Source organism: Puccinia triticina, chromosome 13A (genome assembly GCF_026914185.1).
Source record: "Puccinia triticina chromosome 13A, complete sequence".
NCBI classification, from domain to species: Eukaryota; Fungi; Basidiomycota; class Pucciniomycetes; order Pucciniales; family Pucciniaceae; genus Puccinia; species Puccinia triticina.
Window position 1 is genome coordinate 110,700 of NC_070570.1, and position 56,615 is coordinate 167,314.

At 45.0% G+C, this 56,615-nt stretch overlaps 8 protein-coding genes across 8 annotated transcripts; 5 read left to right on the forward strand and 3 right to left on the reverse strand.

The window, feature by feature from the left end:
- Window positions 1–1,246: 1,246 nt before the first annotated feature.
- Window positions 1,247–2,026, forward strand: PtA15_13A11 (uncharacterized protein; the record flags this gene model as incomplete). The annotated part of the gene is made up of 5 exons (XM_053162285.1): window positions 1,247–1,279; window positions 1,378–1,492; window positions 1,569–1,700; window positions 1,784–1,857; window positions 1,925–2,026. The coding sequence occupies 5 exons, from the start codon at window positions 1,247–1,249 to the stop codon at window positions 2,024–2,026; spliced, it is 456 nt and encodes a 151-aa protein (XP_053026168.1).
- Window positions 2,027–3,178: 1,152 nt separating this feature from the next.
- On the forward strand, window positions 3,179–4,161 carry PtA15_13A12 (uncharacterized protein; the record flags this gene model as incomplete). The annotated part of the gene is made up of 3 exons (XM_053162296.1): window positions 3,179–3,746; window positions 4,017–4,095; window positions 4,155–4,161. The coding sequence occupies 3 exons, from the start codon at window positions 3,179–3,181 to the stop codon at window positions 4,159–4,161; spliced, it is 654 nt and encodes a 217-aa protein (XP_053026169.1).
- Window positions 4,162–7,448: 3,287 nt separating this feature from the next.
- Window positions 7,449–8,354, forward strand: PtA15_13A13 (uncharacterized protein; the record flags this gene model as incomplete). The annotated part of the gene is made up of 2 exons (XM_053162307.1): window positions 7,449–7,859; window positions 7,917–8,354. The coding sequence occupies 2 exons, from the start codon at window positions 7,449–7,451 to the stop codon at window positions 8,352–8,354; spliced, it is 849 nt and encodes a 282-aa protein (XP_053026170.1).
- A 4,482-nt stretch (window positions 8,355–12,836) lies between these two features.
- Window positions 12,837–13,805, reverse strand: PtA15_13A14 (uncharacterized protein; the record flags this gene model as incomplete). Its single annotated transcript, XM_053162318.1, has 2 exons — window positions 12,837–13,687; window positions 13,766–13,805. 2 exons carry the CDS (start codon window positions 13,803–13,805, stop codon window positions 12,837–12,839), a joined length of 891 nt encoding a protein of 296 aa, XP_053026171.1.
- A 306-nt stretch (window positions 13,806–14,111) lies between these two features.
- On the forward strand, window positions 14,112–16,440 carry PtA15_13A15 (uncharacterized protein; the record flags this gene model as incomplete). Its single annotated transcript, XM_053162329.1, has 9 exons — window positions 14,112–14,298; window positions 14,372–14,578; window positions 14,661–14,771; window positions 14,836–15,161; window positions 15,248–15,376; window positions 15,418–15,558; window positions 15,637–15,762; window positions 15,858–16,150; window positions 16,236–16,440. 9 exons carry the CDS (start codon window positions 14,112–14,114, stop codon window positions 16,438–16,440), a joined length of 1,725 nt encoding a protein of 574 aa, XP_053026172.1.
- A 16,193-nt stretch (window positions 16,441–32,633) lies between these two features.
- PtA15_13A16 (uncharacterized protein) lies at window positions 32,634–36,666 on the reverse strand (the record flags this gene model as incomplete). The annotated part of the gene is made up of 14 exons (XM_053162340.1): window positions 32,634–32,641; window positions 32,722–33,036; window positions 33,104–33,194; window positions 33,287–33,644; window positions 33,714–33,789; window positions 33,859–33,956; window positions 34,032–34,349; window positions 34,440–34,521; window positions 34,611–34,875; window positions 34,960–35,985; window positions 36,067–36,179; window positions 36,261–36,395; window positions 36,490–36,510; window positions 36,597–36,666. 14 exons carry the CDS (start codon window positions 36,664–36,666, stop codon window positions 32,634–32,636), a joined length of 2,976 nt encoding a protein of 991 aa, XP_053026173.1.
- A 2,960-nt stretch (window positions 36,667–39,626) lies between these two features.
- PtA15_13A17 (uncharacterized protein) lies at window positions 39,627–40,556 on the reverse strand (the record flags this gene model as incomplete). Its single annotated transcript, XM_053162351.1, has 1 exon — window positions 39,627–40,556. One exon carries the CDS (start codon window positions 40,554–40,556, stop codon window positions 39,627–39,629), a length of 930 nt encoding a protein of 309 aa, XP_053026174.1.
- A 7,829-nt stretch (window positions 40,557–48,385) lies between these two features.
- Window positions 48,386–52,217, forward strand: PtA15_13A18 (uncharacterized protein; the record flags this gene model as incomplete). Its single annotated transcript, XM_053162362.1, has 8 exons — window positions 48,386–48,922; window positions 48,988–49,101; window positions 49,200–49,290; window positions 49,408–50,466; window positions 50,581–51,563; window positions 51,660–51,860; window positions 51,962–52,126; window positions 52,200–52,217. 8 exons carry the CDS (start codon window positions 48,386–48,388, stop codon window positions 52,215–52,217), a joined length of 3,168 nt encoding a protein of 1,055 aa, XP_053026175.1.
- Between the last annotated feature and the right edge of the window lie 4,398 nt (window positions 52,218–56,615).

Below are 56,615 nucleotides of genomic sequence, written 5' to 3' on the forward strand. Positions count from 1 at the left end.
GTTGTCCGCTCTCTCTCTCTATCCCATCCATTCTAAAAGTCCTGTCCTCATTGGTTTGTTTACTCTCATCTATTCCCTCATCCAAATCTCTTAACTAACCTAATCTTCTCTCAGCTCCTTGTCCTCTACTTTTCCTGTCTCCTTTGGTTGTCCATTCTTTCAGAATAATTATTTCTTGACTCAGGGTTTGTTTCCATTTATCATCATTATCTTTCTTCAGGATCTTTTTCTTGCATTATTTTTTTTCAGTTCTGGTTTTTGGTTCTTTGAAATACAGTCAATAGCTTCACAGGTTCTAACAAAAGAAATATATACATTTAGTCTTCTGAATACTTTTAAAAATCAGCTGTTGATGTTGCCAAAAATCAGCTTCCTACAGATTGTATGGCAAATGATGGTGCACATTGTACATGACTCATGACCCCACCAACATATTAAGGCCCATTTGGATTCTTGCGTCTTACATGATAAATGGGGAAATTTATCAGGCACAACCCAAAGTTTGCCCCCTGTCTCCACCATTTTTTTTGAACCCCTGGTCGCGTGTGATAAATACAACCATTTGTCACATATAACGGTGGGTCCAAACGGGGCCTAAAATGATTTTATAAAACTTTTTGAAGAATAATGAACTAATGAAAATTTACTTTTTTGATGATGGCACAGAAGATCCATCTGCAAGATTTTCTGTGAGTGACAGGATATTCCAATCTTGCTAATCAGTTGCAAATCAGAGGGTGGTGGGAAATGCATGCTTGGACTTTGAAGCAGTAAATACCCGGAAAATACATAAATATATTTTTTTCCTGAAGATTCAGCTGTAATTGTGAAAATCATGGATCTACAAGCACATTTATCCCCTCAGGTACCTTCTTTGAAATTTCTGCACTTCAGTAATTTATTACTGGTTGGTTTTTGACATTGAAGCCATGAGAGCAGCACCATCTGAAAGAGAATATTCAGTTCTATCACTTTCCTCCGGGGCAAGAGGAAAGGTGCAGTGATGTGGACATCAGAGGAAATTGAAAAAGCTCCAGTCAAACTGATACAGTCAAAAAGTGGGGATGGCGCCCGCGCATCCTGGGCACTTTGGGCCTACCGCTTGCCCTCTGAAACGACGGGACTTGTGTTAAGTTAGGATAGGCCAACGGGGGGCCCGACTGATCCCCACCAATCCGTCCGCCGTCGAACTCAGACAGCTACCTCCTTCTGCCTACCAAATTCCGCTACATACTACTCGAACGCCATGGCTTCAACTCTACCCAAAAGAATTATCAAGGTTAGTACCTCCGATTTATACAGTCCCGATCTTGATTGAACCCATCTCACAGAATGTTGTTTTGTATCTCATTCGATAACCCGAATCGCCATCTGCAGGAGACTGAACGACTCGTTTCTGATGCGCCACCGGGAATATCAGCGGTGCCACACGATGACAATTTACGGTACTTTGATGTTGGACTTCAAGGACCCGAAGGCAGTGCTTTCCAAGGTATGTCTCTGTGGCTGGTGGTATTATATCTGTTGGAGATCCGGTTTAATTTTGCTCTTCGGAACAACTATTTCAGGCGGTCTATTCAAACTTGAATTATTTTTACCCGAGGATTACCCGATGTCGCCACCGAAAGTACGATTCTTAACCAAAATTTATCACCCTAACATTGACAAACTGGGCCGAATATGTTTAGATATCCTGAAAGGTTCGTCGCAATGCTATATATTCAATTAATACCGGATTCCAAGCTTAAGAATTACCCGAATAACGACACGCTCTTGTTAACAGATCGATGGTCACCAGCTTTACAAATCAGAACTGTATTGCTATCCATACAGGCTCTGTTGTCCAGCCCCAACCCGGTACGTGGTCTGAATTTGCCTTCATTTCGAGAACCCTCAACTGTTAACCCAATGTTTCTTTGCTTAGGATGACCCCTTGGCGAACGATGTCGCTCAACACTACAAAAGTGACGAAGCGGGAGCGATTCAACTGAGCCGAGAGTGGACGTCGAAATATGCCCAACCATAGCGCAGCGCTGCTTAGGGCGTGTACCATATGAAATTTGTTTTTCCGCGCGTGGGAAACAGCTTTCTTTTTTTTTGATATTTTGTTTCAACAACAACAGCTTTCCATAAACGTGTACCACAACCACGGGTTTCCTGCTACAAAATATTTAGAGAAGGATCTCCTCCATCAATCTAGTTGGATCGGTCCGAGAGGAAGAATGAGATGATTCTTCTCTGACCCATACGATAGACCGTTCCGTCCGAGAGAAAAGAGGAGACAGATCCTCGTGGATCACTCCCCTTCTTCCTCATGGATCGAAGGTCCAAGGACCAATCTGGGTGTATCGGTTGGAGAGTAAGGAGCAAAATCCTCTGATGGGGAGGAAAACAGAGGAGGACTTCCCGTGAAAAAACGCGTGGACAAATTGCGATATCCTGGATCTACACAAGCGGAGAGGGATGACTACTCAAAATGGATGGGTTTGTTGCTGAGCCGTTCATTCCACTTAAAAGTCTGGTCAAGCACTTCATACATCATCTGGACTTCTTCTTTGACCCCATCCTTCAACTAACTTAACTAAGTCCCTCCCCCTGGGAGGGACTTATGCCTTATCGGTGAACTTTGCCTGAGAGAAATGTTGATAATCCTTCCTCTTTTATGCTAAGGCCCCTGCGGGGTGCCATCTTTGTTTAATCACCCTCTACATTTACACTTAGAATCATTAGAAGCCTGGCTATCCCCTGCCACCTTCATCTTTATTTTTCTCCCTCCCAAACTCAAGATACGAGGCATGTACAGTTGCGCAAGGCAATAAGCTGTTCTTTTTTTTTCTCGGTCCGGACAGTTGGGGGGGGATTTTTTTATTTATTTTTGGGGGTCCGGAAGGTAGAGGGGTCATCTTTTTCCCGCATTTTGCTGCGGGTGGCTTTTTTGAGCAAGGAGACTCCAAATCCGTGCCATAACACACTTTCTTTGAGTGGCCACACTCCAAATTAGCTTGAGTGTAGACTCCCAGGCAGACCGGGAACTCCAAAATTGTTCATCACCGATAATCCCACAGGCAAGTTTTTTTATTGTTTATGTATAATTTGGGTTACACTGCAAAGATAAATATAGCTGACCTCTGATAAACCTCATGTCTGTGCAAAAATTCATGCAGATCAGCCCTCAAAAATGACTCGAATCTCACAAGCTGCAAAGAGTCAACGAAGAAGGCGCCATAGGGAAAAAAGAGAGGAGGAAGCTGAGAAACGAAAACCGCCCAAGAAGAATGTGAAGTGTCATTCAAAACCAATAGTTATTGATTCTGACAGCAATGACGATGACATAGAAATTCTTGAGCAAAGAAATCACAGCAATCTTGTTGAACAGACCTCGGCTAATGCTAACCAGACCGCTGTCGATGTCGAACAGACCACCACCAATTTTGAACGGACCTCCGCCAACATTGAACAGACCTCCGCGACCGATGTTGAACAGACCGCCGCTAACCTGATTGAACCAACCACCACTGATGTCGAAGTTGAAGAAAATGCTTTTGGTCTAGAAATAGTGATTGCTACTAACAGCAAAGGCAACGAAATTTCCGCCTTTCAAGAAGCTGAAATTGAAGCAAGAAACCAAGCCAATGACCTCGTTCGTTGCTTCGATCTTGCGATGGAAAATGAAACATCAGACGAGGATAGCAACACGGCAGACGATGAAGAAGAATCGGCTCAATACTTCTGGCCCATATTCTCTGGTGCGACGACTGCGGTTGCTAGTGATGATGTCGTTAACGCACGGAAATTGAAATCAGGGAAGAAATCCTATCAGCAGCCAATTCCGAACCCCAATTTGTCGTCAAAAAGGCTTGTCCCAGCCTCTCTCCCCAAACAGACTAAGTCTGATAGGAAAAAACGGCGGACTGAAGCTATTGGCAAGAAAAATGATATGTTTCAAAATTATTTCATCCGACATCAGCCTGTTCGAGTAGAAGCAGATCCCACAATCGATCCCAACCTAGAATCAGCTACTTTGGATGATTCCAATCCTTCGAATAGCAGCCGTGTCAACCACGAATCTTCCAATGCTGGTCTTGTCAATCGCACGTCTGTTGATACTGGTCTTATCCACCACAAATCTGATGATGCTTGTCTTCTAAACCAAGAAGCTGAATCTCTTGATGATCGCCTTGATTCGCTACTGGAAAAATATCTTGCAGCTCCAAAAGAGCCTACTAGCGGAGAAACAAATGACAGAAAAGCTCGTGAGAAGTGGCAGGAACTCAATTCGGCGCTCGACACGGCCACTGCAACCTACAGGAGGAAAGAGAAGAAGGAGAAAAACTTCAAGTTCCCTCAACTGATGATCAAAAACTTATATCATTTTAATAATCTTCGCCTGAAATACAGTCTTGACGGAACCCCTGCTCCCAGTGCCGCTGCATCTCTTGCAGCTGCCCAAGCCGCTATCAACCAACGCTCTTTCGCTTCCGGAACTGCGCCAAAAGCCAGAAGTGGAATCTATCTTGCTCGTTCCATTCAATTCGAAGCTAGGCATGTGATCAACAATAAGTCTCTCTTGGAAGTGAAACGAGGCAATAGGAAGACTCATCATTCCTTACTGGACAATGCCAAACTCCGAAAAGAATTGCTTACTTGGGCAGCATCTCAAACCCCCGGTCATGTGAGCAATTTTGTTTCACCTGTTTCTCACAAAGTACTTTGTTTATTAAAATATCCTTGGCCTACACAGGTGACTCCACTTACTTTCCGCGAATACACCCTCCATACGGTTTTCCCTCAGTTTGATATTAATCGCAGCCTCAGTCGCCAAACTGCAACCCGCTGGATGATCAGGCTTGGATATCGTCCTCAAGAGTATCGGAAATGTCTATACTTTGACGGACACGAGCGACCTGATGTGATCGAGGCTAGAAAGAAGTACATCAAAGAATTTGACCTCTATCGAAAGCGATCCAGAATCTATGGCGGTGACGATCTTGATATGGCTCCTCAAGTTGACCCCGCTGCACTAGGTGATGGGAAGGAAACGGTATTCATATACCATGACGAGTCGACAATTCACGCCAAAGAGAAGCCTAAATCTTCCTGGTTACTTCCTGGTACGACTGAGTTACGGTCGAAGAGCGCCGGACGTCTTATTCACATCTCTGATTTTATCCTGGAGACCACTGGAAGGTTAAAACTTTCGGCAGAGCAGTTTGCAGGAACAGGAATCGAGTCTGATGATGCTGCCACCATCATTTATCCGGGCTCCAATGGGGATAAATGGTGGGACATGGAGCAACTGTGCCATCAGGTTGCTAAAAAAGCCATTCCAGTTTTTGAATTACTTCATCCAAACTGTCAAGCAGTTTTTGTTTTCGATTGCTCATCTGCACATGGCGCTTTTTCAAAGTCGGCTCTGAGAGTTCAAAACATGAATCTCAGTCCAGGAGGCAAGCAATCACGACTACAAGATTCAGTAATTCCGTGTGATGATCCACACATCCCACAACATCTCCGTGGCCTCGCTCAAACCTTTGTTTATGATTCTTTGCACCCCGATCCGAAACGAGCTGGAAAGCCAAAAGGAATCCAAGTAATCTTGGAAGAACGTGGCCTCTGGGATTATTATAATAATTTACGGCTTAAAGAACGCAAACCAGCCTTGAAACTCCGATGTGATGTCTGTTCAAAGTCTAACGCGCGAAAGGACGCATTGGTCCGCTCAGAAAAACTTATTCGACAAGCCGAAGCCACTGGGTACTTGTTGAGTGAAGAACAATGCGTTGAGGAGCTTATGGTTGCAGAAGGTCACTGCCCGGAGGACATGTCAAACCAACCAAACCTAACTGCCAAGAGTGTTGGCTGTTGTTGGTCAAATATTTTATCGCATCAATCGGATTTCGCCAACAAACAACCATTGCTTCAACATATTATTGAAGATGCAGGGCACATCTACCTTTTTCTACCCAAATTCCACTGTGAATTAAATCCAATCAAGCTATTCTGGTCGTTTATCAAAGAATGTGAGTACTGCATCCAGATCAATGATTCCCTATTCTTATTCAATTAACCATACAGTTGACAAATCTCTAACAATCATATTTTTAGCTTACCGAAAGCAATCTCACACCGCCAAAACATTCCCTTCCTGCAAGGTACTTTTTGAGAAAGTAAGACAATCGTGCTCCACTGTCACCATCCAAAAATATTTCCGCCGTACCGAGCGGCAGCTCTCAGTTTATTGGCAAGGCTATACCGGTCGCCAATCAGAAATATTGATGAAGAAATACAGCTCGCATCGGTGTATCCCCAGTAGAGCTTGCATGGATTTAGAGGTTATGAATGCCTGATTCAACCCCTTGTTTCTCAGGTCACTTGCTATGTATTCTTTTTTCTCACTTGATTGCTCCCTAATATACATACATAAATACAAATGTCACTCGCTTTTTTGTTTCCTCCATCTGAAGAGTCTTGCCCAGCCTGCATGTCCAATGCGGAGCCATGTTGTACATACATACATATGTAGATGGTCGGCCTTACTGCATAAATATGGCTTTATGGGTGTCTTATATCCATAACTACGCCCCTAAGGCCATAGTTATGTACTTGCGCGCAAGCTTTGAGAGCCGGTCCGTAAAGTCGGGTCAGAAAAAAAAAAAAAAAAAAAAAAAGGGCTGGGCAGAAACCTTAGCCGAGATATTTCTGGACTGCCCTCGGTTTGAAACGCACAAAAATGTGTTCAGCTTGTGGTTTGAGCCCATGGGCCTCACAACTTAAGGGCCCGTGTGCAAAATGTAAATTTTGCAGGCGCGCCAGCACAGCTTATTGCCTTGCGCAACTGTAGTAAAAAAAACCTCATGCTCGCTAAAACAGCCAAGGCATCATTGTTTGTTGATTTGGCTCCCTCGGGATTTGGATTGAACTGGGGCAAATCCATGTTCCCACAAGCATCCTGCACCTTTCCGAAGGTCTCAGATCTGTCAAACCAGTGTCAAAAGAGAGCAAAAGAGGTGATCATACATGTACATATGATCATCATCAACAATTACACGGCGGTTTTGCTTTTTAAAGTTTCGCCTGTCAGATTGACGGGGGGTGGAAGCCACCGGCAAATTGACCCCCGCTCTGTCAAATTGCCAACCATCTGACCACTCTCCCGCCAAAACTCAAGCTCAGGTAAAGTTGACTCGACTACAGGCAAGTTATGTTAACTTGCCCGGTTGAGTCGCCGGCAAACACGCCCCGACCAAACATCCGCCGTCAGACATGGCGGCCACATCCCCTCAGTAACAGGAGACGGCCCGCACGCCAGCCACCAGCACAACAAATTGCCCATCCTCCTCGGTGATTGATCGCCCTCGGCCCTCCCCTCCGCACCATCATTTGCAAGTCCCCCTCCCTCATCTCTTGCTTCCCATTGATCCCTTCCACTAGTTCTGCTGACGCCCAAAATGCATCTTGAAATCCAGTACGACCATGAACTGTGCAATGACTTATTGGCCGTCACCACACCCGAGAAGATTACCCCCCACAGGTGCCACATATCTTCATCAATTGCGGAGCTCAAAGACACGTCGGCTCGGTGCAATCGATTTAAGGAATGTATTTTCCGGCACCTCGACTCGACTCGGGAAGATTTCAAGGTCGGTGGCATCCTGCGAATACTCGAAGCCCTTGGGCGACTCAGCTGGGTCGGCGAGATTGTCCGACAAAAAACAATCCAGGTCTACAGTTTTCCGTCTGCATTCAAGACTTTCCGGCGTTGGCTTTACCTGCTTCCGAAAGGCGCCAAGGCCGTCTTACGCATCACGCGGACCGATGAAAACAGAGAGGATTTGCCACCCGCCAGCCCCGCCCCTCCAGTATGTACTTTGATATTTTTCTTTTGTGATCATCAGTTTACAATCTTTGCGTTTTAGCCCAGCCTCAGCACAACGGAATCAACCCTACCAGCAGATTATGGTGCCTTCGAAGCAATCAACGATGACAGCAATGCCGACCCGGATCACTGCGCAGACAACCCCACAGACACAATCACGAGGACTTCCTCCACGGCCCCACTGACCGACGCACCCAAGCGGTCGTTGCAGTTATTTCCTCCTACTCGACCTCCCAAGACACACCATCTCCGCCGCGCGGCTGCTGATCTGACCATGAGACAGTTTTTCTTTATTTCACATCTCGCCGAGGATGACGAACACACGCTTGCTACCATGCAAAAGCACTCCATTTATCATTGGTCTGTCTTCAAAGGCATGACCAAGGCCGACCTTGCAGAAGCAGGATTCAATCTCGGGCCCGCTCGTTTGATAGTTTCTGGTACTGCCGCTGCGGTTGCCCAACTCGAGAATTTGTAATCTATCATTTGTTGCTTATCCTTACCTATAACGCTTTCTCAATTTTAACCTTGCTGAGACAATGACCACATCAAAACCTCACGCAATCTGACACAAAATAAGTTCCATTTTAACAAAAGAAATTCCATTTTATATTGATGCAAGAATTTATTCCAATCCCATTTTTTTCTTTCATTTGATTTCCAACACATAAATCTAAAATGTGATTGAGAGATTGTGTAATGACTGAGAAAGGTGCCCATTTATGAGATAAAGATGTCATGGTGCCCATTTATGAAATAAAGATGATAAAAAATAATTTTTTTTCATAGGCCTATTTTATCCCTCTATCACATGAAGTAAGTATGACTGTATATTTTATTTGATTGATATTTCAACACTGACTTCCTCAATATAAACTCCAAACCCAAAATCAGTCTTACATTTTGATTTGATCATTTTTATCTATATTGCAAATCTGTGGATGATCTTATTGTGTTAATTTTTATGGTTTTTATGGTTTTTTTGGGGCACAAAAGAAATACATATTTATTTCTGACAAATGAGATGCTTGGGAAACTATGATTCTCAATCATATTCATTGAGCCTCACAATGAATATGATTAGGAGGGATAATATCCTCCTGGATACCCTCCTTGGGAGTCATACTGGGAACCTCTGGGCGAAGGAGGGTACATGGAATCTCTACTTGTGCTGCCAGCTGGGGTACCATAGTATACTGGATACATTGGCGGCCCTGTCCCAAGTGAACTTCTGGATGAAGACCGGTACATTGAATTTCCTGTGTTGGGTGGATACATTTCTTGCCCCACTCCAATGGAACTTCTGGATGATGAATGGTACATTGAATTTCCTGTGTTGGGTGGATACATTTCTTGCCCCACTCCAATGGAACTTCTGGATGATGAACGGAACATTGAATTTCCTGTACTGCTACCCACTGGGGGGGGGGTTGAATCCACCCAATGGGTTTGCTTGAGGTGCTGGGGCACTATGTAACCCACCCATTGGGTTTGATACATACATTGGTTGAGTATTTGGGGTGTCCAAATAGGATTCTGGACGAGGAAACAGTGACATGGTAGGTGGCCATACCTCTGGATACATATTTCTTGCTTGTGGCCCACTTGGCATGGTATAGAGCTCATTAGATTGATGCACTGGATTTCTCTGGTTGGAAAAGTTGGGGGGCTGTGGTTGTTGGAATGATTGTACAGAATAGCTTCTGCTTCTTTGGGGGGTTTGGTTCTGAGGGGGAAATGGTTGGGCTGATTGTACAGAAGTGCTTCTGCCCCTCTGAAGAGTTTGGGGTTGAACAGAGTCTCTTGTTGAGTCTATATGCTGGTGACTTTGGGAGAATCTTTCTTCTTCTCGGTCTGGGATATTTTTTTCAGCTTTCCATTTCTCTATTCCCATTCTAATGGCTTGTGCAAATTCACTTCCAGGTACTGCATTGAGCGGAACTTGCGCAAGTCTTCTGTGCACTTCTGCTGCATGAAAGGAGCATGAGTTGAGAATGAAAGAATCTGTTGGGTTGTGGTCCACCATGTATCTTGCTGGGTTGCCTTCATGGGTATCATTCATAGGCCTTGAACCCAATTTAACTTGACATCCACCATCATGGCAGTTGTGCTGCACATTGAGGGAAACCATTATCTCCTGTAATTAATGGAGGTGTGGATTAGATTTTATCTTGTGTTTCATTTGAAACTGCACATGATATTGACATACCTCAGGTGAACACACATGGTTTTTATTTGTTCTCTTGAGGATCCTCATTTGGTAGTAGTCAGAGACAGTTGATCTTTCAAACTCATTAACCTGCAAGCAGATGATGTGAGATTTGGGGCCAACTATTGATGTTCTTGAGGAAGCTCTCCAGATTGAATGAATTTGGCCAATGACTGCCGGCCTATTCCCTGGCCGCAGAACATATGCAAAATAACCTTTCCGCACACTTTCTTTATCGGTAATTTTCAAACAGCATTCTTGAGTGAAATGGTGATTGGGATATTTATCACTAACCTCCCTGGGTACAGTTACTCTATCTGATTTGGGTAACTTAGCCAGTGATATTCCAGGTAACACATCCCCTGACCCATAAATACTTGAATGAACATAGCCCATTGATTGTTGTATGTCTTCCATTTTAAATATACGTCTCAATTCTTTTGATGCTCTAAAATAGCATTGCTTGACATGATTCCAAAGAAGAGCACCTGACAAAATGGCCCTCAGGCATTGGAAATTGCTAAATGATACTGCCAAATCCTTTCCGGGATGTTGCCTATTTGAGTGGACTGATGCATTTCTGAGTATGCTGTTGAAGCTCTCAAACTTTTCAGTTGCAAACAGGCTGGCTGGACCAAATTGTGCAATGGAATGTACCAGGTGGATCAACATATGAAACTTTGGTTTATTCACCCATCTTGCATTGCACTTCATGAGCTGTAATAATAAGTTGTCAACCAATATCTCCATTTCCTTCAGGTAAACTTGCATGTCAGTTATGTGAGTCTGGAAGACATAGGGTGCCATTCTGCACAATGCACACCATAATTCTTTCTGCTGTTCATCCATGAACTGGAAGAAAACAAAAGGTGCACATTGAAGCACGATCTTGAAATCTTTTCCAACCATGCTTTTGTGATGCTTATACAAGTAAGCAGCATTTATTTTTGGGAGGTCAAGTGCATCAGTGATAAATGATTGCCATGCTCCCAGGAGATCATTCATATGCCGTGGCTTGATTGTATTGCTGAGGAAATCTATGGCAATGTATTTGATGACGCCCAATAGTATGACATGCAAAACTTCCACTGGTGTATCTTGGCACCCATCAAACCCTGAGTCAGGTACAAATATGATTCAATGATTTTAGTTCCCAATCATAGTCAGAATTCATTCAGAGTGACCAAATCTTACCCAGCAATCGTAGGAACGGGTTAAACAGTTTGTGGTTCTGATGCTTGTCCAGTGCCATTATCTTTGCAAGCTCTGATTTCTTCTTTCAGGATTTGAGTATATCTACAAATGCCTTGTTGAGAACATCTTGGACACCTAATGATTTGGATTCTTCAATATAGGTGTCTTTGGAATATTTCAAAGCAGTTTCCCACAGTTTATGAGAGCGTTCAACGGTTTCACTCCATTTTCTATAATCCACCACATCCTAAATGATGTGTACCATATTTGTAAGCAAAATGTTTTATTTGTTTTTGGATAACATCTCTGATACTTACCCTGTTACCCAATGAGTCCATGCCCAAGAACTGATAGATGTAATCTTCTCCTGATTTATCTGACCGCTTTTCAACACCCAAATGACAAATGCGGCAGGGGTTCAAGGCAGCACCTGGAAGAGGAGTATTGGTAACTTCTGCATGCATTGGCGAGTCTCCTAGGAAGCAGAGAACCACAGTGGACACAAGAACTTCTTCTTGCAATTCACAGTCATATGCAAAAAATCCGTCTTTTGTGATATCACTGCTCAAAGTTCAAGGGGCATACTTCAGCTATTGGATTATTACAAGTCTTTTATCTAAAAAAGATGACCTTACTTCAGTTCATCTACTATTTGATTGGCCAATTCCAATGGCCCTGCAGTGTTGGATGTTGAGAGGAAATGGCAGTTATACTGCTGATTTGACACCCTGGGTGGAAGACCTGCAAGTGTAAAATAATAACTGATGTGCTTGTTCCATTTTTTGGATTGGTTTCCAGATGTATCATCACAATATAGGGCAATTGGCACATGTCTAATGATCCTCCCGTCAGACTTCTTCCGCCATTCATTGGGTAAATCAATTGCAGAGTAATTGCCTTTCTCCCCCACTGAAAACAAACAAAATATATATAATTAGTATGTTGTTCCAGCCTTTGGGCACCAGTTTTGCTCACCCCATAGTTTTTTGCAGACAGATGATATTGGTTTGTCACCCCACAGGCAGATTTCAAAATAATTCAATTCAAACTGTTCACAATCTATGGAGCGCAACCTTGATGAATTATATTGCAGATTAGGAGGTATTTTCAACTTGAAACCTGGCTGGTGTGGGGAGCCTTCATGCTGTGGTTTGACACATTTGGCGTACATTTTATCCAAGTGTTTGTAAAAGAAGATAGGTACTGGAGGACTTCCCGTCGGAATCTGCGGGTCTCCCAGAAGTGATCTAGACCCCAAAAAGCTAGATTTCCCTGCAAAAATCTAGAATTTTTGGGTCTATATTGACATCTGCGAGAGTCCCAGATCGCACGGGAAGTCCTCCACTACTAACTCCCCTGATTGTAACTGACAAGGCTCATAGATGTAATAATGTTTTTTATTTACAGCCACCATTTGTGCACGATATTCCTGGGGGAGAGCCTCACGCCACTCGTAACTCTGTGACAATTTGTATATGTTTTTCCCACCTGAATCTACTGGGTAAAAGTCCAGGTGTTTATTCACATATGGGTTTGCCAAATCCTACAGAATAGAGGTTAAGTCATATTCAATGGAATTGGGCGGATGGGGTTAATATCTTTGACTAAAGCATTGTGACTTACTAGGGCAATAATCCTCTTGACACTCAGGGAAAAGCATTGGTTGTTGAACACACTTTCTCTTTGGATGGGTTCCATGTTGAGTATGGCCCTCAAACTTTTCCTGATCCGCCATATTGCGGTCCACTTGCGGAGTTTTGTGCCACTCAGTCCCATCAGTGTGCAGACTTTCAGATATTGAGCCCTTGAAAGGATGTGATGCAAATAACCGGCCATAAGCACCGAGATGAGTGGCTGTGCCGCGGGTGTGAAATCAAACCCCTCATCAGCACTCCTGACCCCCGCGGACCTGAAGGTACCGGCTTCACCGGACTTGTGATTGCTCACCAGCAAACCCCCGAAGGGGAACCAACCGGAATAATCGGGTCCATCACCCTCCTCTTCATCCTCGACATCCCCTTCTTCTCCGCCTTCGACCTCCGAAACTTTGCCCTTGTTGCTACAAACCGGCTTAAAGATATTGATCACGTCTCGCATGGTCCCTTCGTTGCCATCGCTCCCGCTCACACCCGAATCTGACTGATCCTCGGTGGGCCCAACGTCAGTATATTCCATCTCAACTCCGTCACTGAATTGATCATTCTGATGAACTTGAGGATCAGTACACTCTGCATCGACGCTCTCAGGCTGGTCAATTTGACCGGTATAACCCGGCCGCAAAATCTCCGGAAGGTTCGACAGATGGGTCGCCGTTTGTGAATGAGCGTCTGTTGAAATCATCGACCAGCCGCCGCAATACTTGCATCTCCATTTCGGACGGATCTCGGACGATTCCACTTGCTCAAAAACTACCAGATTTCTATTGATTAGCCAACTAACTGTGTGCAGCAGAATCATTTTATGACTAAATTAAAATAGGTATGTACCTCTCCGATCGACACGCACTGCTTGTTGATCTACATTCATACTGATAAGTCCAATTGCTATTTTGACGGAACTCTTGCCAGCACGCCCCGACCAGAAGAACTAGCCCAGCTGATGTGCGACACAAACGGATCAAGCAGATCACGAACAAACCAGTAAGTGGTATGATTTTGGAGGGGAGCTTGTCCAGAGAAAGTTATGAGGGTATAAAGACCCCCAGTGAAACTGATGCATTGACCCCAGCTCGAACTAGCAAAGCCGTCCGTGACGAGTTTGATTAGCCACACCCCGTCATTTTCCGCCTCGAACCGTCTCAAAGAGTTACCCTGATTACCCTCCGTACCCAATATGCGACGAGCCGCATTGACAGTACCATCTACCTCCTTTTCTCAACCGATTGAGGTGGACAGCAATTATGCTGAAGAAACCCCCCCTGCAACACGCGAGCCTCAAGCCAAGCGACAACGACACCCTGCCTCTCAGGCTGTTGCGCGGACTGCCCGACTTGTGCGGACCCCGCAAGTTGCAAGAGGAGGTATGTTTTAGAGTGTCATAATTGTAGCAATGATGACAGGCTGATCATCACCATCGATTATTGTCACGCTCAGGTCAACACAATGCCCCGCCCAACATTACACCCAGCCGTATCATCCCTGATGACCCCGTTCGCACCCATCACATCGGTCAACCAAATCCCCCTCCAAACATTACACCCAGCCGTATCATCCCCGACAATCCCGTTGGCACCCATCCACCTCCTGTCATGTCCCGTCAAGCTGCGCCCCATGTGGGTCGGGGGGCCCCCATGGCGATTGGTAAGTTTCAAATCATGTAGTTATATTATCTGCTCCTTGTATCCATGGCGCATCGTTGAATCAAACCATTTGATGGCCTCAGTAGATCCACAGTTTCAACCTGCGAACTTCCCCCCCGGCCGAGTGCCAACCATCACCCCCACACGAGTCATCGCAAGTGATGACAATCACCACCAAGTAGGAAACCCAAATGGTAAGTTGAATCAGTGATTGCCTTGAGTAAGTTACCACTGATTCAACTTTGCCCTCTGGATAAGTAAAATTAGAAGACTTCGATCCCCCACTCCCAAGGTCCAAAGACGAAGACGACCCCGATGACGAATCCTCAGATGAAGAAGGCCGTACCGTGTACGGAAGTCTTGACGGCTTCATTAGACCCCCGCCGCCCCGCAAAGCCCAACCCCAAAACACAAACCTACCCAAAGACAGGGATTTTCCAACGCCCCCGCCCGCTGGGCGTCAGCCAACCCCTGCCCCACCTCGACGAGCTGGTCTAGGGGCCGGAGACGCCCTTGTGGAGTCCTTGCTTGCGTCAGCTGACCTTTCAGACACCGATTTACAGCTGGCACGCCAACTATTTGTTGTGCGTGCAATTTTTACTTCTTTTTATCGATGATTACTTCTTTTTATCGATGCAGCAAGTATTTCTTGACCTAACTTCCACCTCAGGCGCAGGAAGAAACACTATGGAAACTCTCTGTAGTCATGTGGCTGAGGCAACGCCCCACCCACACTCCAAACAACAATCCGGTCATTGCCAATGGCGCCACCGCGCATGTGTATGGGACGGTTATCAGGGTACGTCCAGAATCTCGTCAACAAATCGATGTGATGATTAGGAGCTGATGGGGATTGCCTGGCAGACAAGAGTCCGCCAAAGAATCCGAGAAATCCTGCTCGAACACACCTTGGAGTCCTACAGTCGACTGCAGTCGGTGCACGGCCTGCCATTTGGACAATCACCGCTTCCGCTGGCCAAGGTACACAATTTTTTCTTTACCCCTTGTTTGCTGATGAAACAAAGCTAACACACGATGCACTAGACCTTTGTTCTACAGCAACCAGCGGCCTTTAGGAGGCAAAACCTCCCGCCGGGTCTCCCCAACAACCTCGAATCCATGGCGAGCCTGGTGACATTTTTGCGTGCCATGGTGAAGCACGAAAGAACGCACATGCGTAGCTTGGTAAGCTTGTCAATGACACCCTCCAATCACCCCTCCGATCCCCCCTCCGCCATTTGGGACTCAGCTGACTCAGCTGAATCTGTCCCCCGACCCAGCTTCTCTTCAACGTCCGGCAGGAGACTCGGGTCCGCGAGCTGGGTCCGGTGCCCAAGCTCTTTGACCTGGTTGTCCAAATCGATCGACAATTCAAACCACGAGCCGCCTTGCGAACGCCCGAAGAAATCCGCGCGGAACTGCATGATGGAGTCAGGGTAAGGATTGCGATGCTGCGCATCATTACAATCCACCATCTTGTGCACCGGGCGCCTGGAGATATGAGGTCACAATGGGACCTCATCGACAATCACCTTGAGGCAGTGCGGGAAAAACCGTATCTTGAAATGCAAGCGTAAGTCGCCAAATCAAAATCATTCCATTGCAGAGTGACCTATCACAAGCTGACATGATTGAAACGGCTGTGGACCGACGGTCAGGCATGCGGTGCTTATTATCCGCAGAGACCGCGAGCTTTTCCCCGGAAACATCATGTTTGCTGATGTTCCGATCGAGTTGGTCCAGATCCCCAGCGCTCTTGAAACCGATATAGAGGCGCGGGTCATGGAGTCTGAACTGGGCCCAAATCCGACCCATGCACAGGTCGATGCAATTCTCGCAAGGGAGATCGCCCTTGGCAATTAATGCGGCCTTGCCTTTTCCGCTTCAACGGCGGTTTTTCCTCTCATCCTCTAACTTCCGACTCTGACTTCCAACATTTTTTTAGTTATTTATGTATCAAAACAAGAGCAAAAAAACAACCAAAACAAGTAGAACAAAACCAAAAAAAAAAAAAAGTACTAATCATTACAACCTAAAAAAAGTATGAAAATGCAATAAAAACATAAAAAAATGGCCCTGGTGGCCTGAATCTGCCTGCCTGACTTCGGTCAGGGTTTTTGTGAGCTGTCTGGACAAATGTGACCCGAAATCAATCGGATCGTGAGCATGCTGAGCGAGCCGATATGGGTCGATCCAGCCCAAATCTGGGTTCCGGGAGCGGTGTTGGGTTGGCGAAATGCCAGTGGTTTGCCGGCGCGTGGACCGGTGGTTTGCCGTGTGAGGGGTCAAAATGACCGAGACCACCGATCTTGGGGGGAGCGGGCTGGACGGCAATTTGTCCTTGCCGTCAATCAACCCTTAAGTTTGCCCGGGGTTTGACTGAATGCGCATGGGCGGGGGGGTCGCGCTGTTGACGGCCGTTTTGCCGGCTTACCGGAGGTCTGTTTTTGAACGGTCAAAGCGCGCTGAGGCGTGTCGGTCAATTTGACCACCGAACTTCCACACTTTTTGCCGGCCTCGCGCAACCGCCGTGTATGATCAATAATTACAAACCTGAGTGGCTTGTCATCATATGATAACGGGGTGGCCAGTCGTCATCAAGCAGCTGACAAATTAACTGTGCCTTACTTTTCAGATGACGGAAAACTCTCTGGCCAATAACTCCTCAAGATAAACTCCTTAGATGGCTATTCTCATTCCAGACAGTCAGTCTGGAGAAAACCCTCGTCAGCACGTTGAAAGCAAAACACCTAAACATCAGCCTTTGTTGCTTTCCCCAAGTATTACGGAGATTGACGACCATCAACTGTACAACATGGTAAAAACAAAATCACAAGAATCTTTTTTTGAACAACCTAAAGACCTACAGATACAAACAGTAGCCTCCTTGGTTCAACGGCAACACAGCTTTGTCTTGGCCGGGACTGGATATGGGAAAAGTCGTATTCCGGAGATGTATTACAAGCTTTTCCCCAATGTTCACAAGCCGGTTACTCTTGTTCTTAATCCTTTAGACTCTTTAGGAGACGACCAAGTGAGATATAATTAAAATCTTGTTACATATCACAAAATCAACAGAATGAAAAGACCAAATTAACACAAAACAATGCATTTACATATTTAAATAGGTGCGAGAAAAGAACGAAGTCAATATTTCAGCAATTAACCTTACCCAATCAAGGTTGAATGCTAAGGAAGAACAGAAAATTATACGGGGAGATTATGCTTTTGTCTATCTGGTTAGTTTTGATTGGTTGATGATGATAAAATTGTGGGTTGAACTGACATACTTACCGCAAACCAGAGCCCGGAGGTGTTTTTAAACAGCGAGGTCTTCACGAGGATTTTCTTTAATGCAGAATTTCAAGCCAGACTCATCTTGATGGTTGTGGACAAAGCTCACATGATCTACATGTGGGGCTTAGTAGCTAGTGGAGAATCGAAAGACCTGAACTCACACGGAAAGCACCAAGATATATCAGTATTCCGACCCTCGTATGGAGACATTGCCAAGCGGCTGATGGCTACCTATCAAGTGCCAATCCTATTACTCTCAGCAACCTGTCGTCCTCAAGCAGTCGATGCCATCTTGAATAGCTTAAAGATCAAGCATGAAGACATGCATTTCTTTCGTGGCGAATTGACTCGAAAAGAGATTACAATCTGGCGAATCCCAATGAAGCACTCTCTTGCTTCGTGTGACGATATTCTCCAGCTTATTGGCCCCAAATCGTGCATCAAGGACGAGGAACTAATACCAACTGTTATATATTCAACAACTCGTAATTTGACAATGCAGGTTATGGTTGTTATCAATGAAGGAAGAAGAGTTCCTCAAGGTCATAACAATCCGAAAAGTACCTGCGTCAGAAGGTTTCATGCTGTAACTGGGGAGCTCGACAAGATTGATGTAGTGACCGACTTTGCCAATGGTTGTTTCCCAATGATTTCGAGTACAATGGCCCTTGGAATGGGACAAAACTGGAAGCGCGTGAGACGCGTGGTTCATGTCGGCCGAGGAGACCCGGCAACACTCTTTCAGATGATTGGGCGCTGTGGCCGAGGCGGCGATCGAGGCTTGGGTATACTCTTTGTTGAACAAAATCGGCGAAATGGCCGAAATTCAGTCGCGGACTTCCCAAACCCAGAGGTCCAGTCTGATGATGACCGAATGGACGCTTTGGCTATCACTCCAGTATGCTTGAGGATCTGCTTCTCCATTGACAATCTGTAAGTAAGATTTTTATCAACATATAAACTGGACCCATTGTTGAAACTGATGCAATGATTGCATGAAAGTTTGGGTTACATACCTTTAAGTGCAACAGATCCTAATGTAATCCGTGAGGCCGAAAGGGAACGCCTTGCAAAATTTGAAATCTGCGACTGCTCCAACTGCGTGCCGATATCGGTTGTTGCGCAGGGAAACTTGATTCACATAACCAAAGCAAGCTTTGATCAGTTTATGAGTAATCCTGAAAGCTTGGCACCTATCCCTGATAATGTACCATTCACTCGTGTCAAAGCACCTGTCAAAGTTCAGATCGACGCCGAGGGTCCTTTGGCGACTCAGTTAGAGGATTTTGCAATTCACTTGGTCGAAAAATTCAATTCATTCTATGCCAGCAAGGTGGATATGAACGCTTCTTACCTAACTGGAGATGTTTTCTTGACTATTCAGAGGGCGCGCGCTCTAGTTCTTGGCTGCGAGACAAACCAGCCTATGACCATACTAGATCGGCTGATGGGAAGCGAAATAATCGATGGACAGTTCAACTTTCTGTGTTCCTGTATTGAGGAATATCAATCGGGTGGTAGCTATCAAGGCCATGTGCAGCGGAGAAGAGAGGAGATCAACACAATACGTACCAAAATTAACCGCGAACAGATGCTCAAAGAGCTTAAAAAAACCCTTTGACATCGTAACGCATTGGCTCGTACAAAGGCGGACCACGACCAAAAACTTGCTACTGCCATACAAAAGGAACATCGACAAGCGGCGAAGAAGGCAGCAGATCTTCAGAAGAAAGCCAATCAAGTGGCAAAGTTAAACTCTCAAGGTGCTCAGGGGGCGAAATCTCCAGACAGGCAAGCAACGGAATCTCAAGGTACTCAGGCGGCGGGCTCTCTCGACAGGCAATCAATATATTCTCAAGGCAATCAGGTGGTGGACTCGGAGGGCGTTCAAGGAATCAAGAGGAAGGGGACAAGGCCAGTTGGTCGCCCTCGGAAGTCGGCAAAAATACGATGAAATCCTTTGTAATACATACACTGAGCTAAAGTAACATTTCGTTTTTTGCGCGTTACATACCGGCGTTGTTACCAGTTATTTATGTCTCGATACATTGTAAAATTTCATTGATACGTGCATGGTCGCTGAGAAGCGCCAACCGCAAGTCGTACTGTCGGATCACGCGTAATCCGACAATACAGCTCAGTGGGTACTATGCCCGAAACATTGCGCCAACACAGTCGTACTGTCGGATTACGCGTAATCCAACAGTACAGGCCGAAACATTGCGCCAACACAGGCAGTCGTACTCTCGGATTCCGCAGAATCCGACAGTACAACTCTGTGGGTCCAAAAGATTGTTCCAACACAGCCAGTCGTACTGACAGGGGTATAAAACTCAGCGCTAAAACAGGCGCGTTGGTGGCGCTACGACACCCAGAAATAAAATGTATATAAATTTGACATAGATCTAAACACCAGCTTAAAATATTTCATTGATTTCTTCTACTTTGACACAGCTTTCTGACTGATTAGTTTCATCGCTGAGGACAGCATCCTCATGAGTATACAATATTTTAACTCCATCATCGTAATGTAAAGCATTGGCTGGATTGAATCGGGCGAGTTTGGAGCCTCCTGCTGCATAATCATTGAGGAGAAATTGGAATCCCTGATAGTATGCATTAGGGACAGGCTCATACTTCTGTGACCTAGACGAATTACTCTTGAGACAGCATATGTCATACTGGCGCGCCATCCGTAAGAAGGAGGCTATTGATTGCCCAGTTAAGATGGACCGATGTGATTGATATATATATTCCTTGCCCGATTCACTCACAATGTCATGCATCATTGTACAAAGCTGTTCACAGTATGTAAGCAAACAGATTAGCTCATGTCTTGAAAATCAAGCTATGTGATGCTTACCAGAGGAACATTGATGGATATAACATCTTGAATCCGAGTAATATCACTTCCTATACCATTATGATTGTAAAAGTACTTGAGCCAGTAGTTTTGGACCTCAAGGAATAAGTCCTTAGGCACAAAGTGATTGCTACGTCCGCTCGGAGATACTAGAATTGAATGTTGAAGGACTTTTTGTAGGCCTGGGGGTAGTACTGAAGTGAGGAGCATAATTGTTCGAGGAAGGTGGATGGCATATTGGGTCAACCCAGGCATCCCCTGCGCCATAACTGCCCAGCGGCGCCATACATTTAGTAATCTGCCCACGTCACCAGCACGAGTTGCCCGATCACATTCAACAACAGAGGCAAAGTCTTGCAGCCTCAGCATCAGGTTGATGAGTTTCTGGTTCTTCGATGCCTGAGCTTCCCTCATAGCCTTGGGAGAGAAGAATTGTAGATGGCACAACTCGATTATTTCTTCGATATCTGCGGTCCTCATTGGCCTCTTTGCATCTGGTTTTGGTAAATCATTGCTACCCATTACAGTTCTGAGTTTAAATAATAAACCCATTAACTAATCAGATATTTATGGAATTCAGTTGCAAGATGATGTAGTGTTGGACGTACTGTAAGCAATGAAGGATGGTTGCCTTGTGTACTTTTGTCATATTAGCTATCATTAGGTTATAATCATTTTTAGAAGTTGTTTGATCAGAAGGTAATCCCAACGCAGAAAGCATGTGCCATGCACCCAAGTCTTTTGAGTTGTGGTTGTCGCCAAAATGCATGAGGAAGATTGCCTGAGCAATATTCCACATGACATGTGCTGCGCCTAGTACCGTGAAACAGTTAGATATGTCGCTTTGCGCGTAGCTGCTTGGCCTCCGGATTGCACGCAAGCTCTCAATAAATAGGCATGTGCCTAAGTCACCTTCAACTACTTGGAGACGTTCGTGAAATTCGGACTTTTCTAAGCCGGTTTGTTTGATAATTGAATGAAAAACATCCGAGATACCTTTGGCTGAGTTGTTGGAGGCAAGCATGAGTCGGAGCATAGTGATATCGGGGATTTCGGGCGCAATTGGGTCCAGAGGAGGCGGGTCTACATTGATTTTGGGGCGTTGGTCTGATTGGATTGCAATGTACTCAAGCATGACCTTAGCTATCTGAGATTTTAGCACCTCCTGAAAGTGAATATTGTCTTTGTTTGAAGGGTGTAGCATTGCAGGCTTCACTACAAAATCATGAGCTCTGGCCATAGCTGCCTTGTAAGCCGTCAATGTGAGATCGCTTGGGTTGACTTGTGACAAGATGGTTGGGCTAATTGAGTGGAGATATCCCCATGTTCCGTGGAACATTCGAGATTTCCTTTCAACTGATTTACAGTGTACGGACTGTTCGAAGTCAACGTTATCAATACAAATCAGTGGTGCCAAAGAGTTGGGTGGATACGATTTCGAAAGGGTTTTGATTTTTTGCTCAGCGTGATAACCAAGGGACTTAAGTGCCACGTGAGCCGTCTTTCTGGAGGAAGTAATTCCCAGGAAATGGAGAAATGCATTGATCCTTTCCGAAACGCCACAAGCAAGTAAGACAACTGAATTCAGAAGCTGGAGTCCGTTGACCCTTTGTTTGGCTACAAACTGCACCATCGAGCAAATATACATAGCAACCTACAAATGTGTCATGAATTCATGTATTAATGATCCTTTACAAAGCCAACTGTTAAAGAATCAAGGAAGCTGACCATATGCATACGGTGTTGCCTCTTTGGTTCACCACAAATTTTATTGTCTTCCGGATCAACATCGGAGACATCTGATTCTAAGTCATTCTCAGAGTCGGACTGGGAATTGCCATTGGTCAAAGTATTATCGTTGGTTTCACGCAAGTTCATCATGAGTCGTGATTTAATAAGCTTGAATAGAAAAGGCATTTCCGATTCTGAGATAGCTTCCTGTCGCAGATGTTTTGATTCCTTGGTAAAGAATTCGGGTACGACCTTCCTTGCATTGACATATGGTCCTTTGCGAAACTGACCATACCTTTTACCTTCTGACTTCAAACAATTCTGGGCCTGGTCGAGAGCATACAATGTCATAAAATATTAAGTATGAGTGCAACAAACACCTTTTTTGATTGGTAAAGAAACAGTTACCTCGTCCAATATGTATGACTTCCATCTTTCTTGGCCGCTGTTGGTGGATGTCATCAAATCACGAGCCGCGTTGACAACACGCAGAGTAGAATTCCAGCCGGTTGAGGCTCCCCAGATACGACGCCGATATTTTAGAATTTTATGATCCTTGGTCAGAAACAAGGATATGAATTGTTTTGGTGTAGTTTTTTGTGATTGCAGCGCCTCCAGTATGTAGAGTAGTTTGTTGTCTTCTGTATGAAAAGTTGGATGGCTTCCTGGAGGAGGCTGAGTACTATTGTCGTTGGGATCATCCATATCCTCCCAAGCGTCATCATCCACAGGTTGCATCTTACTGGTGTTCTTACTTCGAGGTACAGGAGTTGAAGTTAAGTTGTATGTATTGAAGCCACAGGATGGCTGGATGGCCACGATTAGGTATGTACATAAATGGGAATGTGAAATACATAGCATTTGACATTGTTTGACGTTAGTGCTGGATAGTTGCCATTTTTTTTTCTCGAGGCAACTTATGGATTTGCATAGAGATGCTGTTTTAAGGAGCTCGGGTTGGCTTTTCCAGTCCACCATCTTCAACAAGGTATTCTGAGCAAAGCAGGAGGACCTATGTTGATTTTAGTGCATCAAAAATTAGGAAAGATCCACAGCTTTCAGATTATCAAAAAATATTGATGGGTTCATGGCAGGTTGCAGAGCTATAGCAACATTTGTGGGGCATGGTGGTTTTGGGCATTGCTCTCAGTCCTAAATCACCGATACCGCATAAGTCCCTCCAGTGGAGGCGCTCCGCGCCTCCACCTTCGGACTTAGTTAAGTTTGATCCTTCAAGACCTCGGCCATATCCTGGGTGAGCACCAGGGTGGTCATCCACATGTCCGAGATATTGACAACAACAATACAAAAGAATTACTGATGATTATGAAGGAAGAAAGCAAGAATAAATGCTGATCTTGTGATTTATAGATTGATCTCTCCCTCTCCTCTCTTGCACCTATCTTGTGATTGATCAATCAATCAATCTCTCTCTCTCCTCTCTTGCGTCTGTCTTGTGATCGATCGATCGATCAATCTCTCTCTCTCCTTGCTTGTGTCTATCTTGTGATTGATCAATTGACTCCTCTCTTTGCTTGCAACTATTCAATTTCTGTGCAAGCAATGACTAAGGCCCCGTTTGGAGCCGATATAATTGTACAATATAATCTGGAATTTTGTGACATCTGATCAAGTTTTGGCAGACCTGATTAGATGCCACATGGGATGTCAGGCAAAAAAAACTCATAGATTGCCCGGATTATATCGGCTCCAAATGGGGCCTAATCTTCTGTGACTACTACACAAGAAATGAATGAGACAACAATGAAACTAAGACAGAAATGAGATAACAATAAAAATAAATGAGACTGGCAATAAGAGCTAATTAATCCATCTCATTGCCTTGGAGCAACCAGTTATAGATCTTGAGGTCCTTGGTCCCAGAGGTAATCAAAAAGGTGGTTGTTGGGATCCATTGTTGAGGGGAGTGTTATGTTACCAAGGGGTGCGAATGGAGACAAGGGTTGTGATGGGCTTGGTATGTAAATATGTGTTAGCTATCAAGCCGATACCGGTGTGGAACTCCTACCGTGCCAGGCGGTAGGCAGAGCGTTGAGGGGATAGGTGCTGTTGAGGCTGCCCTTGTGGGTGGTCCGAGAAATGAGATGAGGATCAAAAAGAGTGATAGCGTTGGGGGGGGATTTTTGAGAGACAACGGGGATGGAATACCGTTGGCAGTGGTTGGTTTGTTGAGGATTGAATGATGATGATAAGGGGATCAGGAATAGTGCTGGGGATACTGCCAGCGGATCAGAAAAAAAGGTGATGGAATTTCTCTTGGATCAGAGCAAGTCCCATGCTGTCCCATCCTCCAAGTTCGAACTCAAACTTGGACTCTGGGGAGTGACATGTCACAGGACATGTCATCACATCCCTAACTACAAACATCAAACAAGAAAAGAGGAAAAGGAAGAAACACCACAACACTCAAACAAGAAACAAACCATAATAAGAAAGGAAGAAACCAAGGAAAGGAACAGAAAGAGCAAAGGAGAAAAACAAACAACACAAACAACCAAAACAAAACCCACATGACTCATGTGTTAGGACCAAGAAACATGAAAAAGAGCATAAAGAAAAATAAGGGGAAAGAGATCTTGAGGATGAATCTTGAGGGATATTGAGAATGAGGGGCTTGATGAGAATCTTGAGGCTGAAGAGTTTTGCTGTTGAGATTTCTGATCTTGATGGATTCAGGATTTTGATGATCTTGAGGGCCTGTACTGGTTTGAACACCACATCCACCCACCATTTGCAGTCTGTCCCTAGACTGCGCCACACATTCCTAGATCAAGAGAAGACAAAAGGGGAAGAACCCGGGGGCCGCTCACAAATGTGGCAAATTGTAGAGTTTTTGACAAAGCGGTAGAAACTACCCGAGAGGTGCACACATTGGGAGGACTTACTTTGATACTCCTATGCCTCCACGGAAAACCCAAACAACGCGGAACTAGTTTACCCTCATTGCGGAGGCGGACTTGAGGAGAGCAGAGACATTCTGCAGGATCAGAATTGGGAAAGGAATCAAAAGACAGATGAGGATCGCCTAGTTTATTCTCATTGCGGAGACGGATCTGAGATTGAAAGGAAGGTTGTTGATTGGTGGGATCAGAGGAGGATTGGGAAGCTAGTTTAACCTCATCTTGGAGGCGGATCGGAGGCGGGGAGGCAGATTGATTTGGAATCGGGAAAGGGGATAGTTTAACCTCTTCTCGGAGGCCGTTGGAACCGGGGATCGGGAAAGATAGTTTAACCTCATCTTGGAGGGTGATCGGCGTTGGGGAAGATAGTTTAACCTTGTCTCGGAGGGTGTTGGAATTGAAGGTTTGAGAGGAAACAGAACACCCCACAGTTGGGTGGAGCAAATGACCAGAAAATTTGACTAGATTCCCAGGAACCGCCTCAGTCAGAGCGATGGCCATGGAGACAGATGTGGATGAATTCTTTCTAGAAGGATTAGACACTGAAAGATTAGGGCCTATCATCTCAGAGATCCTCTTCAGGACGGAGTCTACCGCCTGCGCGGACGGAGTATGACAAAGCTGAGACTCAGGTTCAGGTAGCATGACATCAGGCTGATTAAACTCAGGGACTGGTGAGTTGCGGATCGGGCGGCGAGGATGAGGCTGGGACTCTGACGGAACTCCGAAGGACATCGGCTTATAACTCTTGTTCCTAGTCGAACCAGAAGCCTGAGATTGAGAAAGAGACTGCGCTGGAACCGCTGGCGGACAATGCACCTGTAGAGCACCACAACCACTCCTATATGTTGCGTGATCAGGACTAGCAGACGGACCCGAGGCTCGAAATAATGCCACTATGCTCCGGATTGGGCAAGTTGGATCAAAAGGGATTAGAGCTCCACTCGGAAGGAAGTAGTTGTGCCCCTTCTGATCAATGAGGCCGCCTTCTTTGTCCTTCTGAAGCGCATCGCAGCGGGCCATGCCATGGCCTTCCACGTGACAATAAAAGCAAATCACTTGTTTTTTACCGGCGGAGGCGGAGGCAGGGGGAGAGGAAAGAACCCTCTTCAGTCGCTGCTCCAAAGACTCAAGCTTTTCTAGGCGGTCGTCCAAAAACCGCAGCATCCTTGAAACTTCATCTACGATAGACGACAGTCGAGTGGGCGGGATCACAGGGACAGGATCAAAGTTTCTAGGGGATTTGATAGTCGGGGTAGTCTGGTCTAGCAAGGCTTCCTTTGCCGCTGCGCGGATGTCCTCAAAAGGCGGGAATTTGAAGAACTTTTTGGTGACAAACATCAGCTTGTTGCTCTTGAACAGGATGAGCTGAATCTTCTCTTGAAACTTTGATGAAAAAGCCCGATAAAAACACGAGCGGATCTCGTCGACCGTCTTGATAAGTCCTTTCCGCAGCAGTCCAGACTGAATCGGATCCCAAACTCTCTGGAATGCTTCATATTCCACGGCATCAGAGATTCCACCTTTCCGCACCCAAGACTGGATCACCGCGTCCAGGTCGCACCAGGATACCATCTTCAATCCGAGAAGCTCCGGCTGATCCTCCAAATTGCGGAGGCGGAGATGAATGCGGGGACGATGAAACTAAAAGAAAGATCGGAACGTTCCTCGCGGCTCACGTATGTGGCAAATGTAATGCTTCGATAATGCGTAGAAGAGCCTCGGAGGTGCTACTAGTGGAAGGGACTTACTTTTATACCTCTGTGCCCCGCTGGTAACACAAATCCTGAGCAGTCGGGTCCTGAGAAGATTGAGCTGGATTGAATTCTCAGTAGTCTTGAATTGATGGATTCGGGAATCCTGAGAGACTCGGCTAGTGGGTGGAAGAGGGATCTTGCGCGAGAGCTCGTAGCCTGGGGGATTGGATGAAGACTCGGATGGCTTTGTAGACGACTTCGAAACGTCTGACAGCAAGATTCCGCCACCGGAGAGGTATACAAGCTGGAGGGCTCTTCAAATGATGGGAGGGACTTGGTAGGCTGTCTAGATGATCGGCAGGGCCAATTGGGGCTCGATAGATGATCTGGGATGGTCCGGTCGCCTCTCGAGGTCGATGGGGAGGTCTTCAGGTCCACCAATGCAAACAATGCCTCCTGGATCTTTTGAACCGTTGGTTTTTTTTCGTGCCTATGTGACTCTTGATCTTGAAACAGGGCTTCGATGCGAGAGCAGAACTCCGGATCCAGACGGTCCGTCCGATCTGTCGATTTTGTCTGTTCAGGCGGTAGCTTGGGATTAAAGGAAGGGGAGGCAGGTGGTAGCCCTAGACTGCTCAAGAAGGGAGGATCGGTTGTCTAAGCTTCTGAACGAGAGGGGAAGGAGCTCGTCTTTGGGCGTCGTTGATCTTCAGATTTTATTCGCCTGCGCCTTGCAAGTAAACTGAACCTCCACAATCAAAGACTTTTGAATGTCAAAAACTCTTGTTTCGCTCGCCTCCGCGATTCTTGATCCTGAAACGAGAGTACGAGATCGGCGGTCCTGAAAAAAAATCTTGATCCAATCAAACGAGGACTAGATCCGTGTCCTGAAACGAGGTCCTTGCGGAGTGGTCTTTCTGGAAGGTCGTCCAAGAGATCGTTCCTTCAGTCGGAGGCTGGAGATAAAAGAAGACTCGAACGGTCCAACCGCTCGATTCGCTAAGAACAGAGACTGAGTGGTCCAAACAAAGAGAGCTCGGCTTGGTTGTTGATGATCTCGAGGGGACGGTCTTCAAGATGCTACCAGCACTTCGGTGCAAGGGGCAACTCCAGATCCAAAACAGTCTTCACAGTCCAGCTATGTAGCTAGAGTCTTGAAACAATCCTATGAACGGCTTCCGGTGAGAACTCCTGGCGCGACGCTCCTAAAAACACCTCAATTAATGACGGCTCCTGAAACAATCGATCTGGCGGAAAGGCAACCAATACGAAGTCGACTAGATCTGTTTTCTGGTGATAAATCAGGGTCTTCAGCAAAGACCAAATCCAAGGAAGACCACCGGAGAATCAGAGAAAAAGAATCCAGCCTAAGACCACCAGTCCTTCTCAAAATCCTGAGGCAAGACTGTAAATCTTGAGGTCGCTGGTTCGATCCCGGCTCGGGGGACCAAATGTGGAACTCCTACCGTGCCAGGCGGTAGGCAGAGCGTTGAGGGGATAGGTGCTGTTGAGGCTGCCCTCGTGGGTGGTCCAAGAAATGAGATGAGGATCGAAAAGAGTGATAGCGTTGGGGGGGGATTTTTGAGAGACAACGGGGATGGAATACCGTTGGCGGTGGTTGGTTTGTTGAGGATTGAATGATGATGATAAGGGGATCAGGAATAGTGCTGGGGATACTGCCAGCGGATCAGAAAAAAAGGTGATGGAATTTCTCTTGGATCAGAGCAAGTCCCATGCTGTCCCATCCTCCAAGTTCGAACTCAAACTTGGACTCTGGGGAGTGACATGTCACAGGACATGTCATCACATCCCTAACTACAAACATCAAACAAGAAAAGAGGAAAAGGAAGAAACACCACAACACTCAAACAAGAAACAAACCATAATAAGAAAGGAAGAAACCAAGGAAAGGAACAGAAAGAGCAAAGGAGAAAAACAAACAACACAAACAACCAAAACAAAACCCACATGACTCATGTGTTAGGACCAAGAAACATGAAAAAGAGCATAAAGAAAAATAAGGGGAAAGAGATCTTGAGGATGAATCTTGAGGGATATTGAGAATGAGGGGCTTGATGAGAATCTTGAGGCTGAAGAGTTTTGCTGTTGAGATTTCTGATCTTGATGGATTCAGGATTTTGATGATCTTGAGGGCCTGTACTGGTTTGAACACCACACCGACTGGCAAGGGTGGAATATTTCTTTAGGTAAGCTACTGAGCCTTGCAGGACTCGCTGGCTGTTGGAATATATGCTTCAAGCTCCATTTGAGGGGCCAAGCTATATGATCTAATATCCAAATATCACCAGTAAGACCAACTGTGTTTTTAGCTCAGTGGTATAAGACACTACAGGCATGTAGCTGTTGCTGCGGGATGCAGCGTCACCCTGTCGTTGCAAGCCCCTGCGGCCGCAACCCCAAATGCAACGTCAGGTGACGCTGCGGGCCGCAACGACACCTATTTGCCCGTAGTGAGAGCAGCTCTCATGAATGTAGAAGGTTGTGGGTTCAAATCCCACAACACACAATTCTTTTCACCTGAGTAATTTCAACACTGGCTACCTAAAGATTTACCTAGAAGGTGGTGGATGCTGTTAGTCCTTTTCCCTCACTTTAAATGAAAAGTATTGGTTCCTTTGAGCTCACTCTCCAACAATAGTAACCATGGGGTTGTGAAAGTCAATCAAGTGGACTATACAGCAATACAGAAAGCTGTGTGGGTCACTTGAGAAGAATCCATAGCAATCAGAGGGCTGTGTAAGCCACACTTGTAACTAGATCCCCAGCTAAATTTGCTTATTTATACACTGCCACACTGTCCATAGCTGTCATAGCTGTATTCTGCACAGCAGACCAGCCAAAATATCTGATTTGTAAAAGCACACCAGCCAAACCTCATGTACATAGACCACCAGCACAAATGCCTCACATTTTCCTATATAAGGTGGGACTCTCTCTTCCTTTGTCCCCCATGAAATCAGATCAAATCATCAAATGAAATTGAGGTCTTTCCTCCCACAAGATTCAAATAAATTGGCACCCTCACACTTGCTCCCTCATAATAAAATACTACATAGCTTTGTATTTTGCAGTAAACAGTCCATTAGGAGCCACTTGTGAGAAAATTATTCAACTAAACTAGACCACTGTTGTCTTGCTTCCAGCCTAGCTGGGGGTGTTTTCATTAATTAGGGGGGTTCACAATACAATAAAAATAAAACTTTAGAGCCAATTTTAAGGCCTTTACAGACAATTTTTTAAAAAATGAAGAACACCCTCTGATTGCCAGGGGACACCTAATCCTGTACATCCTGCCATATTTTTAAAAAGTTGTTGATAAAGGCCTTAAAATTGACTCTAAAGTTTTATTTTTATCCTATTGTGAACCCCCCCTATTATCTTTCAGAGAGGCAGGGCTTTCCCCACACATAATTCTCTAAATTGAGCCATAAGAGGTGCAAACCACTTTTTGGAGTCTCACAATTGACATAGCAGTATAGAGCATACATCATTGTTGACCACTCAGCCTGTTAAAAATTCTTGAAGAGAGGCAGAACTTGGACATATTCACCCAAGACCAACCTTTATTTCTAAAATGGGCTTAAAAAGCACCTACCAAGCTGATCCTTCTCTGTTTCACAGACAAGCTGGGTAGGGATGGCATTTGGGACCCGGGTACCCGCCACAGGTCCGGGTACCAGGTTGATTTTAGCCCAATTTTAGCCCAAAATTTGGCACCTGGTACGGCCTGCATGTGTATGGGTGGTACCCTGGGCCGTGTCCCACCAGTACTTGCTCCCAAAATGTTTTTACTTGTCAAATTCACTTTGAGGACAAGGCGGAGGATGCCCAGCGTTTGGGGAAGCACACACACACATGCTGGCCCCCCGTGATCCCCAACATTCACAGCACATGCTGCAAGGTTGTGTATCTACACACCTTGGTCAATGCGCAGATTGGCCAACACATAGTCTTGTTGGTGATCTTGATGAATCTGGACACACAAATGTCCAAAATCTGGTCCTCCTTGGGAAATGGGACGGGATGAGTCTGCCAAGGAGCAGGTTGGCTTTGGCGACGGCCAGAAGGAAGCCATTGCGCTGGCAGGTTGGCTTTGGCAACGGCCAACGGGCCGCCCTGGCGGTAGCAGGTTGAGGCCATGATTGATGGTTTGGGTGAGGACTTGGACGTGCTCAGGTTTTTTTTACACCCAATCACTCAGGTTGGGTGTGGAAGGGTACAGGCAGGCAGTACCCGGGTACCTGACATTTTTTCCCCCAAAAAACTAGGCACCTGGCCACACCTGGTCCCGCTTGGCGGGTATCTAAGGCACCCCCCAGATGGTACCAGGTACCCTAAAATGGGTACCCAAGTGCCATCCCTAAAGCTGTGTCTTATCAGATCCACAAAACTGCTTGCCAGGAAGTGCCCTCAGCTTGTACGACTTTAGAATCATTACTCTACTTTGATTGTTTGGGAGGTACATATTTCTTTCTGCTTGGAATTTTATGATTTTCTTGTGGTGTTATGTTTTTATGCAAGCAACAAGGGGTAGTTATGTTACAGATAACAGTGTTGTAATGATTTACATTATGATTGGTCAGCTGTTACATTTATCATTAATTGTAATGCTGGTGTGTCATTTCAATGTAAAAGCTTGGTTTTATGCTATGTAGTTATGTTATTGAAGCACACAGAGTCCCAGGTAGCAGGGAAATTTTAGGGAAAATTCAGCCTTTCTTGATTGTTATCACATTATCCGGGGGATAATGCACTGGTTTGGCCCCAAGAAATGAAGCCTGTTATGATCCACACAAGGCCAAAAAAGACCCTGTTACTATTAACCTAACGGGTCACAGCGGGTAACAAGCTGGGAAGTTATGCTACACAAATAATACAGATAACATAGCAGAGTGTAACTACCCCATGTCAAGTTGTTGATGCAAGTCAATTTTGAACAGCCCTAATGAGCTTTACTTCATGAACATGAATGGTTTCCAAAGCTGTACAAGTTGAATGGTGTGTACTGCGTAGATAGATACAACATTTGAATTTAATTGGGGCTATGACAAGTAATTCATACATGTTTTGTTTGCTTGCATTTTTGTTGTCTTTTGTAAATTATTTTCCATGTGTGCTCTATTTTATCATAATATAAACACTTCAACTGAATCTATCTATGTGTGGATGATGAATGTAGATGACTTTGTACAACACTGACACCTTTTCCCTTTTTTTTACGTTTTTAAAATGAGAATACATGATAGGACGGCCTGGTTGTCACTTATAATAGAGTATACATATGTTGACATCATTTTACATAGGAGAAAGAACCACACTGAGAGCAAAATAATGGACTATTCTGTACAAAACTACATAAAACTCCTCTCTTTGTGTACATGTTGTATACAGCACGATGAAATTCGAGCACCAAGTGTATGCTTGCCATTTCCTACTTTAATTATCTTTTGGGAGCGATAGAACGGACAAGACGTGCTCGAATTGAGTGCAGACGAGCCCGCGGCGAGGAAGCGTTGGTTGATTGACCTATTTACCTAATCAAGCAAATTGAATAATCGATAGTATGAACTTTGGCTTCTAAATACACACAGATGAAGTTCTAAAAATAGCTTACGGTTCTTCCCCTTTAAGGTTTTATGTTCATGAGATTGCTGAGCATCAGAAGCATGGTCGTCTTCTTCCGATTCTCCTACCTCCGGTGTCACATCCAGCAGTCCACCGTTCTCTCGACTATCCTCACTCCCTTGACCACGTCTGTTGAACTTGCCAAGGGTCCTTAAACTTTGCCCCGACGATTGTGGCGAGTCAGCGTTTGAGGCCCGGTACTGAGGCAATTCGTAACGCTTCTTTCCAGGCTGAGTGTCGTTGGCTTTGTCTGACGCTGATCCGCGTATGACCGGCAATTGGGGCAGGGGCATTCGTCCAGAGACTGAAATAATTTGACACTCATCAACGACATTCTGCAAGTTCGGAGAAAAGCGCGAAAGTAGTCTTACTGGCTGGATGGGCATAGCGGTTTGTGCCAGTATCTAGAATGCCCCAGTATACTGTCGACATAGGCGGCTCGGTGTTATCTGTATACTCAGTCTGTCGGGATTTGTTTTTTGTAATCAGCTTTATTAAACATCTAGTTGACTTACACTCAACCACTGACAGGAGACCGATGAAATAAAACTAACTTCTCCGGGTATAAATAAAGTTTCGTCTTTACGATTGTATCGCTTGACGTTCAAATTTGTCTGACTCTGGGTAACAGAAGATTTGCGTAATCGATTTGAGGACGAGAACTTTGATCTATGACTTGGAGAGGGCCTCAGAGTAGTTTCGATTCGATCTTCGTCGCCAAGGCCATTATCTTCGTCTTCCTTCCTTTGAGATTCTCGCAGTTGAGATAAACTTGTGAATTGTGAGTGTCTGCCATAAACCGATTCTAACCTTATGAGCTGCTGAATCGTGTACAGAATCAATGGAATTACCAAGGTTGATAGTAGAAACACTTGTCGAAGTGATAACAGACCGAGCATAAAGATTTGGAAACTTTCGGATGAACAATCGTGTGAGCAATTGCCAGTAAGCGACTTGAAAGGTGGACAAAATCAGACGAACATGATCAAAGCCCATCCAATCCGATTACAAGCAATGGGCCACGCTTGGCCTTGACTTTCAAATGCACGATAGTAAACTGGTGAGAGATGCGCAAAAATGGGTTATTTTTTGGCGGACAATCGGGCAGTATATCATTGAGACTTGCCATTCAACACCTTATACTTGTACACCAAGTAGGCCATTCCAAAGTAGACTGTTCCGAATACTAAGATGATCGGCGCAATGACGCTGTAGGTAATCCCGCTAAAGAAAGGCAGGAAGGAGAGGAAGCGTGTTAGAACAATGAGATGAATATGGAGGATTGGGAACAAACTTCACATAGTAAAGACCAAAAGCGCCTGCGGATAGATGGTTCCCAGGCTGAGCACTTCTAGGTGCATGTTTTTCAATTCGCTGTGGCGCCGGGGCGTATGTAAACCACTGAATAGCCGGTAGAAGAACCGACTCACTTGGCCAGGAAGCTGGAGCAACTGGAGTGGCACGATGGCCATGGATTGAAGCATCAGGTAGGAGATGAAAAAATCACGAGCGCCCGGAAGCGAGCTGGCTATCTTGTCGATAAATTGCGCTGGATTGTCTCGCAAGTCTCGCAATAAAGATACGGTTGAAACTGCCACAAAAATGAAGAAGACGGTACTGGAAGAACAAAAAAACAAAGTGGTGAAGTTAAGCATCAGGGTAGACCTTTCATCATGATGCAATCATCAAGAGTAAACACTGACACACATGAGAAGGAATAGATGATATTTTTTCATCAGAGAGTACTCGATCAAACTTTTTGCCTTGAAACCTTGCATGGTGCTGAGCCCTAAGAGTCAAATCAGCATGTGGTTGCGATCAGCGATGTGAGATTTCGCTTGCGGGCAGAGTTCGGCAAAATATATATAAAAAACTGACAATCTAACAGTAATGGCAAAAGCGCATTGAAAATGATGATGGCTAGGGTGGGGAGTGAGTTCTGAATCAAGGCTTTGATGGTCGGGCTTTTTTCAATCCATTGGATCAGCTTGGGGCTTAATAAGGACACCAATGTATCGTAGGACATCCATTTGGCCAAGAAGGTGACCGGCGTAGCCCAAAACCCGTATAATGCTGCAATAGAGAGCAAGACCATCACATTGCGCGCTTTGATAGACCACCGTGATATGGTAAGATTGGACCACTAGAAAGAAGCAAAAAAATATATATCAGCAAACGGGACTACTGAAATGGTTGGCCAGATAAAATCGAAGAAAAAGAAGCTGACATAAATATCACGAGGCTCGGGGGCTAGTGAGATGATGGCTTGGCCGGGCTTAGGCCAATGGCTGACTTGGCATAGTGTTTGGGCGTCCACGAAGCTTTTAAAAGTGACAAAACCGGTCGAGTGGCAGCGGAAGTTACCCTTTCGACGGCGTTGAACTAGATCATCAGCTTGTTGAAATTCAGCAGTTAGGTGGTCGATCAAGTCCACCTTTTTTCTACTGAACCAATGAGGCCGGAAGGTTGGACGGGGAACGGCCGATAGTTGCTTTAGCGAAGGATGGAGCAGGGATGGCTGAGTAGGGAAAGGGGTCGAATCTGGTGGATTTGCAGGAGACCTGACAGAAGCGTTGTGGTCTGATGAAGACAAGTAACTGTTGAGGGGTTGATCGTCTCGAGGATGATAAATGATCCGTGCCAGTTCTTCTTCTGGGTGATAGTTGAGCGCTGCTTCTCCCCGAACCGGATTTCCCAGCCACTTTGCCCAAGCTTCTTCCAAGTTGATGAGGGCGTTGGTTCTTCGCCTCAATAGTGGGACTAGCCCACTGACATCTCGGACTACGTTGACGGACTCGACTTTGAATCGAAGGAGATCGTTGAAGTATTCAAAGAGTGCTTCGTCATTTCGAAGATGAAGCGGTAGATTTTCGATTAGTAAGGTGCGGAGGGGAACGGATGAGTGATGAGCAAGACTGAAGATCGGTTTAGTGTCGATAAATCTGAGGTAGGTGATCTTCAGGAATCGCAACAAGAGAAGGCTGAAGAAGTACGTAAACGCGAGATGGACGCAGTGATATATCGTGACGTTCTTGGTCAGATCGGGCCAGCTATACTTATCATCGCTGAACAGAAAGTTGAGTGGATGAGTTACTTGATGGCCAAGTGCTCGAAGAGTTTTAGGTGAGGGGGGATCAGGAGGGACCCCCTCTGTTGTGCCATTTTCATGAATGTTGATAGGGACCAGGAAAAGAAAAGCGAAGATGGTACAGGTAAGAAAGTAAAAGAAGCCAAGTTTGAAGAAATACAGCAGCTGATAAGTAAAAACAAGGCCAGATAGTCAGTTATCCTATGAGTAAGCGGACATGGATCAAAGTGAGTTGTGAGTACCTACCACGACAGCATCAAGTCCAACAATCTGTAGGACGGTGTGCTCGGAGGTTTTGAGGGTGGGTAAGATCCAAGAGAAGAAGCCAGATTTCAGATGGACTGGATGAGGCGAAAATGCTACAAATCAAAAAGAATAATTTAAGAAAAAAGGATAAGCAATTCCCGCAGTAGATTGAATTGAGGAAAAATTGGGCATACATGATAAATGAGTACGCGGAGCAAAGGTCAGGGTCGAACGAGCCCTTGAATAACAAAACGTGAGGAAAGCCAGTGAGCCTATTCCTAGGGAAAGCACGAGCTGAGTTTCGAACCAGTTCCCGTGCTTGAGTCGATCTAGGGAAAGAGACGGGCTGCAGGTTAGACTCTGCTGTGTTCAGAAGGCTGAAGGACAGATCGAACGGAATCGGATTAGCTCAAGGAGACTGACTGTTTCTATCGACTGGGCTTCCTGGATAGATGAAAGAAAGGAAAGATTAGTAAACGCATTGGCGGGTCTGGCAGTAGATTATAAACAGTTTTGAGGAGAAGGCTGACCAGGTGGGGCTGATTGATCTAGCTGATTTATGAGATGGGCAGCGCGGAAGTTCATTAGAGGGTCGGACATCTGAGTAAGAAGCCAGAGGGAAAATAGTGGCGTATCAGTGGTAGGCTTGGCATGAATTGGTTTCAATGAAATTGACTCACCCTATGTATTCGTCTCCAGCTATGAAAATATGTATCTTCGGATGTTTCGAGTGGGTGGGGGTGTTGGGCCGGTTCATGCGTTGAGTGTGATCGGGATTGAGTTGGAGGAGTCGAAAGGGAGGCATGTCACACACCTTTCACGGATCGATGACAGCAATCAACAAACTCAAAGGCTCTGTCCAGGAGTTCTCTATTGTTCGTCTTTGTTTTCATCTCAACCCATAACCTTCTGGCGTGATGGCCCCATCAGGTCAATTCTATGTCGATATTTAATATTTTGGCATAGATAGAGTAGCTGGCTTGGATAAAAGCAAAGGAGCTTGGCTTACATCTCCGGATCGACAATCCCAAACGCGAACTCAAACCAAATCATCAAGCATTCCTTCACTCCTAGTCACTCAGCACGGAAATTCATACAAGCTCCTGAGGCTCCTCCCTTCCGCCTCACTCGCTCCTTTGCCAAGAACCCCGATTTCGTTCACATGGGTTCTGTAGAAGAAGGCCTTAGATTTAGATCGAGAGTAGATCGCAACTCCGAATGAAGATCTTTAAACATCAGCCAATGAATTCTGATTGGGAACTGCTTTTTTTACTTGACTCAGCTGAGAGCCAGGAAGGGCTGCACCACAAATTGGCAATCTTTTTGAGTACCCTAGGTGCTCGCCTTGCAAACCCTCCTCGAGTATTAACACAAATAGTTCCTAAGAACAAACTGCACATGTTACGCTTGTAGCCAAAATTGAGTACCAACTCAAATTTTTTCCCTAGGCTCGGGTGGACTGAGAAAACTCTTCAGTTTTTCCTATACACCCTAGAGGGCGATAAAAAATTGAATTAACCTTTTTGGTTCCCAGTTTTTGTCTAAACCCTTGAAACGAGTACTAGAAGTTAGTACCAATATGCAGAACGGACCTCCGACTCCCCCCGGCGGATGAAAAATATCCAGATGATTATTTTGGAAATTGAAGGCCCTGTTTGGAGCCAATATAAATATAGGTGATATAATCGCTTGTAAATTCAATAAAAAATACAAAACTCAACATAAAGTGACAGCTCTGTTTATGAAGCTTGGGGCAAAAAACCCGTCAAAATAAGGGTTTTGGGCCCTAGCACTATAACTGTGCTGATGTAAACACTGGTAATTTAAATTACCAAACTTGTTACGTGGCAAATATGGCCACTACAAGGGTTTAAACTCTCTGTAACAGAGGAAGGACTAATTATGTAATTAATAATATGTAATTATTAATTACAGGGAATTAGTTTGGCGTAAAAGTAGGTGGTAAGCGCTTAAACTGATTGGCTGCTTGACAGAGGCGGAGGTCTTACGGCAACTACTTATAAGGATAAATCTTTAAATATGCTAATAAGGGATTTTTGATGATTTAAAGGGTTTAATCCAGTGGATTTTACGTGCTGGGGATGGTTTTATAAGGAAAAGGGGCTACAATAGTAGCTGAGGAGAATATTCACGGCAAACTTACAGTTTCTGGGCGGTGAATAGTCTGGGGGATCTTTTCCTGAGGGCCAAATAGGCCTCTATTTATAGAGGGGACTTCAGTGGACGTAAACACTGAGTCCTTTTCTCCCTGTGGGAGTATCCAGGGGTGTAGCCGTGAAAAGGGCTTGGCTGTGGGTAATTTAATTGTATTGTAATAGACTAATTTCCCTGACTCTGTCACATGACATGTTTATAACCAATTGTCATGTGAAAGAGCTTCAGTAGAAGTCTACAGAATACTTTCATGGGGTATTTTTACACAAGTAATATTACTCATTAATGTACAACAGTTTAATTTTATGTACATTGTTTGTTTTACTAAATTTTTGTATGTAATACTATTTTTGGGCGCTTTCTGGGGCCAATTCTTATTTATACAATTAGTACATGAAGGAATAGGAATAAGGGGGTACTTTGAGTGGGTGACCCCCCTTAATTTATGATGAGGAATCTGATTCTGCAATAATAATTCCCTAATTATTATTATCTACTAAGTTATTGAAGTCTTTTGGATACTTGATGTATCTCTAAGGCTGACATAAAGAATCCAATTTTTTTTTGTAGGAAACCTACAGTACTGTTTTCATCAACTATGAAGTCAGATTTAACTGATTCAGCCATCTTCAACACCACAATACCATTATATTGCTTTGTTTTGGTCAAAAGCAATATAATGGTACTACAGTACTGAATATGGCTGAATCAGTTGAATCTGACTTCATAATTGAAGAGACCAGTATTGTAGGTTGCCTAGAAAAAATATTTGGAGGCTTTATGTTGAATTTTGTAGTTTTCATTGAATTAACCAATGATTATATCACCTATATTTATATCGGCTCCAAATGAAGCCTAATTATCTGACTCCCATTTGTGATTGCGGAATTACAATTCTGATTCCCAAATTGCTCCCGGGTCAAAATGCGGTCACAAGGACCTGGGGAAGACGTCCCGAAGCGGTCCGCGCGGCGTAAACTCCTTTTGGGAGTCAATTTTTTAATTTGTGGGAGTCAATTTCTCAACCCCCTTAACTTTTGATGTTGTGACAAACCTTCAACAAAACTAATGTGATTATAGCACCCAAAAATTTGTTACTACTTCTTTAATCGTGCTGATGGCATAATACCTATCAAGTTGTGTGTGGGCACAAGGCCAAAAATGAAGTTTGCCTCGGACGGACCTTGGCTCAGCTGTATACGTGCTGTTTTCCCTTACTCTGAGGAATTCTGTTACATATCTGATCAAATGCGTATTTCAAGTCTTGAATACATACAAATGGGCAATGAGCAGCTGTAGCAGTCGAGGCTTATGCAAATTGGATGGAGACTTTTGACAATATGTAGTCGTTCAAAGGGATCGGGAGCAAAAGTATGGAAATTTATTTAGAATACGTGGGGCTTGTTGATGGATCGGTTAACCAAGATCCAAGATTGCTCGGCTGGTAAACCATCGGATGTTAACTTGGAGACCCGAATGAATTCAAACGGATTGATCAGTCGGACCGCGACTGGGTTTGGATAACAATTGCTGATCTTGCACTGATGATTATTGGGCTCGATATTATCCTTAACGGCACCATCCAGTGATAATACCAAGCTAGAGGGCATATCGAGTGAGACGAGAACCAGAGGGAACGGGCTCCTTTCCGCTCGAGCGAGACTTGCACTGGTGAATCCCCGTGAAGCGAAGAGTAAACCAAGCGTAGGCTTCAAGGTCGATGAGTTGGTATGAGTTGGACTTGAGCCGACTAATCCTTCTAACTCCCGGACGATTTTTAACTCGCCCCGCGAACATTTACACTGAGCAATCACTCTGATAAATCTTTCTTGTTTTGTGTGATCAGCATCGTCCGATTGTTGAGCTTGGTCTGGTTTGTCTGCATTTCCTTGTCGATCTTGCGACGAACAAGACTGGGTTGCCGTTTCCTGATTCGAATATAGCCAACCTCTGATATCAATCCCCCCATCTTGGCTTCCTCTTTTACCGACGTGAACCAAGTCTTTCATGAACAAGATCTCCTTCATGCATTTTATTGAATGTATCTCGTACAAGGTCCCTATCAGGCGGTTAAGATTTCCTTGCTTGGAGTTCGCGTTCTCAATCGGTAATTTATTTGGAACAATTTCCGGAACGATAGTTGTCTTCATGATGTCATCCTGGCGGCTAGTACACGTGGTAGCGAAATGTCTAGATCGCTTCTTGATTGTTACCAGGGCTTGGAAAAAATTGGGTTTAATCGGTCGTGCTAGAGACGCCAGTGCTGGTGATGATCGGAGGGCGCAAAATTTCTGATGAAAAGTGTGAGGCTTCATTTGATCGAATCATACGAACCAACGCGTCGGAAAGTCCGCTTCTCGAATCGAGATGGTCTGGAGGGAGGGCCCAGGAAACCAGTATGAAGTCAGTCAAAGCCTCGATTTATAATCAGCTGAAAACATCAATCGTGAGACAGACATGGAGAAAGACCCCGACCTGTCCTGGGTCGGCGTGCGTGTATTTGCGTAGTTGAAATTTTGACTTGTGAGCCCGGAAAGAGGTCGAGGCTGCAAAGTTATCCAAGCTGAACATGTTGCTCTCTCTCAGCAGCAGTCCGCCCTGGTGGGGCTCGGAGGCTGGACTACTGAGCGCGGCTGAGCGCTCCGCGGGGGTTCCCCCGCGCCCTCCGTTCGAGTCCAACGGAATGCTATTGGGCCCATGTCCTACTCCTCCGCCGGTGTGCTGGCCGTCCAACAAATCAATCTTCCTGACTGCACCTTGCCCTTGTGCCCACCGGCGCATGCTTGGCCAACTGTGCTGGTCGGCCAATGGACCCAGGCTGACCCAGGTGAAGTTGTGTTTTAACTTGCCTCATGAGCTCGAGTGCCACGGGTGACTCCGCCTGTACGACCGCAGTGTAAAGAACATGCCACAACTGTATGGACTTTTGGACGAGAACAAACTAAGATTTTTACTTTGATATAAGATTTTTGCGATGACAAATATAAATAACAAAATAAGTCTCTTGAAGAAAAGAAAACAATACTAATGTGTCGGTGTATTTATAGAGAGAGGAATTATTTTAATGAATGATTTTCTAACAACACATCAATATCCGTCGATTAGAAAATCTATAACAAAACACATCAAGATCTGTCTTTACACATCCAACTCGTAACTAATAGATTTATGTGTAGATTTTTCCCTGTGTAATTATAATGTTTTTGTTTTTGTTTTTGTTTGTTGTTTCTGACCTGAGTTTGACAAAATGGCCTATCATGTACCCCGTAAATAAACTGAAACTTTCTTGCTGGAGGGAAGTCGGATGGGTTTGGTGCCGAATTCGTCGTGAAAAATTTTAATGTAAGGAAGCATGGTTTCCAAAAAGTGTCCTGCTCTGATCCAGGAATTATCCGCCGTGGATCCTTTGCGCCAGATTACCAAGTATTCATGGGTTTGCGGGTTTGGACGCCGATAACCTATGATCGCTTCTACCTCACTTTCGTCATAAAACTGATTGGGAGCCACATTGTGTAATTGCGGAGCCGGAGGTCCTTTTCTCCCCGGAAAAGATCCTGGATTTATGTATGGAGCTAGAATTGACAAATGAAATACTGGGTGAATTCTCTTTAGCTCTGGAGGAAGGGATAGACAATAGGCTTCCCTGCCGATGGACTTAGCAATTTTAAAGGGTCCCAGTTTCTTGAAATCCAGTTTCCCCGACGGTCTTTTGGTGGTTATGTTTTTACGCAACAACCATACCCAATCTCCCTCCTTGAATGCCGGTCCTTCTTGTGTCCTTTTATCAAAGTATTCTTTCTGAACCTCTTTTGCTTGCTTCAAATTATCCTGTAGAGAGAATTGTATTTTTGTCAATCTTTCCACTAAATCTTCCGCTGCCGGAACTGTCAATCCGTCCGTTAGAGAATTAATACAAGGGTGAAAAGAATACTGAGCAAAGAAAGGCGAATATCCCGTTGAAGCCAAAACTGAAGTGTTGAAAACCAATCCTGCCATTGGTAGCAATTCAACCCAATCATCCTGTCGATCCGAGACAAAATGTTGGATGTAAGTTTCCATTGTTTGATTTGTCCTTTCCGTCTGACCATTGGTTCTTGGATGCCATGCCGTAGACAGAGCCGGTCGTATCCTCAAAAGTCGTTGAAGTTCCTTCCAGAATCTAGAAACAAATATCGCACCTCTGTCCGAGACAATTTTATCTGGTAACCCGTGATATCTGATAAAACGATCCAAAAAAACGTAAGCGAATTCCTCTGCCGACCATGTTTCACAAGCTGGAATAAAATGGGCCCCCTTTGTAAAATGATCCACGATAACCAGTATAGAATCAAATTTCTTTGATTCCGGAAGTTTGACCACGAAATCTATCCCTATTGTACTCCAAGGACGTTGCGGTATGGCCAGAGAAATCATCAATCCTGGGGGATGCTGAGTTGAATGCTTCGCTTTTTGACACGATAGACATGACTTCGTGTACTGGATTACCTCCGACCGCAATCCTGGCCAATTGAAAGTCCTCAATATATTCTGCAATGTTTTTAATGATCCTAAATGTCCTGCAGAAACATCGTCATGGAACTCTTTCAGTATTGTTGTTCTAAGAGACATGGGAACAAAAATTCGATCTTTTAGCCACCACAATCCCTGATCAAATTTCATCGGCGAATCTTCGTTTTCCAAATCTTCCCGAGGGGGATCCTTGCTGTACGCGTCTCTCAACAGGTCCCAAGCCCTCTTGGTCGGCTGACAAAACATATGATCGATACAAATACGCTCTTCCTCAGAAATATCCATCTCCGAACCTTCCTCCTCAGTGTGAACAATCACCGAAACTTCCGGATTATCTGAAATATCTGCATCTGTTAATGTTAAATCATTCTGAACTTTTTGAAAGACTGCACGCGATAACTCCTCTTTTTCATCATCCTCAATAAAATCCGGTCTCCTGGTAGCCGGATCCACTGGGTTTTGCTTTCCGGGAACGTGTTTGATGACAAAATGATAGGAAGAAAGAGTAGATGCCCATCGGGCTTGTCGATCTGATAGATTCTGATTAGTCAAGAAATAACACAAATTTGCATGATCTGACATTCCCACTACCGGTTCGCTAGTGTCGATTAGCCAAGCATACCATTCCTGAAAAGCTGAGACCACCGCGTACAACTCTTGATCATGTACTTGCCAAAGCGATTCTCTTGCTGTCAATTTTCGTGAGAGAAATGAGACCGGATGAAGGTGTCCATCCTTGTCAGGTTGGCATAAAACTCCCGATATGGCGTACTTTGAGCTATCTACAAACAAAAATCTTTTCTTCGTAAAATCAAAATGCATTAAGAGCGGGGCTTTCGTAAAACAGGATTTTAAATGAGTGAATGAACGGAGACACTCGTCCTTTCCCAAATTTTTTGCCACATCCACTCCTGCCTTGGTCAATTTGGTTAAAGGAGCTGTTACTTCCAAAAATCTGTGAATGAATCGACGATAAAAGTTTGTAAAACCTAAAAACTTCCTTAGATGACAGATAGATTCAGGATATGGCCATAACACAACCGTGTCCATTCGTATTCCTAAAGGTGATATATCAAAACCCAAAAAGGAAACTTTATCAACAAAAAAAGAACATTTCTCCGGGGAAGCAAAAAGATGATTGTCTTTTAATCTAGACAAAACCTTCTGTACGTGCTTGGTATGCTCGGATCTAGTCTTAGAAAAAATCAAGATATCATCAATATAAACGAAACAGATGACATGGATGAACTCTTGGAGCACATGTTGAATGAAACGTTGAAAGCATGCCGGTGCATTTGCCAAACCAAAAGGCATAACAAGATACTCATACAGACCCCAGGGTGTTTGGAAAGCCGTTTTCCATTCATCCCCCTCCTTTACCCTTAAGAGGTTAAATGCCGCCTTCAAATCAATTTTGGAGAAATACTTGCACCCCTGCAATTGATTCAACAATTGCCCCAAAATTGGGATGGGGTAACTGTCTCTGATGGTCATTGAATTCAGCCCCCGATAATCCACACAGGGACGCGGTTTCTTACCAGGAACTCTCACAAAAAAAATCGGCGCCACAGCGCTTGAAGAAGAGACCCGAATAAAACCTTTTTTCAAATTCTCATCAACATAATCTTTCAGCTGATCTAACTCTACAACGGATAAATTGTACAACCCTCCAAAAGGTGGAACCGCGCCTTCCCGTAGATTTATGGAGATATCCATGTCACAGTGAGGAGGGAGAGTACAATTATCCTGTGGTCGAAAAACGTCAGCGAATTGCTCAAACTCAGATGGTAATTCAAACGGGGGATTAGAGATGGAAGCGATACTACTAAGAAATTCGACATTACCTTCAAGTCCATCCTCAAGATCCGAAGAATCTATGACAAAGACCTGAGTCGAACCCAAAGTGAAGCGATGCCCATGCTCGACACTTCCTGAAGCGCTCCAAGTTTGTCGATCCAACCATGGCAAACCAAAGATAGCATCGACCGATCCGAGTTGAGTGATGCCAAACGTGCTATTGAACTGCACTGGTCGATTATCGATCGCTGATAGAGTGATTTTCCCCGCTCAATCATGAGTAACCGTTCCCCCTACCCCCGGCTGACCGTCAAATCCAATGCACTGGATCGCCGTTTTACGCTTTCAAGAAGGGAGACAATTTTCTTGAACAAAGCGGTCACTGATGAAATTTGCCATCGATCCGGTGTCGACCAAAACCGACGCAATGACCGAATCTGTTGCCGAAGTCCAAAAAGAAACCAGGATCAAGATACGACCAGCCTTCGAGACATCCAATCTCACCCAAACTGTCGCCACCGGTATAACCTCGCTTTCGTCTTCTGGCTCATCAAACCCGATTGGATCATTCAAAGAGGAATTGATTACCGGAGGAACTGTCGAACCTTCAGCCGTCGCCGGGATTACCGTCTCCGACCAATTCCAGCTGGGATGTTGGGGAATCTGCGGAGGACTCGGGGGACCTTCAGGATAAAGAGGAAGCCGTCTGACGCTACTCTCTCCTGGCGGACGAAGGCCAAACGAAATCTCGGCAACCTGTTGAGGAACCGCATTCTGATATTGCTCCACAAATTTCTTCCAAACCGCGCCCGAAACCCCCATGTTGGGACAGTTATACGCGTTGATATGATCCGGAGGGCTGGTCTTTTGTAAACAACGGAAACAAACTCGTTGAGCCATGCATACCGTTCGAAACAACGCCTCAAACTTCTGTTCCGGGGTCCGAGAGGCTTGAAAGGTCGACGCAGCATCGATTTCCATCGCGTCTGGGGCTCTGACCGGTACCAACGTATTCGGATGCTGATAAAAATGGGTGGGTGGATGATGGATGGGATAGGAAGAAGATTGGGAATGCTTCCCTTTCTTCTTCTGCTTTCGTCAAATCAGGTTTTCCAACTGAACCACCGCACTGAGAGCCATACTCATCTTGGTAGCCAAGTTGGGTGTAGTAAGCCAGGCTTCGGACATCGCTTGATCAACTATGTTGTCATTCAGTCTGTCCACGTATTTGTCAATCATGGCCCTCTCCGAATCCACCACCAAATGAAACAACGATTGATAATGTGCATTGTACTCAGCGACCGACCGATTTCCTTGAACACAATCCTCCAACGCCTTCTTCGCCGTATCCGCCGCAAATTTATCCCCAAACAATTCCACGAGACCCTTCTCAAAAGATTTGACCATGTGTAGCATCGGGTGAAGAAAAAGGAGTCGATCCAAATCGGCGGAGGGATCCAGCACATTTTGAGCTCGAGCGTTGGTGGAAATGAGAGAATTATACCAATTCTCTGCCGGACTGGGTGCCCGGGTTGAATCCAAAGGCTTGTATCCAAAATTTCAAGAAATCCACACGATCATCCTAGCCTGAGAGGAAAAGAATGCTTCCCAAGGGTAAAGGAAGTCAAGTATCAGCTGCAGGAAGCGTGCCAGATGTCTGGGGTCACCCGAGAACCACAAATCCGCAATTTTTGGCGGCTCCAGATACACCCGGTTTTGTACTTGTCCCTCTGGAAAGTCAACCGGTTGATCTCCAGTCGGAAAGGGGATTGGTCGACCCTGTTGGGGATTCCCGCCCGCTGACAAGAAAGTCTCCCCAGGTTGCAATTGCAGAACCGGAGCCCCCTCATTTGGGACAAAGGTGAAACGGGCAAAATTGGGTGTATCCGCAAAAGCAGTGGAGACCGGGTCGAACTGTGGTGTTGGCGGAGGGGGATATTGACGAAGATTGGTGTCCTTCATTATGGAAATGAGATGTTCCAACCTGGATGCCATTTGTCCGACCTGTTGATCCAGGTTATCCAAACGTCAAGACTGATCCGTCAACCGAGAGGATTCCTCCATGTGATCCTGGCCTTGATTTGTCTGGGCTTGTTCGCTCGAGTCCATCTGATTGGAGGATGATTGTGTTTGCGAACTGAGAACAGATGTCGAAGCACTGAGGGAATTACGAGAAGAAACAGAGTCAATATGCGAGCGTAGTCTAACTCCAAAATTCTCTGTGTCCTCGGTTAACTGTTGAGCCTGAGATCGGATTTGCAAGTGGAGCAGTCGAGAGCGGGCAACTGAATGGTTGCCTGGCCAATACCGAGTAGTCTGTGCGAGAGGGGAGGCAACACGCGTCAGAGAAAGACTTGTCGAAGATTGGGGAAGGTGAGGTGGAGTTTGGCGAGTGAATTCTGAAGTTTCTTGTTCAGTTGAAAGGAGTTGAGTTTGACGGAGGGGAGAGGGGAATCTGGGAAGGTATTGACGAGTGGGAGAGGAATTTGGAGAAAACCACGGCTGGGAGCTGTTTGTCGAGAGAGGAGTGGAGGATCCGGACTGCTCGGGCTCCTCCGGCAGATTTGCGAGAGAGTATGACGGAATTTTGAACTTTTGAAACTAAGCTTATACTTGGGGAATCATACAGAGGAAGCTGACAAAAATGTTTAGCTATACGAAAGACTATTTATTCGAGCTTTCTGAACTATGTTACTTTATAAACTGATTTCTGAACTATGTTACTTTATAACTGACACTACGTAGCGGAACTGATAATTTATACTCTTTTTACTTTAGAGTGTGATTGTTGAGAGACTTATAATGTAAAGAACATGCCACAACTGTATGGACTTTTGGACAAGAACAAACTAAGATTTTTACTTTGATATAAGATTTTTGCGATGACAAATACAAATAACAAAATAAGTCTCTTGAAGAAAAGAAAACAATACTAATGTGTTGGTGTATTTATAGAGAGAGGAATTATTTTAATGAATGATTTTCTAACAACACATCAATATCCGTCAATTAGACAACCTATAACAGAACGCATCAAGATCCGTCTTTACACATCCAACTCGTAACTAATAGATTTATGTGTAGATTTTTCCCTGTGTAATTATAATTTTTTTTTTTTTTTTTTTTTTTGTTCGTTGTTTCTGACCTGAGTTTGACACGCAGGTCCATTTTTTGACGTGCGGCAGTCCGCAACACTCTCCGTGCGGTGGAAAAACCAAACTTCACACCCCAAGTGTTTTCAAAAAATTATTGGTTAGATACCTAGAGGGCCTAATCGACTGCTATGAAGGGACAAAGCAGACAATTGAGAGACTGAGTTCCGAAGGTGGTGGTGTGGGTGGTGAAAAAATAAGTATTTAAAGTGTCTGAAAAGTATGTACGCTTGACTCAGGCGGCCAGGAATTTGTTCAGGGTGTCAGCACCTCTGGCAAGCTTTTCCACTGTTACACAGCCAAGCTCGATGGCTGGGATGGAATTGTATCAACCGAGCCAGGTTCAGATTGGGAAATTTCAATTTGACGTGGTTTGCTTGATTAAATTTTGATGGAAAGAAAACTACGTGAAATTTATCACAAGCATCAATTATAAAGTCGTTTTAAATTTTGCAATTGTGAACAAGGCCATTTCCGAGTAAAGGCGGGGAGGGTTATATTTGTGCAAAGGATCCATGCTCCGGTAGCGGCCAAAACAATACGAAAATGAATAGATTTTATTCATTTTACGAAAATGAATAGATTTTATTCATTTTAGCCTGAACAAAACAGAAGACATGGTCAACAAGCAGCACTTCCTCAGGACAGCAGCACCAGCACGAGCAGGAGCACGAGCACGAGCAGCAATGGAACCATCCCAGGAGAAGACTAACAGCAAGAAACGGCTGCAACCAACAACCATTCCGACCCAGCCGACCAGCTCATCTCCGAAACGGACGCGGGTCAGCTCACCATCAGATCAGATGCAGTCCGAAGACCGCGCCAAGATCCCAAGCCAACAGCCAGTGCTAGTAGCGGACGAATTCCAGACAGAAGCTGCCCGACAGATCGATGCCAGCAGCGGACTCCTGCCCGAGCAGTCGGGCTCAGGAGAAGAGAAGCCCCAACAACTCACCCTCTCCCACCAAGTTCGTCACCAAGTAGCCCTCCCACCCAATTACAACTACATCCCTATCTCAGCCCATCGCCCCCCAAGTAAACCAGCTAGGACATATCCCTTCACACTCGACCCTTTCCAGCAAGTCTCGATCACTTCAATCCAACGTAACGAGAGCGTACTCGTCTCAGCCCATACTAGCGCTGGGAAGACCGTTGTTGCCGAGTATGCTATCGCTCAATGTCTCGAAAACAAACAGAGAGTCATCTACACTTCTCCTATCAAGGTCCGCCATCTTTCTTCCCTCTTAATCAATTTCTCCCATTGCTTGAAATTCATCTTGTTTTGTAGGCTCTTAGTAATCAAAAGTATCGAGAATTGATGGCCGAGTTTGGGGACGTGGGGTTGATGACCGGGGACGTGACAATCAACCCAAGTGCATCATGTCTAGTCATGACAACAGAGGTCAGCACAAAGCGCACCCTCAGACGAACCAAATAAGCTAGAAAAAATGCACCGGTTTATCCTGATTATTGCGTCCTTCTGTTACTCATCCAAAACAGATTTTACGGTCGATGTTGTATCGTGGCTCAGAAGTAATGAGAGAAGTGGCTTGGGTCATCTTTGACGAAATTCATTATATGCGCGATAAGGGTAATCAGCCATCCCTCTTCTCGTTCAACTTGGGCCAAATCATGCCAAAGATCACTCTTCTCTACACCGGCATTCAAGAAAGTTAATCTATGTTCGGGGTTTTTTATGTCATATCAGAAAGAGGAGTCGTTTGGGAGGAGACCATCATTCTATTGCCCCACTCGGTTCGATATGTATTTCTATCGGCAACAATACCTAACGCGATGCAGTTTGCCGAATGGATTTGCCATACCCACGATCAACCTTGTCATGTCGTTTACACCAATTTCCGACCAACCCCACTACAGCACTATTTATTCCCATCTGGCGGCGACGGAATCCATCTGGTCGTCGACGAGAAGGGCGTATTTCGAGAGGATAACTTCTTAAAAGCGATGGGATCCTTGAATGATTCTAGAGGCGAAGATCCTGCGAGCTCGATGTCCGGTCGAAACAAGCAGGGCAAGACTAAGAAAGGCGGTAACTCGACCAAAGGCCCCTCCGATATTTACAAGATCATCAAGATGATCATGGTCAAGAACTACAATCCGGTCATCGTCTTCGCATTTTCGAAGAGAGAGTGTGAGGCACTAGCGATCCAGATGTCCAAGTTAGAATTCAACTCCGAAGAAGAGAAGGAAACCGTCGACACGGTTTTCAAGAACGCGATCTCCAACTTGTCCGAAGACGATCAAGGCTTGCCACAGATCGAGCACATCTTACCACTTTTGAAACGGGGGATTGGAATCCATCACGGTGGTCTACTGCCGATCCTCAAGGAGGTCATCGAGATCTTGTTCCAAGAAGGGCTGATTAAAGTCTTATTTGCCACGGAAACCTTCTCGATCGGCTTAAACATGCCCGCCAAGACCGTTGTCTTCACTACCGTCCGTAAGTTTGATGGGAAAGACTTCAGGAGTTTGAGCTCGGGTGAATACATCCAAATGTCTGGCCGAGCTGGTCGTCGAGGATTGGATGATCGAGGGATCGTGATCATGATGTGTGATGAACAACTCGAGCCGGCGACCGCCAAAAATATGGTCAAGGGTGACGCGGATCGTTTGGATTCTGCTTTCCATCTGGGCTATAACATGATTCTGAACCTGATGAGAGTTGAGGGAGTCAGTCCTGAATACATGCTGGAAAAATGTTTCTTTCAATTTCAGACGCATGCCAATTTGCCTTTACTAGAAAACGGTCAGTCATGATAGAAGCTGGATAATTTTTTTCTTATTCTCCCAACAATTATGTTGACGGACCTATACTCATCCCCCTTTTTTTTTTCTTTTTGAAACGGCTGACGTTCAAAAGAGCTTCGGGAGATGCAAAAAATGCGGTCGAAGATAGTCATACCAGATGAAGAATTGATAGCGGATTACGCCAAGCTTCAAGAAGAACTAGAGATCCGCAATGAAGATTTTAGGGATGTGATCAACCATCCGACGCATGCGCTCCCATTCCTGCAACCAGGAAGATTAGTCAAGGTGAAATTCGGAACGATGGATTTCGGATGGGGTTGTGTAGTGAATTTTCAACGAAGACTAGGGGATCGAGGGAAATCACTTGGGCCTGAGATCAAACCACAAGAAAGCTTTATTGTCGACGTCCTATTGAAAATCTCAGCGGGCAAGTCGAATTCAAAGCAGCCCTCCTCCAAGATGGTTGGTGGTAACCAAACCAGTCTCATCAAACCATGTGAACCAGGCGAAGAGGGTGAATGCGCCGTCGTTCCGGTCCTCTTATCCACCCTGGATGGAATCTCGAAAATCCGAATCTTTCTGGCTCAAGACCTTAAACCACTGGATGCCAGGCAAGGCGCACTGGACGCAGTGACGGAGGTCAAGCGACGATTTCCTAATGGGATCGGATTACTCGACCCGGTCGAAAACATGGGCATCGTTGATGAAACGTTCAAGAAACTGATCAAACGGATCGAAACCTTGAAGGAGTCGATCAAGGACCACAAAGCGATCACCAAAGAAGATTTCCAGGACCAGTATAAACTATATCAAGAAAAGCACCATGTCAATCAACTCGTCCAACAAATCAAACAAAAGATCTCGAGTGCGGAGAATGTGATTTACATCGAAGACTTGAAGAAACGGAAGACGGTGCTGAGGAGCTTAGGATTTTGTAACGTTGATGATATTGTGCAAGTCAAGGGAAGGGTCGCCTGTGAAATTTCTTCCGGAGATGAGCTGCTGTTGACCGAGTTGATCTTTAATGGCGCATTTAATGATCTATCTCCCGAACAATGTGCGGCTCTCCTAAGTTGTTTCGTATTTACTGAAAAGGTTCGTCAGCCGGGGTCTTTTGTTTGTCTTGAATGAAACCTGACCAGGCCGACGAACATTTTTTCTTCTTCTTATTTTCTTCCCCAATACAATTAGAGTGAACAAACAACAAGGCTGAAGAACGAGCTTGAGGATCCGATGAAGAAGATGAAAGAGGCGGCCAAGAAAATTGCTGAGGAGATGAAGTCTTCCGGGATCGACATCAAAGAAGAAGAATATATCGATTCGTTCAAGACCGAGTTGATGGATGTCGTTTTTCATTGGTGCAAGGGATCTACATTTTCAGAAATCTGTAAAGTTGAGCTCCTTCTCTCTCAATACTCTTCTTCATTCGGAAATGATAACTGACGACAATTAAAAAAAAACATCATGTAATTGCATTGATGGGTGCGCTACAGATGACCGATATATTCGAAGGATCCCTGATCAGGTGTTTCCGGAGATTGCAGGAACTTATCCGGCAGATGTCGTGTGCGGCGAAGTCAATCGGCAACGCCGAGTTGGAGACCAAGTTCACACAGTCGTTGGATTGCTTGGAACGGCCCTCTAGCGTCGTTTACAATGTACGCCCTCCCTCTCTCTCCCAACCTCATACTCTATCGAGACAGTTTGTTGACGAGCTCTCTTGCGCTTTAGCCCTCTTTATACCTCTGAGTACAATCAAAATGTATCTATCTACCTCATTTATTCCCACAGCATCAACAAGAACCGAGTTTTGCTTTTTATTGTGTTTTTCTTCTTCTTTGTACGTTTTTTTACTCTTACCAAGTCGTCACTCTACACATCTATGTCTTATTATTTATGAGACACGCCAACTAAAATATCTGTATACCTACACACACATACAATGACAACTGGGTTTATCGGGTGAAGATAGAACTTGATTTGAATTGCCCCCAAGCTATGTTTGAAGCCAAAAAGTATGCAAATGAAAAAGTGTATCTTTTTTCTGAGCAATTGGAAAGTGTGTAAGCTTCAATGCAGAGCATCCCATGGCTATCTCAATGTAAGTCCTGTCATTACAAAGGGCAGGTGGCTAGGCCTAAAGCCCCCGGGCAGCGCAGGTGGCCTCTGAAGAGAGATTTGTGAATTGTCCTCACTTTTCACTGTATCAGTTTGTCCCATTTGGCTGGCAGCTTTTTTCAATTTTCTCTCACATCCACATCACTGCACCTTTCCTCTCACATCCACATCACTGCACTTTTCCTCTCACCCCGCAGGGACATGATAGAACAGAATATTCCCTTTCAAATGATGTTGGTCTGCTGGCTTCAATGTCAAAATCCAGCCAGTAACAAATTTTTGAAATAATTTTTTTGAAGAAGACACTTGAGGAGATAGATAGACCTGATTGTGAATTGCAATTATAGTTGGATCTTCAAGAAAAACATCTGAATATATATATAGGGTCTTGGACTCTTGATTAATTGACTACCAAAAATTCAATTTCCAACTACCAAACACCAAACCTAGCACAAGTCCCTCGCCTGCCGGGGGGCCCAGTGCGAAGCGCCTCGCACAAAGTGCAACCTCCTGTCAGGGAGGGACTTGCATGGAATCCCTGATTCCTGGCCTGAGAGCCCCACATACAGCTCTTAGTTTTTGCAGGTGGCCAACTTTGTGCCCCCAAAAACCCCACTTCCCAAAAGAACTGAGTCCTGCTCCGGATACCAAAGAAAGGCCTGCTTCCCCTCTTTAATTTGGCGGCAGTCACAGGCTGATAGCACTTGGTTCATGACCTAGAGAGCAGTTTGAAAAAGGCCTCTTTCTGAGACGCATTCCTGCTGATGTAAGCAAGAATGCAGTATTTGACTGCCTTTCAATAGATTGAAACAGCTTTTGATAAAAAGCCACATGTATTTACAAAGATAATTCTCTTTCAATATGGTCCGCTTTTCTTGGTGTTTGAAAACTTCAAACGCAAGGATCAGGCCTTATATTGGCAGCTACAAGGCCCAAACTGCATCAGAAGAAGCGCACTCCCAAGAAATTCTTAAGTCCAGAGGGGCACCCTCAGCAGACTGACGGTTGATTTACAAAAAAGTAAAAAGTGAAAAAAAAAGCCTGATACAGGCTGATAATACAGGTTTTTGCAGGTAAGCCTCTCTGTGAGACAGAGACCCTGCGGGGCTGCCTCACTGGGAGGCTTGGTTAAGCTTGTCCAAACACCATTGACGTTGGGAGGACCACTCCTCAACGTTACGCCCGGGTTGTGCGGACCAAAAATTGACCTGGGCACATTTTGGTAGTCCAAAGTTGAAAATGGAAATACCAGTGTGGAACTACTCTGAGGGAAGAATAGAGCTTGAGAGGGATTTGGTGCTTGAAGGGCTGCCTCTCAGGGGAACAAGAAAAAGAATACAATGGACTCTTAAGGAAAGGTGTGGCTATGGAGATTCTTGAGGTATGTCTTAAAAGGTATTTACTTGTGTACTAATCTAATCTAATAGTTGTATACTGAATATCTAGCTTGTCCAATCTGATTTATTGGCATAAGCAAGGCTAATGAATGGTGACCAGTTATCTGAATTTATGGGGCAGGATCTGATGTGGAACAATAGGTGGGGCCAAAGAGGGCAGACTATATACAAAATATTATGGGGCTGAGTTGTGGTTGGAAGAAAAGACAAAACAGTGAAAATTCTCAATCAAGGGGCTGAAGCTGAAAATGCTATGGGGATGGAAAGTTCTGGAAAGAGGCTGAATGTGGAGAGACAATGAAACATCAGAAGAAAGAGATTACATATCACATGATAGGCTGAAAAGGGAAGGACTGAAACCAAAAGGGGACAAGGGGCAACCAAGATGGGATCTCCATGGTTATTACATGTGTGGCCAATTCCAAAATGGGGTTGTTATGCTGCATTGGGAAGGGAGGAAAAGATGATGAATATCCAGGGTCTTTCCTAATAGTCTGGCTCTGTATTATGGGTGACTTTCTCCAACTTGTGCCTAGCTGGGAGCTTGAGGAGTATTGAGATGGTGTAGGAGGGTATCCAGAAGGTGGGGGAAAAGGGGGGAAGAGAGAATGGGGGGCTGTCCATGGGTGTGAATTGTCCTGGCCTTGATTATTGAGGGAGGTGGGGCCTTGACTAGTCCAGAGTGAGTTATAGTGAGGTGAAAAGCTTTTGATTTTGGTGCCATATTCAGGATTGGCTTCCCACACCAGAAGGTAGTTGGATTTACAATTTTTGCAAAAATGTCAAAAAAACTCCTCAGTACTGCGGCGCCCAAGCCCCACCAAAAAAATTTAGAGAGGGCATAAAAACCTCTCAAGAGCACATGGTGAGCTGCATGGCATTAGCACTGTCAGCGGTGGGTAGTTACATTACCAATAGTGGGGGCTTTAGGCCTAGCCACCTGCCCTTTGTTGTGACAGGACTTGCATTAAGATAGCCATGGGATGCTCTGCACATCTCTCAGCCTTGTCTGAGCTTGTCTGTTTTCCTGCAAACGTACAAGGCTGAGTTACATAGTAGCATTGCCCCCAAAAAACTGTTGTGCTTGAGATCAATCAGGCAGGACTGAGACCGGTGGCCCTTTTTGTTTGTCCGGTCAGATTTCCACTTTCATGGAAGCAGATGGGTGACCGGTTATCCATTTGCATGCAAGCGGAAAAGGGGTGATCTTACTGCCTCAGCCTTGTCTGTTCCGAGCCCTGTTGCCTTGTTCATTTGCGTGGAGAAGCGATTGGAAAAGCGTCAGCCTTTTCTGTTTGAATGCAAATGGGTGATGCAACAGGGCTCAGAATGGAAAATCTAACTTAACTAAGTCCCTCTATCGGAGGAGGGAAACCGTCCAGTGAGAGACTGACTGGCGGGGGCTAGACATGTTGAGATAGTATGCTTATATCCATATTCAGTATGCTTCAACCATAACACAAATCAATCTTGTATATAGTATCTACAAGATTGCTTCTGGGGTTTCCTTCCTTAGTGAATCAGAACCATATCATTCTCACTCCTGAGTGTCACAGAACTTTGTGTCTGTGAACTTCAGTGTTCATCCTTTGTTCCCCTCAACAAGACAGAGGACGGTGGGAGGTCAAGCGTTGGAGAGCAGCCAAGTCTGGGAAAATGTTGTGCGGAAAGCAGGCGGAGCTGAAGGACTAGTGCAGGAAGTGTAGGATCTGCAGGATTGGGTGGGAACGGCAATGCACATGGAGGGAAGGATGGGGGTGGAGGCTCACAGTTTTTCTTGTCTTTTCTTTTCCTATCATCTGAGGGATTACTCATCATTGTACTTACACTTACAGACGTACTAGAGTATTAGGAGAGTTTTTACAGACCTTATCTTTACTTACGGGATTACTTGCGGAGTGCAGAGCTTGATTCACTTGCAAATTATTACGCTATAGATCAGGCTCAGAGAGGAACGCTGCAGGCTAGTGGATAGTAGCTGTGCAGAACCGAGTCACTGATAATCACACAGCCTGGACACATATATTCTTGAAGAGGGTGGTTAGCGGAAATTTCTACCAACCAACCATCCTATATTCTCACAACGTGCTCGCAAAACCCTTCAAAATAGTGCCTACCATTCCAAATATTTCTATCCTGGTTAAGTTCCGTTAGTATTAAAGATGACCAAGAGAATCAAAAAAATCTCATACTCCATTGATATCCAAACCTTTACTTGCTCTTGTGATCTGATTGTAACCAATAGTGGTAGTGGCAAGAAGATCTTATTTTTAGTTTCTTTCACTGCTTGTGATCCCTCCGATCCAGTCTTCAATCAAATTGCCGAATTCATAGAAGATGCCGCCGTCATGGCAAACCATTGCTACAATCTCACCAACAAAAAATAAGATCTCAGGACGGATGTCTGGAATCGGCTTCCGAGGTGGGCATGTGGAAGGTAAAAATGCTGGTATGTCCCCTGTGTTACATCCCTACTGTAGAAACTTCAAACTGATGCACGATTTCAGGAACATATGCCACCCGCAAGAACCTCAGTCCCAGCCAGCAAGAACTTGATTGAATTCTCCAGCAGAAGCTACCTGGTCACAGTCAATTTGTGAAAGAGTGTCTCAGCCACTTCTCCCCTTCTGCA